General features: G+C 60.1%; 4 protein-coding genes across 6 annotated transcripts in view; 3 read left to right on the plus strand and 1 right to left on the minus strand.

The window, feature by feature from the left end:
* Positions 1-609: 609 nt before the first annotated feature.
* SRRM2 (serine/arginine repetitive matrix 2) lies at positions 610-13,802 on the plus strand. Of its 3 annotated transcripts, none has more exons than XM_074954221.1 (15): positions 610-695; positions 1,916-2,191; positions 3,079-3,189; positions 3,527-3,697; positions 3,983-4,060; positions 4,282-4,344; positions 4,558-4,590; positions 4,915-4,965; positions 5,371-5,460; positions 5,596-5,782; positions 6,068-11,079; positions 11,386-11,655; positions 11,947-12,069; positions 12,261-12,316; positions 13,242-13,802. In XM_074954221.1, the coding sequence occupies exons 2-15, from the start codon at positions 1,953-1,955 to the stop codon at positions 13,331-13,333; spliced, it is 6,576 nt and encodes a 2,191-aa protein (XP_074810322.1). In that variant the 5' UTR covers positions 610-695; positions 1,916-1,952; the 3' UTR covers positions 13,334-13,802. The 3 variants fall into 3 exon arrangements, with proteins under 3 accessions (XP_074810322.1, XP_074810323.1, XP_074810324.1); XM_074954222.1 differs by lacking the exon at positions 13,242-13,802 and adding an exon at positions 12,841-12,988 and having other exon boundaries at positions 12,261-12,368; XM_074954223.1 differs by lacking the exons at positions 12,261-12,316; positions 13,242-13,802 and adding an exon at positions 12,841-12,865.
* Positions 13,803-32,883: 19,081 nt separating this feature from the next.
* Positions 32,884-34,277, minus strand: ELOB (elongin B). The gene is given in 5 exon segments (XM_074954272.1): positions 32,884-33,043; positions 33,121-33,229; positions 33,424-33,558; positions 34,063-34,254; positions 34,257-34,277. Coding segments are annotated over 5 exon segments (570 nt in total). The 3' UTR covers positions 32,884-32,930.
* An 11,302-nt stretch (positions 34,278-45,579) lies between these two features.
* On the plus strand, positions 45,580-57,191 carry LOC141988477 (RING finger protein 112-like). The gene is made up of 14 exons (XM_074954276.1): positions 45,580-45,705; positions 46,719-46,796; positions 46,975-47,290; positions 47,776-47,991; positions 48,404-48,541; positions 48,766-48,870; positions 49,047-49,097; positions 49,781-49,837; positions 49,986-50,072; positions 50,234-50,363; positions 50,486-50,616; positions 51,020-51,073; positions 52,884-52,958; positions 53,532-57,191. Exons 2-14 carry the CDS (start codon positions 46,774-46,776, stop codon positions 54,027-54,029), a joined length of 1,881 nt encoding a protein of 626 aa, XP_074810377.1. The 5' UTR covers positions 45,580-45,705; positions 46,719-46,773; the 3' UTR covers positions 54,030-57,191.
* A 5,399-nt stretch (positions 57,192-62,590) lies between these two features.
* LOC141988478 (RING finger protein 112-like) overlaps positions 62,591-67,064 on the plus strand; it is a 9,724-nt gene continuing 5,250 nt past the window's right edge. Inside the window, exons 1-9 of the mRNA XM_074954277.1 lie at positions 62,591-62,703; positions 63,926-64,032; positions 64,216-64,531; positions 65,014-65,229; positions 65,486-65,623; positions 65,855-65,959; positions 66,136-66,186; positions 66,811-66,867; positions 67,016-67,064. The exon at positions 67,016-67,064 is cut by the window's right edge and continues 38 nt beyond it. Coding sequence (XP_074810378.1) covers positions 64,010-64,032; positions 64,216-64,531; positions 65,014-65,229; positions 65,486-65,623; positions 65,855-65,959; positions 66,136-66,186; positions 66,811-66,867; positions 67,016-67,064 — 955 coding nt within the window. The 5' untranslated portion in view covers positions 62,591-62,703; positions 63,926-64,009. The remainder of the gene's footprint in view (positions 62,704-63,925; positions 64,033-64,215; positions 64,532-65,013; positions 65,230-65,485; positions 65,624-65,854; positions 65,960-66,135; positions 66,187-66,810; positions 66,868-67,015) is intronic.

Consider the following 67,064-nt stretch of genomic DNA (forward strand, 5'->3'; position numbering starts at 1 on the left):
CTACAATAATCCCCTCAGCGATCAAAATGGCGGCGGGAAGCGGTCTCACGGGCCCGCCCCCGGCCCGGCATGTCCCAGCAGGCCTTGCGCCCCGCCGCGGGGCCTCATGGGCGCGATATTTCCGCCGGGGCCGGACTACGGCTCCCGGCCTGCCCCGCGGCCGCGCGGAGAAAATGGCGGTGTTCGGCGCGGGGCATGCCGGGAGCGGCCTTCCCACCCCCCCCAGCGGGCTGGTGGTTACCCAGCGGGCTGCGCGGCTGCCGCGGCGCCTCATGGGAACCGGAGTCCCGACGGCCCCGGCCGCCTTTGCCCTGAGCTGGGTCGTGGGCATCCCAGTGGGCTGTGCGACTGCCGCGGGGCCTCATGGGAGCTGTAGTCGCGCCGGCACAGGGCTCCGCCATTGCCGGACGCAGCCTCCCCGGCCCAGCCGGACTACAGCTCCCGGCGTGCCCCGCGGCCCAACGGCACAGCGCACAAAATGGCGGCGGCAGGCCCCGCGCGCGCGGGGCCCGCCGGGAGCTGTAGTGCCGCGCGGCCGGCGCGCCCGCTGTCCCGCGCGGCGCGGCGCGGCCTGGCGGACTCCATTTCCCGTGGTGCCGCGCGGCGGGCGGCGCTGGCGGGGGCGGGGGCAGCTGCTGGCTCGGAGTCAGGCTCAGCCGAGGCGGCGGCGCGGAGCGAGCGGGCGGCCTGGCTCCGTGAGTGGCGCAGACGCGGCGCGGGGGGGCCCGGGGTCGGGCCTGGGGAGAGGGGGCAGCAGAGGAGGGGGGATGGGAGGGGGTGGGGGGGCAGGGGCCCGACGGGGACAGAGGGAGGGGCAGGGGGGTGGGGATGGGGACGGGGTCGGTGGGGAGGGCTGGGGTGGGGGGGAGGGGGCAGAGGAGTGGGTGGGGGGATGGGGAAGGGGTGGGGGGGCAGGGGCAGGACGGGGACAGAGGAGGGGCTGGGGTGGGGGGGTGGGGATGGGGACGGGGTCGGTGGGGGAGGGGGCTGGGGTGGGGGGGAGGGGGCAGAGGAGTGGGTGGGGGGATGGGGAAGGGGTGGGGGGGCAGGGGCAGGACGGGACAGAGGAGGGGCTGGGGTGGGGTGGGGGGTGGGGATGGGGACGGGGTCGGTGGGGAGGGGCTGGGGTGGGGGGGAGGGGGCAGAGGAGTGGGTGGGGGGATGGGGCAGGGGCAGGGACGGGGGCAGAGGAGGGGCTGGGGTGGGGGCAGGGTGGATGGGGAAGGGAGGGTGGGTGGGGGGATGGGGAGGGAGCGGAGGAGTGGGTGGGGGGCAGGGGGGATGGGGAAGGGGAGGGAGCAGGGGGGTGGGAGGGTGTGGTGGGGGTAGGGGGGATGGAGAGGGAGCGGGGGGGCAGGGGAGGGTGGGGTGAGGACAGGAGAAGATGGAGAGGGAGCAGAGGTGGGGGTGGGGGCAGTGCAGGAGCCACAGCCCCCCAGCTGCGGGTGACCCTCAAAGTACAGATTTTTCCCCTGCAATTGTTGCATCTTCTCCCTTCTCTCTGCTTCATAACTCCTCCTCCCTCTCTGCCCCCCCCATCCTCCGCCTGCCACAGAGCGTCATTTAGGCCATCCCTTCCCCCTGCATGCCCCCCATCTTCTTGTCTGTGCCCCCTCCCTGCAGTCTCCCCAACACCGAACCCCTCCCGGGCTCCCCGGAGGTCTGCCCTCATTTACATGCTAATTTGGATCTAGCTGTGCGTTGTCATCCTAAAAAGACATTTGTTGGGGCTGGGTTTTGTGTTTGGTTTGTTTGGGGCGGGGGGGGGGGGGAGGGCACCCTTGCTAGGCGACCAGGGACTAGGAATCAGGACCTGGGTTCTCTGGGAGGGGAATGGGGTCTAGTGGTTAGCGTGGTGTGCTGGGGCCGCTGGCAGCCCGAACTCGGGGGTCTGAGGCCATGTGTGTCTCCGCAGGTCTTGCAGGCCCGGGCGGTGCTAGCCTGGCGGCGCCATGTACAATGGGATAGGGCTCCCCACTCCCCGGGGCAGCGGCACCAACGGCTACGTCCAGCGCAACCTCTCGGCCGTGCGGCACAAGAAGGAGCGAACCGACTACAAGTCGGAGGAGGAGCTCAGGAAGCTGGAGTCGTCTCTGGTTAAGAAGCCCAACCAGGAGATCCTGGACCATGAGCGCAAGCGGAAGGTGGAGCTGAAATGCCTGGAGCTGGCCGAGCTCATGGAGGAACAGGGGTACGTGTGGGGGTGCTGCACTGTGTCACGTGGGGGGGGGCACATCAGGGAGGGGATGGGACACACATTGAGGATGGAGATGGGATGCAAGGGGCACATCGGGGGTGGGGATGGGAGGTGGGGGGGTTGGGGGCACACTGGGGGTGACACATGGGGGGTACGCATTGGGAGGGCACACAGGGAGCTTGGGGGAACACATCGGGGGTGGGGATAGGATGTGGGGTTTGTGGGGGGGCACACATGGGGGGGTGGGGATGGGACGCGGGGCGTTTGGGGGGGTACACATCAGGGGGTGGCGATGGGAGGTGGAGGTTGTTGGGGGGCACACATCAGGGGGGTGGGGATGGGACACGGGGGTTGTGTGTGTTGGGGGGGGGGGATGCATTGTGCTATGACGATGAATGTAGCTAGGGTGCCCCAAAGTAGGCTGTACCCTGCCATGGAGAGGGCCCGTCCCGTGCTCCAACGGGCCCCTTGACGCAGTGCAGGGGTGCATGGGGGAGGGGGCATGTGCCGTGGGTCCCTGTCTTCTCAGGCTGTGGCCCGATGGCTGGAGCAGCTCTCGGGGCAGGAGACCCCAGTTCAAGCCCTCCTGTGGAGAGGGGACATTGCCCCGGCTCTCTGCCCCTGGGCTGATGGGTCCATAGCTGGTGCTGGCACCGCTGCCTGTCTGTCGCCTTCCTTGGCGGGCGCCGTAATAAGGGCCTGGGAGGCACCGAGACCGTGGGATGGGATGGGGGTCCACATTGCCCCCGACTTGCTTTGGGAGCTGCAGGAGGATGGAAAAGCCGGACACTGGCCCAGCCTCGTTCAGGTGTCCTCGGCCAGAGTCCGGGGACACCCCGTCTCCCCCAGCGCCCCCTGACTCTCCTGGCTCCTCTCCCCAGTTATGCTGAGGGCGAGATCCAGGAGAAGGTGGCGACCTTCCGGCTCATGCTCGTGGAGAAGGACGTGGCTTTGGGCAAGGAGGGGGAGCAGCAGCCTGAGCAGAAACCAGCGTAAGTACCTAAGAGGGCCACCAGCAGTGGGGCGGATCCCCCAGCGTGCCTGCCCCCGGCATTGCTAGCTTCACTGGCTGGGTGCTAGAGATGGGCTCCACCTTCCCTTCCTGCGTCTCGGGCCTGAGGTGTGTCAGCGGGTGCGCAATCCCTGCCCCCCTCGGCTGTGCCGGTGCCCCTCACTCCCGACACGCAGCCCCCTGCTAGCCCAGCTCTGGGCTCCCCCCAGCTCTGCTGGTGCCCCTCACTCCTGACCTGCAGCCCCGCTAGCCCAGCCCTGGGCTCCCCCAGTCTTGTGGTCTGTTGCGCCCCTTACCGCCTCCTCTCCCCTCCCCAGGGTCACAGAGACCCACCAGCTGGCCGAGGCCAATGAAAAGAAGAACGAGCGGCTGAGGGCGGCTTTTGGCATCAGCGAGAATTACGTCGACGGGAGCTCGTTCGACCCCAACCGCAGGGCGAAGGAGGCGGCGGCTGCCAAGCAGCAGCAGGAGCAGCAGAAGCAGTACAGGTACTGGCTGGGGTGTGGAGGGGCACAGCTGCTCCGTGCTGGGGCCTTCGGGGTTGTGGGGGCCCAGTGCTGGCGGGGGGCAGGCTGTGTGCGGTGCTGGGGTGGATGGCCGATACCCCTCCCTGTCTGGCCTGAGTTGCAGCCCTGCCCTCTAGCGGTGGGAACGCAAACAATAGGACACAAGCTCGAGGCCTGTTGCCCCCATACCAGGGGTTCAGCTCGTGGTGAGGGAGGGGCTGGACCAGGGGCGATTAACCCCTTCACGCCTGCTCTGTCTGTCCCCAGCCTGGTCCGTGAGTCCAGCAGCTCCCGCTCTCCATCCCCCAAGCAGAAAAAAAAGAAAAAGAAGAAAGACAGAGGCAGGTGAGTACCAGGACACCTGGGTTCTCTCCCCAGCTCTGGGAGGGGAGTGAGGTCTAGTGGTTAGAGCGATGGGGGCTGGGAGCCAGGACTCCTGGGTTCTCTTCCCAGCTCTGGGAGGGGAGTTGGGTGCAGTGGGTAGAGTGGGGGGGCTGGGAGCCAGGACTCTTGGAAGTCTCTGATGCCCTCCAACTGCGTTTGACTCCAGCTGCATTCCCCTGCAGGTCAGAGAGCAGATCCCCTTCTCGAAGGGAGAGGAAAAAGAGCTCTAAGAAAAAGAAACACAGGTAAGTGGTGGGCCGGCTCGGGGGGGCCAGGGAATGGGACATGTGGCCTTTCCCCGGTAGGGGGCGCTGGCTCCAATCCGGCCCCAAGGCGGGTGATGGCTGGCTCTGGGGGTGGGGAGTCTATGGGCCCCAGGGTCTGTTAGTTGCGGGGCGATTGGGAAGCAGTGGGGTGCCATGGCTCTGCTGACCCCACATTCCATGTTCTCTGTCCAGGTCTGAGTCAGACTCGAAGAAGAGGAAACACAGGTGAGGGACTGCACTGGCTTTTTTTAGTGAAATGGGCAGCCCCGCCCTGTCCCAGCAGGGGGCGCTGTGGGGGTAGCTCCTGGTGACTCCAGCCCTGGCCTTTCCCAGCAGGGGGCGCTGTGGGGCGGGGCGGTGGCTGTGGGGGGAGCTCCTGGTGACTCCAGGCCTGGCCTCTCCCAGCAGAGGACTCTGTGGGCCGGGGCGCTAGCCGGAGCTCTGGGGTATTCTAGCCCCGGCCTCTCCCAGCAGGGGGTGCTGTTGGGGGCGGGGCACTGGGCGTGGGGGGCTCTCCAGTTTCCCAATGGTCCCTGTTACTCACCTCAGGTCTCCCAGTCCCAAGAGCAAACACAAAGCCAAGGAGAAGAAGAGGAAGAGGTAAGAGTCCAGTGTGTGCCCCCCCCCCCAATGCCACAGCTAGTCCCCTCCTGCACCCCCTGTTGTGTGCTCCCTGCACCGCTGTCAGCCCCCTCCTGCACCTCCCTGGCCTGTGCCCCCCAGTGCTGCGGCCAGACCCTTCGGCCTGCGCTCCCCACGCTCCCTGATTCTCGCCCCCCACGTCGCCCACCCCCCGCTGCCAGGATTCCTCCCCACTAATCACCCCCCCCCCACCCCCCCGGCCTGCGCTCCCCACACTCCCTGATTTGGCTCCCCCCCCCCCGGCTGCCCTACTCCCTCCACCTGCCAGGATTCCTCTGATTTCTTCGCCCCAGCCTGTGCTGCTCACGCTGCCCACCCCCCAAGGGCAGGTATTATTCCCCCTAACCGACCGCGTGCTCTCAGATCCACCAGCGAGTCAGCATCCCAGAAGGGCCGAAGAGGTCGCTCGTCCTCTCCAGACTCTTCCTCCTCCTCGGACAGCTCGCAGAGCAGGTAGGCACCCCGCCGGTGGGGTGGGGGTGGGGTGTCAGGGGCGCGGGGTCCTGCCTCGAAGGGCTTCCTAACACCCAGGGGGTGTTGTTGCTCTCATTGACCTCTGATCCTTCTCTTTTGCCCCAACCTCCCCAGGTCCCGGAGTGTCACCACTCAGAAACGGGCTTCCCGGCCCAGTGTGAGCCCCGCCGCACCGCCGCGGAGGAGAGCTGACCCCGAGGGCGCCCCAAAGGATGCCCCCAAGAGAGATCACTCAGCATCCCCCGAGGTCAGCCGGCGTGCACAGAGTGGCAGCCCCCGGGAGGGTCGAGATAAGCGAGAGGTGAGTGGTGGGGACCTGAGTTCTCTCCCCAGCTCTGGGAGGGAAGGGGGGGTCTGGTGGGTCAGAGCAGGGCAGGGATGGGAGCCAGGACTCCTGGGTTCTCTCCCCAGCTCCAGGAGAGGAGTGGGGTTTAGTGAGTCAGAGAGCGGGGGGAGGCTGGGAGCCAGGACTCCTGGGTTCTATCCCGGCTCTGGGAGGGGAATGGGGGCTAATGGGTGAGAGCAGTGAGGCTGGGGGTGTGGGTTGAAGTCCATGCAGTAGCAGCTTTCTCTCCCCCTCCCACAGAAGCAGTCTTCTCGGCGCTCCCCCCGCCAGCATTCCTCCTCTCTGTCGCCCGTCTCCGAGGGGAAGCAGAAGGACAAGGATCACCCCCGGCAGCCAGAGCGCAAATCCACCCCCACCCCGACCTCGGCGCGTGAGCCACGCCCGCAACGCCGCTCCCCATCCCCCGAGCCGGCCCGGGAGAGGGCCTCGTCCAGCCAGAAGCGCCCACCCTCCAAAGAGACCAAGTCTCCCCGTTCCTCCTCCCCGCCTCCGAAAAAGCCAGTGTCTGATCGCCCCAAGAGCCCGTCGCTAGGGGCTGCCCCCTCGGCACCGGTCACGACCCGGAAGGCCCCCTCCCCCCAGCCGTCCCGCTCAGGCTCTGAGAGCGACGAAGACTCCTCCTCCTCTTCTCCCGAGCGGGATAAGCCGGCCCCAAGCAGGCAGGAGAAATCGAGGGGCTCCCAGCGCCGGGACCGCTCCAGTTCTTCCCCGGAGCCCTCCCAGCCTGCTAAGGCTGCCCCCAAGCCCTCGTCCCGGCGTGAGCGATCTGGCACCCCCGCGAAGAGCGCCAAAACCCGCTCCCTCTCAAAGAGAGACGCCAAGTCACGCTCGCGGACGCCCCCTTCCCGCAGGGAGCGCTCCCGCACCCCCCCCCGCCGGGGAGGGCGTTCCCGCACCCCCCCCCGCCGGGGAGGGCGTTCCCGCACGCCACCGAGACGGGGCCGGTCCCGATCCCGGAGCCCCCAGTGGAGAGGCAGGTCCCGGAGCCCCCAGAGATGGGGCCGTTCCCGTTCCCGCACTCCACCCAGGTGGGGCAAATCCCGTACGCCCCAGAGGAGGGGGAGATCTCGCAGCCCTCAAAGACGAGGATGGTCCCGCTCCAGGACACCCCAGAGGCCTGGCTGGTCTAGGAGCAGGAACACGGCGAGGCGGGGTCGGTCTAGAACCCCGCCCCGGCGAGGCAGGTCCCGGTCTAGAACCCCGCCCCGGCGAGGCAGGTCCCGGTCTAGAACCCCGCCCCGGCGAGGCAGGTCCCGGTCTAGAACCCCACCCCGGCGAGGCAGGTCCCGGTCTAGAACCCCGCCCCGGCGAGGCAGGTCCCGGTCTAGAACCTCGCCCCGGCGAGGCAGGTCCCGGTCTAGAACCCCGCCCCGGCGAGGCAGGTCCGGGTCCTCTCCCAGGCGGGAGAAATCACTGATTTCAGCTAGGAGGAGCCGCTCTGGGTCGTCAGCTGAGCGGAGGAAGAAATCCAGGCTGCTCCTGCGGAGGAGCCGGTCAGACTCGTCGCCAGAAGTAAAGCAGAAATCCAGGAAAGTGTCAAGACGCAGCCGCTCCACATCGTCCCCTCGGCTACGGAAAAAATCCAGATCATCACCCCGGAGGAGCCGCTCTGGCTCATCACCTCGGCCAAAAAAGAAATCCAGATCTTCCCCTCGGAGGAGCCGGTCAGGGTCGTCTCCAGCGCTGAAAAAGAAATCCAGAACGCCGTCCAGAAGGAGGAGGAGGAGGTCTGGATTGTCTCCGGCACTCAAAAAGAAATCCAGAACACCACCTAGAAGAAGCCGGTCTGGATCGTCTCCAGAAGTGAAGAAGAAATCCAGGTCATCCCCCAGACGAAGGCGATCTGGATCTTCTCCATTGGCGAGAAAGAAATCCAGATCACCACGGAGACGAAGCAGGTCTAGGTCTTCGCCAGTGTTGAAGAAGAAATCTAGATCACCGCTGAGACGAAGCAGGTCTAGGTCGTCGCCAGTGTTGAAGAAGAAATCTAGATCACCCCCGAGACGAGGCAGATCTGGGTCCTCTTCAGTGGTGAAGAAGAAATCCAGATCGCCACCTGTGAGAGGCCGATCTGGGTCTTCTCCAGCATTGAGAGAGAAATCTAGATCGCCCCCGAGACGAAGCAGATCTGGATCATCTCCAGCCGTGCGAGAGAAATCTAGATCGCCCCCGAGACGAAGCAGATCTGGGTCATCTCCAGCCGTGCGAGAGAAATCTAGATCGCCCCCGAGACGCAGCAGATCTGGGTCATCTCCAGCCGTGCGAGAGAAATCTAGATCGCCCCCGAGACGCAGCAGATCTGGGTCATTTCCAGCTGTGCGAGAGAAATCTAGATCGCCCCCGAGACGCAGCAGATCTGGATCATCTCCAGCCGTGCGAGAGAAATCCAGATCACCCCCAAGACGCAGCAGATCCGGATCATCTCCAGCCGTGCGAGAAAAATCTAGATCGCCCCCAAGACGCAGCAGATCTGGATCATCTCCAGCCGTGCGAGAGAAATCTAGATCGCCCCCGAGACGCAGCAGATCTGGATCATCTCCAGCAGTACAAGAGAAATCTAGATCGCCCCCGAGACGAAGCAGATCTGGATCATCTCCAGCTGTGCGAGAGAAACCAAGATCGCCCCTGAGACGAAGCAGATCTAGATCCTCACCAGAACAGAGAGAGAAATCTATGTCACCTCCTGCGAGAGGCAGGTCTGGTTCCTCTTCTGGGTTGAAGAAGAAATCCAGTTCTCCTCAAAGGCAAAGTGGGCTTGGATGTTTACCAGCAGTGGAAGGGAAATCCAGATCTTCTCCAGGGAGAAGCAGATCTGGATCCTCTCCAGAATTGAAGAAGCTGTCTAAGACCTCTCCAAGACACAGTGGTGCTGTGTCTTCTCCAGTGGTGGAAGAGAAATCTAGCTTGCTTCCAAGATGTAGCCAGTCTGGATCCTCTCCAGAACTGATGAAGAAATCCAGATCGCCGCCTGCGAGAGGCAGGTCTGGATCATCTCCAGAACTAAATGATAAATCTAGCTCACCACTCCCAAGGCACAGCCAATCAGGATCTTCTCCAGAGCCAAAAAAGAAATCCAGATCACCTCCAAGATGTGTTAAGCCTGGTGCCTCTCCAGTGGTGAAGGAGAAATCCAGATCTCCCCAACCATGGCAAAGCCAATCCGGATCCTCTCCAGAAGTGAAAGAGAAGTCCCCATCTCCGCCCATGAGAGGGGTCTCTGCAGAGCAAGCAAAATCCAGATCGCCTCCCTCACTGAGCGGATCTGGATCATTGTTGACACTGAAAGGGAAATCCAGTTCGCCCCCAAGACGCAGCCGATCCGGATCCTCTCCAGGGTCAGGAAGCAAGCTTGGGGCAGTTTCAAAACACAGCAGGCCTGTGGTTTCTCCAGAAGCTACAGAGTTAGTGAGGATTTTAGCAGGTCAGGTCAAGCCGATGTCTCCTGAAACAAAAGACAAATATGGAATGTCCCCGAGAAGGAGCAGGTTGGGGTCGTCGCCTGGCATCAGAGAGAAATCCAGAACACCTCCAAGCAGCTCGGAGTCTTCTCCAGAACGGGCAGAAATATCCTCATCACCTCTGAGACGCAGCAGATCTGGCTCACCCCCGAGGCCGCGAGAGAAATCCCGATCGCCCCCGAGGCCGCGAGAGAAATCCCGATCGCCCCCGAGGCCGCGAGAGAAATCCCGATCGCCCCCGAGGCCGCGAGAGAAATCCCGATCGCCCCCGAGGCCGCGAGAGAAATCCCGATCGCCCCCGAGGCCGCGAGAGAAATCCCGATCGCCCCCCAGGCCGCGAGAGAAATCCCGATCGCCCCCGAGACGCAGCAGGTCTGGCTCATCTCCCAGGCCTCGAGAGAAATCCCGATCTCCTGCAAGGTATGGCAGTTCTGGCTCATTTCTGAGATCTAGAGAGAAATCCAGATCGCCTGCAAGGTACAGTATATCCGGCTCGTCCCTAAGACCTCGAGAGAAATCCAGATCTTCTCCAAGGCGTGGCAGGTCCGGCTCATCCCCGAGACCTCGAGAGAAGCTGGGGGCGTCTCCCAGAAGCAGCCGCTCTGGGTCATCTCCAGAGAGACCCAAGGGCCCGACGAGGCGTGGTCGGTCCAGCTCCCCCTCCAGAAGGGGGAAGTGGAGATCTTCCCTGCGGCGAGGAAGATCTGGGTCGTCGCCCAGGAGAACCCGCTCCCGGTCCATCTCCAGACGAGGCAAATCCAGAAGCTCCCTGCGGAGGGACCGATCCATCTCGTCGCCCGGCAGGAGCCGCTCAAGATCCACCTCGCGATTCTCCCGCCGCCGGGAGCGCTCGCCGTCCTCGCCCCGCCGTGGCAGATCCCGCACGCCGCCCCGCCGAGCCCGAGCGGGATCTTCCCCCCGGCGCCGCGGCTCCCGGCAGCCCCGCTCCCGCTCCCCGCCGAAACTGGACGTCTCCCGCACTCCAGCCTCTTCCTACCGTGGCCGCTCGAAGGCGTCACCAGCCAGGACTCGCTCAGGCTCGGGCTCACCAAAACGAGCCGGGAGGAGGTCCCGCTCACCGCCGGTGCTGGAGAAATACCCCAAAGTGGGAGCGGCTGACAAGACAGCACCAGGCAGAGCTGAGAAGACGTCGCCCGTGGTGGTGGTGCCCGTCCGGCGCAGTCCGTCCTGCTCCCCGCCGGCGCCGGACGAGGCCTCCCCCAAAGCCAGGAAAGCCCATTCCCCTGCTCCCAAGATCCACTCCCCACGGCCAGAGGGATCTCTGGGGGCAGTGAGGAATGGGGGTCCAGCGCCCGCCTGGACCCTGAACTCCTGCCCTGTCGCCCCTGGGGGCTCCCCACCTGCCGGCCGCCTCCCCACAGCCAAAGGGCCAGAGAAAGTCAGATCTTCCTCCTCCTCCTCTTCCTCCTCCTCCTCCTCTGCCTCCCACAAGGTGCCCAGCCCCCTGCCTGCCCCACTCCCGGTGCTGCCCCCCAAGGAGGAAGACAGGGAAGGGCCAAAGGTCAAGTCGGAGCCGCCAGCCCCGGAGGGGCCCGGGGAGCTGCCAGACAAAGCCCGGAGCGGAGTCCCCAAGCTGCTGGTGCCGCTGCCGGTGCCCCCCCGCACCCCGTCCAAAGAGAAGAGGAGCTCGTCCACATCCTCGTCGTCCTCCTCGTCTTCCTCGTCCTCGTCCTCTTCCTCTTCCTCCTCCTCCGACTCCAGCTCCAGCTCTTCGGAGTCCAGCCACGACTCTCCAGCGAGCAAGGGGCCCGACCTGGAAACAGCGAAGAAAGAGTGAGTCCCCTGCGGTGCCCCCCCGGCCTGAGCTCCCCACAATGTGGCATGTCCCCGCTCTCCCTGGTCCCCCACCGCACGGCACGCCTGCCCTCTGCCTGGTCCCCCACGGCCCGTCCCCATCCCCTCGCGGCACGCCCGCCCATCTCCGGCCCCTTGCGGCAGGGCACCCTCCACCCAGCTCCCCATCCCATTCCTTCTGGCCCAGCCCAGTGCCCCCCTGCTGAGCCGCCACCCTGCGCATGGTGCCCCCTGCCCAGTCCCACTCTCCCCTGCCCCAGTTTCTCACGCTGCCCCTGTCCGCAGGCCCCTGAGTCCGGCGCAGAAGGAGCTGGTCCGCGAGGGGCGCCCCCTGGAGGTGGCCAAGCGGAAACGCCGTTCCCGAAGCTCCAGCAGCTCCAGCAGCAGCTCAACGTCTTCATCCTCCTCGTCATCGTCCTCGTCTTCCTCCTCGTCGTCGTCCTCCTCCTCCTCGTCCTCTTCTTCCTCCTCCTCCTCTTCCTCCTCCTCTCCTAAGCCGGGGCCCCAGCCACAGCCCAAGGCGGCCCCCAAGAAGCTCTCGCCTGAGCAGAGGCGGTAAGTGTGGGGTGTTGGCCTGGACGCCTGGGTTCTCATTCTCCTAGGGGTTGGGCATTGCCAGGCTGGATACCTGGGTCCCTGTTTTCCCCTGGATCCCTCTGGGTTTGTCTGAGGGGAGTTGGTGGTTGATGCCAGCCCAGATGCCTGGGTCCCCATTCTCCCCAGGGAGCAGGAGCCCAGCTGGCTGACCCTGGGTCCCCTGCCCTGTCCTGCCCAGAGTGCTGCTGGTCCCACCCCCCGCAGGGGGCGCTGCTGTCTCACCTGCCATCCCCCCTTCCCCCCCCACAGCTCCCGGAGCCCCCGGAAACCGATCGACTCCCTGCGTGACTCGCGCTCTCTCAGCTACTCCCCGGCCGAGCGGCGCCGGCCCTCCCCCCCGGAGCCCCCCCCGGCCCAGCGGGAGCGGCACAGGTAGGTGTCTGCTGGAACCCCCCAGGGACCAGCTCGTGGGTGGGAGGGGGGCTAGGAGGGAAGGGTGGGGGTGGGGGGGCTGAGGAGCAGGGGAGGGGGGAATCGGACGCCTGGGAGGGGGCAGGCTTGGAGGGTTGTGGGTCAGATCTGGGGGCCCCACTGACCCTCCCCTTACCCGGCGCCCCCCTCAGTGACAAACCCTCCCAGAGGAGCCGAGGAACCAACAGCCGCTCCCCGGGTCGCAAGCGCAGGCGGGAAACGCCCAGCCCCCCTCACGCTGCCCGTCGCCGAGCGTCCCGGTACGAGGGGGCTGAGACGGGGCTAGATGGGCCTGTGGGTCTGATCTGGGGGGGGCTGGGAGAGGGCAGAATACCAGGGTAGATGGGCCCATGGGGCTGATGAGGGGGCAGGATACTGGGGTAGATGGGTCCATGGGGCTGATCTGGGGCAGCCAGGAGGGGGCAGGATACCAAGGTAGATGGTCCCATGGGGCTGATCTGGGAGGGGGTGGGGTACCGGGGTACATGGGGCTGATGGGCGGGGGGTGCAGGACAGGGCGGGATACATGGGCCCGTGGGGCCGATCTGGGGGGCGGATCGGGGTAAATGGGCTCATGAGGCTGATCCGGAGGGGCAGGGAGGTGGCGGGATACCGGGATAGATGGGCCTGTGAGGCTGACCCATTGGGGTCTGCATTTTCCCCCTTTCTCCACCGGGGGCCAGACCGCTCCCTGTATCCCCTTAACCCCTCCCCCCTTTCTCCTCTTTTCAGGTCGCCGTAGCCCGCGGGGCTCCGCCCAGCCTCCAGCAGCAGCGCCCTCTAGCAGGGGCACCGGCAGCAGCCTCCTCTGTTTCCATTGGCTCCTTCCTTCACCTCCCCCTCCCCCATTGGTCGGCGGCTACGTCCCGCCCCCTCGGCTGCCGGGGCCCCGCCCCGTTGTGACTCGAATCTCGTTTTTTTCCCATGTGAGCGTTTCAGTTTTTTCTCTTCTGTGAGTTTTACCGATAAAAAAAAACCCGACAAAACTTCTGTGTTTTGAGACAAGTGGGGGGGGGGGGGGGAGTTGGGTTGATTTAGACAAAAAATGGTTAAAGAGGAAAACACAAAAAAAGTGGGGGGGGTTGGGGGGGGACGGAAAAAGCCGGCTTGATTTAGTGTTTCTCAGTCGGGGGGCTGGCGAGATCCTGCTTCTCTGGCAGAGACCTGCATGGCACGGGATGGCATGCGTCCCCCTACATTTCTGAGGTGCATTGCCCCTCTTTGAAGCACCCCCAATTTTCAGGGGGTGAATCCCCCCAAATCTCGGGTTTAGATCACCCCTTCTTTTGCAGCCCCCCCCCAAATTTTAGGGGGTAGATTGTTCCGATTTCACCGGCAGCTGCTCCAGAATTTCAGGGGGAGCTCTCATTGCGAGCACCCCAAATTTCCAGGCCCATATCCCCCTTCCCAGCCCCCCCCAAATTACTCTGATTGGGGGCAAGGAAGTGATTTTGAGTTCTCCTTGCCGTTAAAATGTGGGGGAGCGCCTCTTTGGGCTCACGGTGGGGGTTCTCGCGATCGATATTTGGGGGGATGTTAGCAGGAGCAATCCTGAGTTCCAGGGTACAATCTGCCCTTTTCTCAGGAGCCACCCCCAAAATTAGACTCCTTTTTAGGGGAGCATATGTGCTTTCAGTTAAATTTGGGGCACCTCGTCTGATGTGTGGAGGGGGCAGAGCTGGGGGTTCACCGGACCCCCAATGAAGGATGTGGGGGGGGCTCTTTGAACCCCAGAACAGCAGTTTGGGGGCACCGTCAGCAGAGCCCAGATCTGCGGTTTTGGAGCGTGAGTGGCTGTGCCGCGGACCCCACAGTTTGGGGGGGGGGGTGAGCCGGCTGAGAAACCCTAAATCGAAGGGCAGATTGGGGGGTGGGGCGGGGGGTGGGGCAGAGAGTTTTCTTCACGTTTCTTAAAAGCGTTCGATTTTTTTTTTAATCTGTACAGCAAGGAGACATTTTTCTGTGAAATAAACTACGAAATGCAGAGCCTGTGCCCCCTCCCTTTCCTCGGGTGCCTGCGTCTTTCGGGGGGCGGCAGGGGCCCCCCCAAACCTCGCTCCCTGCCCCGGGCGGCCAGACAATAACCGGGCAGATGCTCCCCCCCGGGACCCACAGGGGGCAGGAACAAGCCGGGGAGGGATCCCTGCATAATGGGGGTGCCCAGGGATGGTTAGGGGGCTGGGGGAGGGGCTCACTCCAGTGAACCCCTTTATGGAGCGACAGGCAGGGCCCCGGGGGCTCCTGAGCCTGCTGCTATATCAGCAACGGCCACAGGAGGGCAGCACCGGGCGTACCAAGTCCAGCCCTGCTCTCCCCTCGCCTTGGTGCAGGCTGGAAAGTCCCATTTCATAACCCCACTGGGCCCCCCCTCCCCACCCCAGCCCTGCCGGTGCCCCTCACTCCCGACCCACAGCCCCCTGCCAGCCCAGCCCTGACCCCCAGCCCTGACCCCCCCCTGCTCTGCTGGTGCCCCTCACTCCTGACCCGCAGCCCCCTGCCAGCCCAGCCCTGTCCCCCCAGCCCTGACCCCCCTGCTCTGCCGGTGCCCCCCCCTCCTGACCCGCAGCCCCCTGCTAGCCCAGCCCTGACCCCCCCTGCTCTGCCGGTGCCCCTCACTCCCGACCCGCAGCCCCCTGCCAGCCCAGCCCCCCGAGCACTGCTGGTGCCCCTCACTCCTGACCCGCAGCCCCCTGCCAGCCCAGCTCTGCCGGTGCCCCTCACTCCTGACCCGCAGCCCCCTGCCAGCCCAGCTCTGCCGGTGCCCCTCTCTCCTGACCTGCAGCCCCCTGCTAGCCCAGCCGTGGGGTCCCTTCCCTCACAGGGCTCTGCCGGTGCCCCTCGGTGCTCTACTTCTCCTGTGTGTGGTAGGCAGGTGGCTGCAATGGTTTGTGCACTTTGCTGTAGGGAGCGGGGGATCAGCAGGGGGCGCTCTCCCCTGGCAGTCAGGGCTGGCCCCAAGGTGGCGCTAGGGGGCGCTGTGCTGCAGGGAACGGGGTGAAGCTAAGGTGAAGCATTTCCTCTGAAAATGTCCCCAAGCCCCGGAGTCTGGGTCCAGTCCCAAACCAGGGGCGTCTGTTCTGCTTCCCTCGCTCCCCCTCAGCACCAGAATGGATTTTACCTCCCACTTTGTGTTCCCGGCGTCGCTGTGTGGCCGTTCCCCTGCTGCCCCACCCCAGAGCTGGCTGCATCTCAGCCGCAGGTGAGTCATCCCTGTGCAGCGTTGTATGTGGCTGTTCCCCAGCCGCTCCGCCCCAGAGGTGGCTGCATCTCAGTGCCAGGTGAGCCATCCTAGTGCGGTGTTACATGCGGCTGTTTCCCAGCTGCCCCACCCCAGAGGTGGCTGCATCTCCGCACCAGACAAATGAATTTGAGGAGGCAGATTTATCAGTTTTTGTCTTTCAATGCAGCAGTTTATTTGAATCCAGTCGCTGGCTGAGGTACAGTCCCTAGATCCTTCCTCCCCGGGTTTGTGTGGATAACAACCTTCTATAGCTGTTTTGCCTCAGCAAAGATTTGAAACCATCCTCCCCTTTCCCGGGCCAGGGTCTGAGCAGACTCTGGGTGCTCCCCAAGTTTGGGTTCCTGATACCTTCATTTCTCCTGCTCCTGAATCCCCGGGACTCTCAGGGGGCTTTTCACCCCCAAGTCCCGGACTCCTGGGTCCCTCCATTCTGACACCACGGCTTCCCTTGGCTCCTTGCTCTTCTCCAGTGCCTGGATGCCTGGGTCCTGCCCTCAGGATCTTCTTTGTCCTCCAGGTGCCCGCGTCCTCTTCCCACCCCCAGCCACAAGACCCGGACTCCTGGGTCCCGTTCCACCAACACCCCCACCTCTGGCGCTGGGAACCACTCCACCCGTTTCTCCTCCCAGACCTCGGGGTCTTGGACTCTTGGCTCCTACCCCACCCTCAGCCCCGGCCCGGACTCCTGGGTTCCCTTCCCCCACCCTCTCTGGCCCCCGGACTCCTGGGTCCCCAGCCCCTGCGGCGCGGCGGTCTCTCCTCCCGTTGCTCACAGTACACTCATCCATAAAGTAGGAAACACTACACGGGACACGGCGGTTTAGTAGTGCTTTCTACTTTATGGAGGAGTCCACTGTCCGTATCGGTGCCAGTTCTCAAGCGGCGTCCCTCGGCGGGCACCGCCCTGTGCCAGGCTCCGGCTGCCCGAATGTCCCCTGCCCTGCCCTTCCCTCAGCTCCCACTGCCTGCGGTCCCCGGCTGGGTAAATGAACAGGGAGCCACAAGCAGAGGGGGCCGGTTCAGGGACCCTGGGAAGGATTGTCAGAACCCAGGCGTCCGGGCCCCCAGCCTCCCCTGCTCTAACCACTAGACCCCGCTCCCCTCCCGGAGCCGGGGAGAGAACCCAGCCCTCCCCCTCCTCTACCCTGGTAGACCCCACTCCCCTCCTAGAGCTGTAGTTCGGTGTAATTAGCAACAAAATAATGACTTGTGCAGTGATCGTTGTAAGCGGATGATCACTTATTACTTGACTGATTTAACAGCAAAGGGTTACCATGATCACTGAAGTGTTAATTCTCTAATTACAATATTAAAATAAAGATCCCGACTCTGCTTAAGTAGCCACACCTCGTTGCCAATTATCAAATGACCCCTCATGATCTCCGAGGTGGATCCGCTGCTTGGTAGGTGGCGAGGAACCATTTAAGCGCCATTTAACGCCGCAGAGCACAGGCTCTTGATGGAATTGCTCATTAGAAAACGGGGATTAATTACTAACTGTTATAATTAAGAGACTAATAACTATACAATTCTGACCAATTGTTAATTGTAATTTCTAGCTGTAAAAAGGGTTTTCTAGGCTGCAAACAAATCACTGTGAAATGGCTAATTATTGGAAAGCATTGAGAGCAAACGAGAAGGCGCGCAATGTAATTTCCTAGGATATGGCTAACGATTGCAAACGTAATCGCTCGGTTCCTAATTTGACAGCCGGCCGCTGGCTCCTTGCAGGGCTGCCGGCGTGGGAGATGGACCGATTAGAGACTAGAGCTTCAATGTCATTTTAGCCGAGGAAACTGTCTCAGGAGGATCGGTGCAGTGAGCAATTATTTTAGAGTTGGCAAATAAGGCAAGAAATAATTAGTAAGTAATCCCCAGCCCCCACTCCCCTCCCAGAGCTGGGAGAGAACCCAGGAGTCTGGGCTCCCAGCCCCCCCTGCTCTAACCCACTAGCCCCTGCTCCCCTCCCGGAGCTGGGAGAGAACCCAGGAGTCCGGGCTCCCAGCCCCCCCTGCTCTAACCCAGTAGCCCCTGCTCCCCTCCTGGAGCTGGAAGAGAACCCAGGAGTCCGGGCTCCCAGCCTGGAGCAAAGGAGACCTTCTTACCTGTGCCCCATATCCAGCTCACAGGTGTGGGATTCAAGCGAGGTGCTTCCTGATGTTAGAGGCTGGGGGGGACCCCAAAATCCTTGTTTGCTTGGTTGGGAGGAGAGGGGCTCTGAGCCTGTACTCCCCACTTACTGCCCCCCCCCCCCACAGAGCTTGGGGCATGACTCCCAAGAGGAAGAGGCTGGTGGAGGGACTAAGCAGGATAGGGGACCCCAGAAGGGGGGTGCCCCAGAGGGGACTAGAGGCAGGTGCTCTGGGGCTCTGCATCCCTGCGCCCCAGACTCGGGCCCCAGACGGATCCCGACCCCCGCTGTGGTGGAAGCGGGAAGCAGGCGCCATTTTGCTGTTGCATAAACCCCTGTGCGGGTTTGCGACAACTTCCGCTCCTGGGGGGCGCAGCACGCAACAGACAGCCCAGCAACCCCCCCTCACACCCTCCAGTTCCAGAACTGGGGACACTGAGGCACAGAGAGGCAGAGTGGATAGAACCCAGGAGTTCTGGCTCCTAGCCTCCCCGCTTTAACCACTAGACCCCACTCCTCTCCCAGAGCTGGGAATAGAACCCAGGAGTCCGGGCTCCCAGCCCCCCCCGTTCTAACCTCTAGACCGCACTCCCCTCCCCAAGCGGGGAATAGAACCCAGGAGTCTTGGCTCCCAGCCCCCCCATCTCTAACCTACTAGACCCCACTCCCTCCCCGAGCTGGGGAGAGAACCCAGGAGTCCTGCGTCACCATAGGGTGAGAAACCCACCTGTGTCTGTGGCGGGGGATGGGGGGCTCAGGGTGGAGGACGGGGGGGCTCCGGTCAGCAACCTGCAGAGGAGAGAGAGCGAGGAGCCGGTGACCGGGCTTTTTATGGTTGACCCGAGGCCCTCCCACTATGTGCCCCTCCCCCGTCCCGCACCAGTCATGTGATCGGCCGCCCTCCCCCCCCCCCCCCCCCCCCCGCGCCCAACCACAGGAAGTGGGGGGCCGTGGCTCGAAGTGGGGCCTGACAGTGGAAATTCTAGCCCCCTCACCCAGCTCAGTGCATAGCTTCACCCCTGGCCGCGCGGGGTTAACGGACCCAGCCCCACATGGTGGCAGGAAGGGGATCTCGGCCCAGAAAGGGGAACAACCCCCCACCCACCCCGGCTCCTCCAGACCCGTTAAAGGGCCAGGGGCAAGAGTTGGCTTGGGGAGCTGTGCCGGGGCCCCTCGCTCCCGACCCACAGCCCCCTGCTAGCCCAGCCCTGCCCCCGACCCAGCTCTGCCGGTGCCCCTCACTCCCGACCCGCAGCCCCATGCTAGCCCAGCCCTGCCCCCCACCCAGCCCTGCCGGTGCCCCTCACTCCCGACCCGCAGCCCCCTGCTAGCCCAGCCCTGCCCCCCACCCAGCTCTGCCGGTGACTTTCACTCCTGACCCGCAGCCCCTGCAATCCCAGCTGGGAGTGGGGTCTGGGGGGGTTAAAGCTGGGGAGCTGGGATCCAGGACTCCTGGGTTCTCTCCCCAGGGGCAGTCAGTGGGGGTCAGGGGATTGAGGGCTGTCCTGGGACATGTGGGGGGTGCCCTGGCCGGTCCCCTTTGTGGCCCCCATCGTATGCTAAGAACTGGTGCTGTGGGGCGCTGGGCAAAGGGTGGCACACACAGTGACACCCCCCCCCCAGACAGCCAAGTACCCTGAGTCCCCCCCTACCCGCGCTCCAATTCCTGGCCTGTCCTAGCTCAGGCCCCTGGACTCTGGGTGAGCACAGTGGAGCTGGGGTGGGGGACAGCAGAAAAGCCCCCCCCCCTCAGCGCCCAGCCCCCTCCCCCATCCCCATCTATTCCCTCCTGGCTCCCTGCCCCCAAGCTCCCGCCAGGCCCTGCCTTCCCCTCCCCCGCAGGCTCGGTTAACGCTGTGACCTTAATTTTAGTGGTTATGGCACATCTGGTGCAAGTGTGAATGGAAAATTCATAACGTTTTGTGGAAGGGCGGGGGCAGGGCTGGGCTAACGGGGCTGCGGGTCGGGAGTGAGGGGCACCGGCAGGGCTCGGGGGACAGGGCTGGGCTAGCAGGGGGCTGTGGGTCGGGAGTCAGGGGTACTGGCAGATCTGGGGGGGGCAGGGCTGGGTTAGCAGGGGGCTGCGGGTCGGGAGTGAGGGTCACCGGTGGAGCTGGGGGGCCAGGGCTTGGCTAGCAGGGGGCTGCGGGTCGGGAGTGAGGGTCACCGGTGGAGCTGGGGGGGCAGGGCTGGGCTAACGGGGCTGCGGGTGGGGAGTGAGGGGCACCAGTGGAGCTGGGGGGGCAGGGCTGGGCTAGCAGGGGGCTGTGAGTCGGGAGTGAGGGTCACCGGTGGAGCTGGGGGGGGCAGGGCTGGGCTAACGGGGGGCTGCGGGTCGGGAGTGAGGGGCACCGGCAGAGCTGGCTGAGGGTCCCAGGGCTGGGCTAACGGGGGGCTGCGGGTCGGGAGTGAGGGGCACCGGCAGAGCTGGGAGGGGAGCCCAGGGCTGGGCTAGCAGGGGCTGCGGGTCGGGAGTGAGGGGCACCAGCAGAGCTGGGAGGGGAGCCCAGGGCTGGGCTAGCAGGGGCTGCGGGTCGGGAGTGAGGGGCACCGGCAGAGCTGGTGGGTGGGGGACCACAGGGCTGGGCTAGCAGGGGCTGTGGATCCGGAGTGAGGGGCACCGGCAGAGCTGGGAGGGGAGCCCAGGGCTGGGCTAGCAGGGGGCTGCGGGTCGGGAGCGAGGTGCACCGGTAGAGCTGGGGGGCAGGGCTGGGCTAGCGGGGGGGGGCTGCGGGTCGGGAGTAAGGGGCACTGGTAGAGCTGGGGGGCAGGGCTGGGCTAGCGGGGGGGGGCTGCGGGTCGGGAGTGAGGGGCACCGGCAGAGCTGGGAGGGGAGCCCAGGGCTGGGCTAGCAGGGGCTGCGGGTCGGGAGTGAGGGGCACCGGTGGAGCTGGGGGGGGCAGGGCTGGGCTAGCAGGGGCTGCGGGTCGGGAGTGAGGGGCACCGGTGGAGCTGGGGGGGGCAGGGCTGGGCTAGCAGGGGCTGCGGGTCGGGAGTGAGGGGCACCGGTGGAGCTGGGAGGGGAGCCCAGGGCTGGGCTAGCAGGGGCTGCGGGTCGGGAGTGAGGGGCACCGGTGGAGCTGGGGGGTCAGGGCTGGGCTAACGGGGCTGCGGGTGGGGAGTGAGGGGCACCGGTGGAGCTGGGGGGGGCAGGGCTGGGCTAGCAGGGGGCTGTGGGTCGGGAGTCAGGGGCACTGGCAGATCTGGGGGGGGGGCAGGGCTGGGCTAGCAGGGGGCTGCGGGTCGGGAGTGAGGGGCCCTGGCACAGCGGGGGGGGGGTGGAGCCCCACAGGTGTAGGTGGGTGGCTTCCCCTCCCCCCAGGCCCTGCTTCCTCTTTCTGTCTCTGGGGGTGGGAGGTGCCGGGTCGCTGGAGCTGGGGGAACTGAACCGTGGCTGAGGGCAGGGGGTTGGCGGGCGGGGGGGGGAGGGGGGGCTTCACTCTGCAGCTGCTCCCCTGCCCCAGAGCTGGCTGCATCTCAATGCTGGGGGGCAGCTTGTGTGAGCTCAGCCTGGAGAGTTGGGGGGGTTAACCCTGGGGCTGGGCCCGGGGATCTGAGGCTCACATGGGACAGGAAGTTGTGTCAGGGGCTTTGGGACAGGAAGTGGCTCCCGCCCTGAAAGTCGGATGGCTTCCTGGAGATAAAGGGCTTTTCAGCAGGTGGAGGAGGGTGGGGCGGATTTGGGGGGCCCCTGGCAGTGAGAGAAACCCAGGCGTCCTGGCTCCCAGCCCTCCTCCTGCTCTAACTCACCAGACCCCACTCCCCTCCCTGAGCTGGGGAGAGAACCCAGGAGTCCTGAGCCCCAGGATGTGGGCCAGGTCCCGCAGGGGCCCCTGAGCAGTGGGACGGGGCGTATGCCCTTATATGGGTACAAGTGGCCCCTGGGGAGAGGAGCCGAGCCGCCCCCCGCCCTGCCCAGTGGAGGCGCCAGGATGTGGCTGAGCTGTGACTTCTGCTATTTTCAGGGCCTCGGTTTGCAGGCGGGGGGACTGCAGGGGACGGGGGGAGGGAGGGAATCTGGGGGGGGGAGGATTGGGAGGGGGCTGCGGTGTGGGGGTGTTTGTCCCCCACTGTCTGGGTTTGGGCACATGGGGCGCTGGGATCCCCCCCTTCAGTGAGCCCCAACCCCCAGAGACGCTGGCTGGTGCATGAGGCAGGAAATACACCCAGCCCCAACCTCCCCCCCGCCTCCAGTAGGGGGCAACGCTGCCCCCCAACAGGCAACATCCCGACCGTGCCCCCCCAGTTCCAATCACAGCCCCCCCGTGAAGGACACAACAGGGGCAGGGTAGCTGGGAGAACCACACAACGCTCCCCCCCCCGCCCCGCTCTGGACTTTTCCATGACGCGGCCGATTCGAAACCGCGCCCAACAGACCCGCCCCCCCCGGCACGGCGCTGCCGCCTGCCCCGAACCACAGAGCAATGCCGAGAAGGCCGGAAACTCAGCCCTGCAAATATAGAAACAGCCCCAGCCCCCCCACGCCCGCCCCAGCCCAGCTCGGCTGCTGCCCCTCACTCCCGACCCGCAGCCCGCTGCTCTCTGTGCTGGGGGAGGCCAGGATCCGACACCTCCGCCAGGTTGCAGCCCCGGGGTCCCAGCCCGAGCGGGAACGGCTCTCCCGGCGTTTTTAGCCCGGGGGCTTGATCCTGAGTGTGTAGGGCCAGGCTCTCAGCTGCGCCGCCCCGGAGTGCGGGGGGTTGCTGTGTGGACGCGCCTGAAAGGTCGGGCTGAACAGGACCCTGTTGCCATGCTTGAGCCGCCCCACGTGGGAACAAGTCTTCCCCCCGCAGCCTGTCAACGGAGCAGGGCCCAGTTCGGGACCGATGTTTTCCCCCAGGAATTGAAATTAGCGGGGGTGTTCAAATACACCAGGGGGTGAGGGCCAAGGGGTGAGACCGTGAGGGCGAAGCGGGGCTTACGGGCACCATCGTAAAAAGTGCAAAATGTCTCCCGGCCATTTGATTAAATTGAACTCGTGTGTTAAAATCATCACGCAAATGAAATCGGGCTCTTCCGGCCTTCTGTGAAGCCCGGCCGCTCCAGCCCTCTTGGGTTCTTATTGTAATTTTGCACAGCTCTGTTAATGAACTTCTCGAACACAGTGCGTTCGTCTTCGGTGGCTTCTCGTGTGTCCGGTGCGTCCAGTCCTTCACGAGATCAGGCAGGGGCGGCGAATCCTTTCAGAACACAAAACGCTATTCAGTGAGGCCGAAGATCGCTCAACCGTAGCTGTTGTGACTGCGAGTGGCGGGAGAACAATTCCGACTTCCTTCATCCCGGGAGACAGAGCACAAAAATTGGGCCAAACCACGAGTGATGATAAAGAAGAAGCTGAAGTCAAATCTTCATTCATTCGTCGTGTGACGTTCCACTCTGTGTTCAAAGTCTCTGTCCTGAGCACATGGCAGCCCCATGGCTGGTTGCGCCTACTCCATTCAGCTGTCGGTGTTTTATAGGACAGGCATCTGTAAACGCTACGTAGAGGTTGATAGAGTCCAAAAGTTGCTGTGGTAGGTTTGTAAGGATCGACTCTGTGTACTTGACTTTTCCAGCTGGCTTAGCAGACACTTCTTGTCCTCTCCACTTAAGGATTCAGAATAAGTGCCTTCATTGGTCAACTTCCTGACTGAAGTCTTTGCTTCTTCCAGCACGTTTGCAATGGCGCTCTCTCTGATTGACCCAAGGGTAGCTTCTCTTGCTGGGCAAAGACCTACTCCTGTTTGTAGCAGATGCCTGGATGGCATTGTTTAGTGACCCAAGGGGTTGCAACAGAAGATTTACAAGAGAGAGAATGGGGATAGTCTTCTCCGAAAGTAGCCGTGGAAGTGATCCACCAGCCTCTCACTTCTTAGATCCATCCCATCTCGGTAGATACTTTCCAAAGCCAATAATAATGGTTGCAGTAATTTTAAGACAACAGCCAAGGATCGCTCGTGAGAAAGCCAGCGGGTTTTCCCAGGCTGGACTAATTTGAACTTCAGTCCCAGTGTATGGTCTGTTTTCCAAGACGTTCAGTCTTTTTGGACTCCTGCTGAAAAGAGTATAACGAAGACATTAAATGTATAGCTTTTAAAATGCCCTTTGAAGAGTCTGTATAGCTCGTACTAGCGCTAGCTAGAGTAGATGACCTCTGCCGTGCGTATAGGAGAGACTAGGGTTCCCCTTTTCTCTGAGCAAAGCTTGCGCTCCACCATGTCTTCCAGAGAAGTTTGCAGCTCCATCAAATGCACAAGCAGCATCTGTTTGGGGGCCCACTGACGAGCATTTAACGCTTCTAAGATGTGGGTTGTCACAGATGCAACCGATGTGTCTTCTGTTAGGGGGCTTATTCCTTCGCCCACTTACTTCCCTGATCCTTCTCGCATGAACAGAGAGCAACAATACCCGAAGTCCAAAGGTGCAGTTGGGGTTTATTGGGATGAACTTCCAGCAAGCATGATTTCACTTTCCTTCCTTAGTGTCCCCCTTCCCAGCTCTGACACCACAGAGCCTTACACCTGTGTCCCTGTTCCCATTCCCCCCCCCTTAGCCAAACATGATTCCAATTTCTCCACCCCCATTCCTTGTTCCCATTTCCCCCCTCCCCACACACACTCCCTGATTGACTATATAGTAAAACTTGAGTTCAGCTTAGCTATACCTTAACCAATCATTTTCCTGAAATTTAACTAACCAATGCTAACGTATTGTAACATGATTATGTAACCAATTATATCCCACCCCCGTAATTAGTTTACACCCAGCAACATTAATTACGCAGCAGACAGGAACAATCACAGAACCAGACAGAGATTATACAGACAAACAATAGCAAAGTGGGAACTATAATGACAAGACAATACAGAAGTGAGGATTTCACATCCCAGTATTGATAAGTGAGTTCTTGCCAGACAGGATGCTATCAGACTAAGTTTCCTTTTACATCTTCGAGGCACTTCCCTTTCCCTATTAAATGTATAGCTTTTAAAATGCCCTTTGAAGAGTCTGTATAGCTCGTACTAGCGCTAGCTAGAGTAGATGACCTCTGCCGTGCGTATAGGAGAGACTAGGGTTCCCCTTTTCTCTGAGCAAAGCTTGCGCTCCACCATGTCTTCCAGAGAAGTTTGCAGCTCCATCAAATGCACAAGCAGCATCTGTTTGGGGGCCCACTGACGAGCATTTAACGCTTCTAAGATGTGGGTTGTCACAGATGCAACCGATGTGTCTTCTGTTAGGGGGCTTATTCCTTCGCCCACTTACTTCCCTGATCCTTCTCGCATGAACAGAGAGCAACAATACCCGAAGTCCAAAGGTGCAGTTGGGGTTTATTGGGATGAACTTCCAGCAAGCATGATTTCACTTTCCTTCCTTAGTGTCCCCCTTCCCAGCTCTGACACCACAGAGCCTTACACCTGTGTCCCTGTTCCCATTCCCCCCCCCTTAGCCAAACATGATTCCAATTTCTCCACCCCCATTCCTTGTTCCCATTTCCCCCCTCCCCACACACACTCCCTGATTGACTATATAGTAAAACTTGAGTTCAGCTTAGCTATACCTTAACCAATCATTTTCCTGAAATTTAACTAACCAATGCTAACGTATTGTAACATGATTATGTAACCAATTATATCCCACCCCCGTAATTAGTTTACACCCAGCAACATTAATTACGCAGCAGACAGGAACAATCACAGAACCAGACAGAGATTATACAGACAAACAATAGCAAAGTGGGAACTATAATGACAAGACAATACAGAAGTGAGGATTTCACATCCCAGTATTGATAAGTGAGTTCTTGCCAGACAGGATGCTATCAGACTAAGTTTCCTTTTACATCTTCGAGGCACTTCCCTTTCTCTGGAGGCGATGGGCGTTATCAGGACAGGATTGTATCCTAACAGCCCAATAGCACCTTCTTTCAATGTGACTAGTTTGGGATGTGAGGAGGTGACCGGTCGCTTCCCAGCTTATGGCTGCCTCTGTCGCTTAGCCAAAGGCATTGGCCTAAGAACAGGGCCTCCGACTGTCACAGTAAGAGAAGGCCCTTACACCGGCAGACAGTGATTTTGATTCTTTCTTTTATACCTCTAGGACTAGCCAAGTGATAAGAATACACCTACTTTCTTAGAGTCTGGGCCTTTACAGACAGGCCTGAATATCTGTATCCTAACATCTTCTATCATCCGAACATCTAGAAATGCATCGACTGGCCTACCACTGGATGCCCGTTTGCATCGGTGCGTTCATCAGCCATGTGTACACGTTTTCTGAATGCCGTGAGAGAGGTCTTCGCTTTTTCAGCTGCCGAGTCTTTCGCTTTTGCTCCACATGCTTCTAACCAGTCGGCTGAGTTTCTTGCAGGAAGATAGTGAGAGCCTTTGCTGGTCTGGGTAGGAACCAGTGTCCAGCTTCAGGGTGAACAAGTGCCAATGCCCTTAACTTTGGCCTCCAGTTTGCAGTGCGTGCTATCACTTTCTATTTAAGCAAGAATGATGTGACCGCCATGTTTGTTTGCATAAAGTGTGTCGTGTCTCCAGCTTTCTCGACAGCCTCGTTCAGCACGTCTAAAATTGGCTTTGACAGGGCCTGGCTTATGAGGCTTTCTGCATCTCGACGCAGTCCCGAGGCTTGGTGTTTTTTGCAGCCGTTTCACGTAGATTGTCAGCATTGGCTTTGCTGATCGGTCTGGCAAACCAAGCTCCTCCACATTGACTATATAAATCCATGGGACGCCCACATCTTGAATACTGTGTGCAGTCCTGGTCCCCTCAGCTCCAAAACGATCTATCGGAGTTGGAAAAGGTTCAGAGAAGGGCAACAAAAATGATTAGGGGTATAGAACGGCTTCCATGTGAGGAGAGATTAACAAGACTGAGACTTTTCAGCTTGGAAAAGAGACGACTAAGGGGGGATGTGATAGAAGTCTATAAAATCATGACTGGTGTGGAGAAAGTGGATAAGGAAGTGTTAGTTACTCCTTCCCATAACACAAGAACTGGGGGTCACCGAATGAAATTAACAGGCAGCAGGTTTAAAACGAACAAAAGGAAGTATTTTTTCACACAACGGACAGTCAACCTGTGGAACTCCTTTCCAGAGGATGTTGTGAAGGCCAAGACTATAACAGGGTTCAAAAAAGAACTAGATAAATTCCTGGAGGATAGGTCCATCAATGGCTATTAGCCAGGATGGGCAGGGAGGGTGTCCCTAGCCTCTGTTTGCCAGGATCTGGGAATGGGAGACAGGGCAAGGATCACTTGATGATTCCCTGTTCTGTCCTTTCCCTCTGGGCACCTGGCATTGGCCACTGCTGGCAGACGGGACACTGGGCTAGACCTTTGGTCTGACCCCCCTGTATGGCTGTTTTTGTGCTCTTACGTAAAAATTAATTATAATAATAAAAATGTTTAGTACAGAAGCTTCCCCAGATTATGACTTCTCGAGATGGCGCCGATGTGAGATAATGGCCTTGGCAAACAATGCGTTTTAAAAAATCTTGGCCGACTAGGAAACATAAATGTATAAAAGTTTCCCAGCCACAAATCTCGCATTCTGGAGCAAAGTTGCTAAAACCTCGTCCGACCGACAAATGTTCCCTTAGCAACCTGCCCCTCCCTTCCCCCTCTACCGCCCCCCCCAAGCGTCGGCGTCGGCCGTGGTCAGTGCAGACCCAGGGGTACGTTCGCGGGAGTTCACTTCCCCGCTCTGGCCGCTGTTCTTTGTGTGCCACCGCTCCGGCCCCGAGGGCCCCGCGCCATCCCCTGCCGCGGTGACCTCTGCCAGTCGGTCTCCTGGGGCCCCACCAGCTCTCGGGGTGGGGAGCCTCGCCCCTCGTGCAGGCTGGGTGGTCTCTGCCACCGAAACTCTGCCCCGCAGCAGGTCTTCGACCGGATGATCCGTGATGGCCGCTCTACCGGTCGCCTCACCAACCCAAAGACTCTCTCTGGAGCCTCGTCAGCTCTCCCCTTCAACCAGGGCGAGGGGCAGGTCACTCGTCGGCAGAGCCCGCGCCACCAAGCAAAACACCTGTCCCCACCCTCTCCCTCTCGCTCTTCACGAGGATCTGGCAGCCAAACCCCCTGCCTAGCGAGGGCAGCTCAGTTGGGGGTGAGCCGTGCTAAATTCGTAATGAAAAAGGTGCTCAAGCAATTTTTTTGCTTTCATCACTGATGGGCCAGGCCCAGAGGCGCCGGGGCTCTGACCTGCCGGGCCCAGGGGCACCGCGGCCCTGACCTGCCGGGCCCAGAGGTGCCGGGGCTCTGAGCTGCCGGGCCCGGAGGCGCCGGGGCTCTGAGCTGCCGGGCCCGGAGGCGCCGGGCTGTGACCTGCCGGGCCCAGGGGCGCTGGGTTCTGAGCTGCCGGGCCCAGGGGCGCCGGGGCTGTGAACTGCCGGGCCCAGAGGCGCCGGGCTGTGACCCGCCGGGCCCAGGGGTGCCGGGCTGTGACCTGCTGGGCTCAGAGGCGCCGGGGCTCTGAACTGCCAGGCCCAGGGGTGCCGGGGCTCTGACCTGCTGGGCCCAGGGGTGCCGGGGCTCTGACCTGCCGGGCCCAGGGGCGCCGGGCTGTGACCTGCCGGGCCCAGAGGCGCCGGGCTGTGACCCGCCAGGGCCAGGGGCGCCGGGCTGTGACCTGCCGGGCCCAGGGGTGCCGGGCTGTGACCTGCCGGGCCCAGGGGTGCCGGGCTGTGATCTGCCGGGCCCAGAGGCGCCGGGGCTCTGACCTGCTGGGCCCAGAGGCGCCGGGCTCTGACCTGCCGGGCCCAGGGGTGCCGGGGCTCTGACCTGCCGGGCCCAGGGGCGCCGGGCTGTGACCTGCCGGGCCCAGAGGCGCCGGGCTGTGACCCGCCAGGGCCAGGGGCGCCGGGCTGTGACCTGCCGGGCCCAGGGGTGCCGGGGCTCTGACCTGCCGGGCCCAGGGGCGCCGGGCTGTGACCTGCCGGGCCCAGAGGCGCCGGGCTGTGACCCGCCAGGGCCAGGGGCGCCGGGCTGTGACCTGCTGGGCCCAGAGGCGCCGGGCTCTGACCTGCCGGGCCCAGAGGCGCCGGGCTGTGACCCGCCGGGCCCAGGGGTGCCGGGCTGTGACCTGCCGGGCCCAGAGGCGCCGGGGCTCTGACCTGCCAGGCCCAGGGGTGCCGGGGCTCTGACCTGCCGGGCCCAGGGGCGCCGGGCTGTGACCTGCCGGGCCCAGAGGCGCCGGGCTGTGACCCGCCAGGGCCAGGGGCGCCGGGCTGTGACCTGCCGGGCCCAGGGGTGCCGGGCTCTGACCTGCTGGGCCCAGGGGCGCCGGGCTGTGACCCGCCAGGGCCAGGGGCGCCGGGCTGTGACCTGCCGGGCCCAGGGGCGCCGGGCTCTGACCTGCCGGGCCCAGGGGCGCCGGGCTGTGACCCGCCGGGTCCAGGGGTGCCGGGCTGTGACCTGCCGGGCCCAGAGGCACCGGGGCTCTGAACTGCCGGGCCCAGGGGTGCCGGGGCTCTGACCTGCCGGGCCCAGGGGTGCCGGGGCTCTGTCCTGCCAAGCCCAGGGCGCCAGGGCCGTGACCTGCCGGGCCCACGTGACACACAATCCGCTATAGCCCAAATGTCGGTGAATAAAGTGAACGACACGGTTTGGCTCGTGGCGGCCAAGTAGTCGGGCGCGTCACTCGCAGAACAGCGAGAGCCGCGTGTGGAAAGCAACGCTCGCCGTGAGCGACTGGCTCTGAGCAGTGGCGCATGTAGGTTAGGGTCTGCCTCAGTAAATCCAATCCCGCAGAGACGTAGTTCGTCGCCTTTGTAACCCAGCACCTGCCAACCCCGCTTGATACCTAGGCCGTGTGGGGGGGCGTTCATGGAAACGCAGTCGGGGCCTGACACGCCCCCCTCGCCCCCCACGCATCACTAGCTGTCAGGGGAGAGCTCGTCCAGACCCCTAACCTGGCCAACCCACGCGCCGACGGTGCCGTGAAAACCAGCGGCTTGTGCGAGGGCGCGGGTCTGTGGGTCGCACTTTTCAGACCTAGTGCGCCTTTTCGGGTACAAGTGTTTGAGCACATGCTTTCCAAGCGGGGGGCGGGGGGGGGCAACGCTGCGTGTAACTAGTTGACCACTGGGGAGGGGGTGACGGGGCAATTCGGGGGAGGGGGGACCCCAGTGCCGGGAGGCGGCAGGAGCCAGGGAGGTGGGGAGCCAGAGAATGGAGCTGCCTTTTGCAGAGCGCCTGGCGGTCCCAACTGGGCCGGGTGTGGCGGGGGCTTGGCTGGGCTGGCCCCTGGCTTCACCTTCACTCCCCCCTCCATGCGAACCCAGGGCCGGTCAGCACCAGGTGGCTTCTCAGTTGTTCCCCGGTGAGAGGAAATGGGCCGTTCCTAACATGTTGGTATGTGGCTGCTGCCTGCCTCAGTTTCCCTCTGGCCTTTGCGTTGCCCAGAGGGGGCCTGCTGCTCCTGACTGGCACCGGTCTGCGTGACCCAGGGCTGGCGGGGCCATGACGGAGCTGGGCATGACCCCCGCTCCCCAAGTGCGCCAGAGGGTCCGGAGAGACAAGCTGGGGGGGGGAAGGATTTTCCTGGCCTGGTTCCTGTCGGTGGACGAGACACTCCCTTGGCCGAGGCTGGGGCCATCGTCTGGGGCGCCGAACAGCCCTGTAGACGCCCGGGCTGTCTTGTGCCGTGCCGGAGCATGTCCACTGCAGTATTCAGCCCGCGCCCGGCCGGGGGCTTTTATTGCAGCCTCGTCGGCCCCCCCCAGGAGGGTCAGGGGGGTGTCAGGTGCCGGGAAACCGGTGTGTATTGCGTGCATGATTGGGGAAGGGGGGCTGGAAAGACAAGGCCCCCCCCATGACTGCTCCAGAGACACCGACAGGCTGGCAACCCTGTAGGCAGAGCTTGGGGGAGGAGGGGAGCTGAAACGGGGCCTGGTGCTTTTTGGGGGCTGAGCAGTGTTCCCTGGGGACAAGGAGATAGGTCCGAAATGGGGACAGCTAGGCCGGCGGGGGGGTGACCCCCCAAGGCCGGCTAGTGGGGTGCTTTTGCCTTAGCTGTCTGGGGCAGTGGCAGATCCGCGCCCCCCCGCCCCAGAGCTTTGTGCCCAGGCAGGGGGGTGGGTGCAGCCAGATTCGCTGCCTCGCAGAGAGATGGGGGCTGCTGTTTGCCGTGTGGCTAAAATACCCCCCTAGGGCAGACACACCCCAGGCCTGTTCGGGCTTGAGCCAGGGCAGGGGAGGGAGGGCTGACAGCCGGCCGGGATGGGGCAGGGGTCTTGGAGTCTGAGCTGGGCCTGTCTACACAGCTGCTGGGGGCTGGGGTGTGTGTGTTCCCCACAGCACGGATGAGGCAGGGCTGGGGTGCTTGAATTCCCCACGTGACCCCCCCCCCGCATTAACCCCCCATGTGACCCCTGCATTTCCCCCATGCGACCACCCCTGCATTAACCCTTCTTGGTTGTGCAGGCCCCCCCTTGTAACACACCCATGACCACAGTGCCCTTGTTGTTACCCCACGTGACCTTGCTTGACCCCCCTTTGGACCATATCCACCCCCCCGGGGTCTAGGCCCTGGGGGGGTCACTCCCTGGCTCAGAGCCAGGCAGCTTCCCTTCGATGCGCCCAGCCCTGTCTGCAGATCGGGGTTGGGGGGCTCAGAATCAGGGTTAACAGCAGGGGCTATGCTATAGGGGAGCTGTGGGGCACCCCGGTATCAGTGGTAGGAATGGGGGACCCTCTGCTATAGGGGAGCTGTGGGGCACCCCAGTATGAGTGATGGGAATGCGGGACCCCTGTGCTGTGGGGGAGCTGCGGGTCACCCCAGTATGAGTGATAGGAATGCGGGACCCCTGTGCTATGGGGCATCCCAGTATCAGTGATGGGCCTGGGGGCATGTCCCAGACCCCACAACCAGTACTCTGCCCCCCAGCTTTGGAGGAATCCCGCCGAGGAGCCCCTCCCTCCGACGTGCCAGAACCCCAGGGGTCCCATTTCCTCCAGGGTCGGCTCCGGGGAGAGCCCCCCGTGTCCTCCAGCAGCCCCCACTTCTCCCTCCGCCCCCAGGTCCTTTGGTCTCGGGCTGGGGGCTCTGCCCGGTTGCCCCGTCCTCTCTGCTTTCCCACCCCGCTGGCTCGGGCCCCGGTCAGTCGGCCCAGGAGGCTGGGAGCCAGGTTTGAGCCCTGCTCCTTTGCAGTGTAGACACAGCCGGACTGCTGCTCCGGGAGCTCAGGCAACACTGCCCCCAAGGCGTCGTCCAGCCAGCCAGGGCGAGAGTGGCCGTGTTTTCGGGGGCGCGAGGAACCTGGGAGACGGCTGAGTGGGCTCCGACCCCCCCGCTGCAGTGTAGACACTGGAGCACTTAACACAAGTGCTGCAATGTGGACAGACCCTCCTCCCAGCTGCCCTGCAGGCAAACGGCACGCCCCCTGCTGGGGAAACTGAGGCACAGCCAGGCTTCATAGAAATATGACAACACATTCCTTTGAAGTTGAACTGAGAAGGGGGGGGGGTCTTAGCCAGTGAGCTGGGGCCCTGCCACGACCTCTTCCTCTCGCCTGCCAGGGAGCGAAGGGGCAGGGGACCCACCTTCCCCCATGGGTCAGCCAGGTTGGGGCACCCATCCCCCCGAGCTGGGGGAGGCAGGGAGCGATCCCGTAAGCATTTGGGGGGATTGGGGTAGGTTGGTCGCCATGCAAAGCTGGTCCTAACCCAGCCGTGTCTCTGGGGCTCCCCCAGATTGGAAGGCCCCCTTTGGCCTGAACCCAACCCCAGGGCTGTATGCGTGCAAAGACCCGACTGCCCCTTTTGGGGAGGCCCCTTCACCCCCAGGACAGAGCCTTCCCTGCCTTGCCCTGGGGCACCCCAATATTAGAAATGGGAATGGGGGGCCCTGTGTTATGGGGAGCCCTGGGGAACCCCAATATTAGAGACAGGAAAGGGGGCCCTGTGACACCCCAATATTAGAGATGGGAATGGGGGGCCCTGTGTTATAGGGGAGCCCTGGGGCATCCCAATATTAGAGATGGGAATGGGGGTGCCCTGTGTTATAGAGGTGTCCTGGGGCACCCCAATGTCTGTGGTAGAAGTGGGGGTTAACCTGTTGGTAATAAAGAGGAACTTGGGGGGACAGCACTATAAGAGGGGGTGCTGTGGGGTACTGGGTGGAAGAGATGGGGGGCTGGCACGGTTAGAGAGGTGGGGCACCTTGCTGGTTTTTGAGATTCAAGGGAGGCAGCCAAGGACCCCCCCAATAAGACAAAGGTTCGGGGAGCCCCAGAGGATTATGGGGGATCCCCAGAGAACCCCCCTGCCTCAATGCAGACCCCAGACCTGGGTAACACAAAACCAGCCAAACCTTTATTGTTTCCAAACCGAAGAGAAGGTGGATTTCGGGGGGGCTGGTGGAGGGGGTTTAATCCCAGACAGGGAAGCGAGGGCTGTGTGTTGGGGGGCCGGGGGAGACATCCTGGGGGGCGGGAGGGGGGGTCACTGCGCCCGCCCCCCGATCTCACTGCACGGCCTGTTCGTTCGCGCTGCTGCTGGAGTCTTGGGGTTTCATGACATCGGGGAGCTCCGGGGGGCTGGAGAAGGGGTCGATGCGGAGAGCCTCGAAGGAGTCATCTGGAGGAGGAGAGAGGGTCAGAGAGGCAGGAGCAGCCCCCCAGGCTCCCCACGGCCTCTTCCCCCCAAGCACTCACCCCCGGCTCGGAAAGCCAGGCCCACCGTGGCCGGCGCCTGGGGCCGCGCCGTCTGGCTGGTGAAGCCGCAATCTCCCAGGGTCTTGCTGTCGTCGAGCAGCTGGTCATCCTGGGACGGAGAGAAGGGCGAGAGTGGAGCGGCGCAGCCTGAGACCCAAAGATGCAGCCGCCTCTGGGGGGGGGGCAGCTGGGGAACCGCCGCATATAACACGGCACGGGGACGAACGGCCAAGGGAGCGCGCCCCCCTGCTAGCTCCCCGCAGCACGTGACCCCTGCCCAGCCCCCCACCCCCCGTCCCGCACCTTGTAGAGCCGCTGCTCCTCGGGGGGCCGCTTGAGGATGCCCTCCACGATGCGCTTCAGCTCGTACACGGTGCTGGACTCCTTGGCGTCGGTGAAGATGGTCGTCTTGTGGCGCCGGATCATCAGGAACACGTCCTGGGGGAGGGACGGACAGACGGACACACGGCTCAGCCCCAGGCCCCGCGCACCAGCCCCGCTCCCCCCCCCCGGGGCGTGCCTCAGTTTCCCCACCGGCTCAGCGCCAGGCCCCATGCGGCCTCCCACTGGGCCGTGCCTCAGTTTCCCAACCGGCTCAGCACCAGGCCCCGCGGGACCCCCCTCCGGCCCAGGGCGTGCCTCAGTTTCCCCACCGGCTCAGCGCCAGGCCCCGCGTGGCCTCCCCCACCCCGGGTGCGGGGCGTGCCTCAGTTTCCCCACCGGCTCAGCACCAGGCCCCGCGTGGCCTCCCCCACCCCGGGTCCGGGCCGTGCCTCAGTTTCCCCACCGGCTCAGCGCGGGGGCGGCTCCTGGGAAGGGCCCCGGCGGTGGGGGAGGGGCCGGGCCGGGCCGGGCGGGAGGGTCCCGGGGGGGGCGGGGTCCCGGCGGTGGGGGAGGGGCGGCCCGGGGGGGCGGGGGGGTCGGTCTCGCTCTCTCGCTCACCATCCCGGCCGCTCCCCGCTCGCCCAGACGCAGCCGCAGCCCCCGGCTCCGCCACGGTCCCAGCCTGCACCGCGCGACCCGCGACGCACGCCGCGCGACCCCGCGCTGGGCGCCATCTTGGGAGAGGCGGTGCCTGCCCCGGTCGGGAGGGGAGGCGGGGTCGGCGGAGAGGCAGGACCAATGGGGAGGGGGGGAAAGGCCTGGCGGGCGGCCATGTTGGGAAGGTCACGTCAGCGTCAGGCCGCCATGGCGCGGAGGGGGACATGTTGAGCAGGTCTTGTGCCAATTCGCCATCTTGGAAAGGTCAAAGTTCAAGGCAGGAAAACCCCCACCTACCGTCAGCCATTTTGAGAAGGTCCAATGACTTTTTCGGACCCTGAGCTGCCGCCATGTTGGGAAGGTCAAGGGAGTGGAGAGAGCCCGGACACCTGGGTTCTATGTCCCAGCCCTGGTCGCTGCACAGACTCCCTCCCCAGACCGAGATCTGTGAGCCCCCCGAGCCCCTTCCCCAGCCTTTAGCCAAGACACCCGAGTCGTGCCGGGTGTGACTTTCCCGGTGGTGAACTTCCCCCCGAACAGTGCCACTGCCTCTGCCACCGTTCCCGCCACCCCTGTCCCCACCCGGCTTCCGCAGCCGACCGGCTGCCCTCGAACGTCCCGGCCCCCACCAAACCCGCCTTGACCCCCGCAGCCCCCGTCTCGTCCCCCCCAGTTCATATTGCAGCGAGAGACCCCCAAGTTTGCACGTGGAGATTGCCCGCCCTGCAGGCGCGGTGACAGACGCCCGGGCTGCAGCTGTTGGAGAGAAGACAAAACCGGACCCGTCGGGATAAATCCACACGGTGCTCCCCCAGGGGGCGGTGTAACGCCGACAGACCCCGGGCGTCGGCCGGCGGGATCGAACCGGCGACCTCTGGAGCTCAATGCATGAGCCTCCGCGGCATGAGCTAAGAGCCATGTGGCCCTTCGCTCTCGCTAAGTGGTCTCGGTGCCACTGGCCGGGACAGAACCCCACACCCAGGAGGTGTGTGGGCTACAGCTGCACGTCTGATTTCCCAGCCGGGACCCAGGAGGGAGCGGGACGTGGGGGCCCGTAGGGGCAGATCCCAGAGCCGGCGGTGATGCTTCTGCTGGCTAATCTGCCCTGGCCCTTTGACAATAAACGTAGCCCAGGCCACAGGCTCCACCCCAAGGCCCCGCCTCCACTCTGCCTCTTCCCACCCCCTCCACAAGGCCCCCCTCCCGCCAGCTGCGGCCGGTGGGTGCTGAGCACCCCCCTAGTTTTCCCCATGAGGGCTTGAGCCCTGGAGCACTCCTGGCGTCGGTGCCTATGCCCCAGGCCCGAGTCCCTTCCAAGGGTCGCCTGTGGTGTCCAGCCCCTGATCCTCCATTCCCAGCAGACCCCAGTGCGCCGGGTTCCCCTTAGCCCCCTCCACCCACAGCGCTTGAGTGCCGTGACAGTAAACCAAAAGGACATTTATTCCAGAAAGAGCAGAGCTTCAACTGGAAACACATGGGAGAGATGGGAACAAATGGTCATGTACAAAACAAACCAGAAAACACAAACTAGGACCTACCCCTATCAATAGTCACCATTCCTAGCTAGGAAAGTAGCGCATCACCCCAAAATTCACTCTTTTGCAGCATTTGCTTGCCTCATGGAACCAGGACACCCCTGGGCCCCCGCTCATCAAGATATGTGCCGGGTGACCAGATGTCCCGATTTTATAGGGACAGTCCTGATTTTTTGAGCTTTTTCTTACATAGGCACCGATTACCCCCCAACCTGTCCTGATTTTTCACACTTGCTATCTGGTCACTCTAGGCCTTCTCCACCCTGTGAGCTACTGGACCGGACACTTGTCTCTGTTCACGGACAGGGACAGCCCCTCGCTGCCCTGTCGTTCCATTTCACCTCCAGACGGTTCTGATGGTTTGCCGTTGTCTTGGAGGGTTTCTATTGAGTTAGCATCATAGACTATCAGGGTTAGAAGGGACCTCAGGAGGTCACCTAGTCCAATCCCCAGCTCAAAGCAGGACCTGTCCCCAATTTTTGCCCCAGATCCCTAAATGTCCCCCTCAAGGATTGAACTCACAACCCTGGGTTTAGCAGGCCAATGCTCAAACCACTGAGCTAACCCTTCCCCTATGGTGATCCCCCAGTGGTTTGAGCATTGGCCTGCTAAACCCCGGGTTGTGAGTTCAATCCTTGAGGGGGTCATTTAGGGATCTGGGGCAAAAATTGGGGATTGGTCCTGCTTTGAGCAGGGGGTTGAACTAGGTGACCTCCTGAGGTCCCTTCCAACCCTGATAGTCTATGATTACCTTCTATGACTTCTTCTGGGCTGGGACCAGGTAGAGAACTGAACCATGAATTCCATCACCCCCATTACTGGGGAAGGGTGATCACTGCGACCTGAATGGGCTTCTGATTCCCTGGTGACAAACTTGCCCTCCCAAGACCACCAGGGCATACATTTCAATATTAGCTACATTATGACCCGTCCACACATCTCGCAGTGATCCGGAGTTTCAAGAAGTCACAAGCTTTCAGTAGAGACCTCACGTTCAGCTCCACGGCTTGTTTTCTAACTCTGAAAATACGTATTCTAGATTCTTACTTTTTGGACCCGCTCTCCTTATTAATAGTGATACTTTCTTGCAAAGTCAGCTGGTTAGTGTGGAAACAGCCACTTCAGGCTGTGTTTCACCAGGGCAAGGTAAAGCCCCATTTTAACTACGGTTATGCTTCGTCCTGTGTTTTCACAACCTGGTATTAAACAGCCTGCACGGGGGTGTGCGCTTGGGGAATAATACTAGCTAAAATTTTGTTTGTTCTTAAACCAAAGGCCCACAGCCACATAGGGGAAAGAAGGATAACCACGTGCCAGCTTCGCTTTACCCTGGAGTGCCGTGTAAATGGCTGAAACTTGCTTTCAAATCTGCCTTTTTAAAAAGGGTTTCTTGAAACAGTTAGTTTGGGTGCTTAAATTGTTTGTGATTTAGGGGCATAAGCACTGAACTTTTGTTTTTCTCCTCTGAGAAAATGTACGTGTGACCTCGGGCGGGCGGGGGAGGCGAATGGGTGTGTGGTTTTTTAAAAGTATTTTGTCGCAAACTGTTTGGGTTTCGGAGGCTTAAATATACGGGCTGCCAAATGGGGTCCGTGTATGTTTTAAAATGGTTACAAAAGTTGGTTTTCATGTTTAACTATGTAGGAACAGGTGCGGGTGGGTTTTCTACAGTGTTTTGTTGCAGTTGCAAACTGCTTTGGGGGGCTTAAAATACGGGGAGATTTTTTGTTTCTTTTACTCTGGGCAAATGTATGTTTTAAAATGGGATAAAAATTAGTTTTGATGCTTAAATTGTTTGTGATTTAGGGGCATATGAAAGGTGTCTTCCCCTCCCCCACCCAGGAAAATGTACGCGCGATCTCAGGAAAGGAGGGGGTATAAAAGTGTGGGTTTTTTAAAGGTATTTTATTGCAAACTGTTTGGTTTTGGATGCTTAAAATACTGTTTTTTTTTTTTTACTCTGTGCAAAATGTGGGGTCGGGGGGAATTGTTTGTGCGTGGGTAATTTACAGTCTGAAATTGATTGTGTAGCACAGTGACTTTTAAACAGCCCCAACACAACCAAAAAACACCTCCCCTAAATTATCACTTGATTTTTCAATTTCACACAACTGTTTCCTGTGTCTTTTTAGTCATGGTGACTCCCCACAGTAGGGGGGGAACAAGAGAAATCCTTAGACCCGAGTGCAAAGAAGTCAAAGGGAAAAAGAACGAGAGGAGAGAAACTCTCCAGGATCAACAGTTGACAGATGGTTGAAACCTAGTAAATATATTTCGATTATTTGTTTGGTTGCTCACTGGTTTTGTTGTTAAGTGAATACCTAGGTGGGGGTGTGTTTTGGTGAGAGGGAGAGATTATAGATTACAGAGTTAAGGGTTTGTTTGTGAACATTGTTTAATTGATGCTAAATTGGAACATCTTTTCGCTAATCAATCCTGTCTGACTCTCCCGACCTGCTGCAGTCAGAGCTACGGAGACGTGGCCGGCAGAAGCACCGAACAACCAGGAATCTGCCGAGCCCGTTAACAATGCAACCAGCAGACGAGCACAGACAAAGCATCAGGGTAACACAAAACTTGGCTCTGGCCAGTCAAAACAAATGACTCAAAAATCAGCACGGCAGCCACACCTTCAGCTCCTCTGCGGTTGACACCGCACCGAGCCCGGAGAAAGCTGTGAGCAAAAACATGAAGGCGGGTGTGCGCTTTAGGGTGGTGAATAGGGCTGCAAACACACACAGTGCCAGGGTGGCTACGGGCTGCAAAAACACTGTTGCAATAATTCCTCTGTCTCTCATTAATACCAGCAGTAAGGATTTTGGAAATTGGGAGCTAACATTGATGAGGGGTGTTCTGTCCCTGAGTGCCGACCCTTTGAGTGACTTGGAAAGACCGATAACTGTACAAAGTCTATGCTGGTGGCAGTCAAAAATTGGGTTTTTCTAACAGGAGATGGTAGCACTGACCACGCGGGCCTAGGCATGGGGCTCACGGCCGTGCGGATAACGGGGTTTGAACACACGAGGGCCTGCGCAGACTTGCAGAGGGAGCGCTCAGCGGCGGCAGGTGGAACGAGCGTTTGGATTTGCAGGGTTTGGGGGACAAAGAGGCGCCTGCCGAAACTATGGGCGAGAGTCCCTGTAAAAAAAACCAAAAACGTAGAAAAGGTGGAAGGGGCAGGGAGGAGAAAACACACTGTTATGACTGAGAACGAGGGGTGGGATCGCGGAGAGTCTGATTTCGAAAAGCCCACGGAGCGGGGTTCCCATCCGCTCGCGAGAGACCCCGAGGCTCAAATAGTGGCTGATGCAGAAGAGCCCCCCCTCAGCGATGGGGCTTCTCCCCAAAACTTTCCAATCCAGCTACTTCTCATAGACCGTAAGGCCAGAAGGAACCATCCGGGTCATCTAGCCTGACCTCCTGCACGTTGCATGGTTCAGCTGCTGGATCTCTTGGGAGGTGGGGCTAGTGGAATGAGAGCGTCCCAATCTATTGTTCTGTTTTCAGTTCAGACCAGAGCACCCCAAGCAGTAAATGGCCACCCACCACCATCCAATGGAGGTCTTCGTGTTTTTTCCATTTCAACCTGTTACTTCGGCGCTTCACGGTTTGGTTTGGTTTTCAGTTGAAATGGACGTTGGAGAGCCACAGCAAATACCGCCCCCCCCCATCGCCCCTCGCTTTGAAATGCTGGACAGGGAGGAGTTTGTTCTTCCAGCGTGATTTATAAATACAGGGGAGGTGTGCGACCCCCGGCAACGTGTCGGTGTGGGGTTAGCCCGGCACTGACTTTGGAAATAATGTGATTTTTCAACCGTTTAGTGACTTTGCGAGGCTAGAAAGCCTGACCCGGAGCGTGCCATGAACTCCCGAGGGGTTATTACACCTGATGATTTAGTTGGTGTTGGTCCTGCTTTGAGCAGGGGGTTGGACTAGATGACTTCCTGAGGTCTCTTCCAGCCCTAATCTTCTATGGTTCTATGATTTTATGACCCACAGGGGTGTATAAACTCCTGAGCTTCTGTCTGATTTACTACCAATCTGGGCTCCCCGCCCCGCTTTTGGGGGGTGAATGCCCCTTAGCCCTAATTACTGACAATCTTTCCAACCCCCAGCAGGATCTAATATTTTCAACCCTGATGGAAAGCGAAGGAAATCTGGGTTGGAGAGTCACCCCTAGGCCTGGTCTTATAGATCCACGGCAGGTGATCGAGGTGCCTTGGGCGGGTCGATGGGGCTGGGTCAGCGCTGTTGAGCTCAAGCGGGTGTGTCAGACGTCTGGGCTTTACACAAAATGTGAGAGCTCCTAGCTTGTCTTTTAAACTCACCTTGCTGGTTTTATTCCCCACCCCCGTTTCTCCTGCAGGCGTTTCAGCTTCTTGGCTGGGAATCCGTCTTTTTTCTTAAATAGCCGGGATCTGGCAAGCTATTGTATTGGACCGACATACAGCCCTTGAAAACAAACCAACCTGCCCCATCAAACCCTTCGTCTTATCTAAGGCCCCCGTAACAGACACACGGATGGTCACAGTGGCCTTTCCAATAGATATTGTTATTCACAGATGCCAAGGTTTCCTAGGTTTGATCTCACATTTCATCCCGGCACCATCCTCTGACTTCACCCTTTTGGATTTCTTACAAATCCTCTTTTTCCTCAGCAGGGCTCTGTGAGGTTTGTGCGGATCGGCCAGGCAGTATAATGCCCTAAGCCGGGATCCTTCGACTGGCTAATTCTCTTTAAACCACTGTCCGGGGCGCTCGCGTTTTGCACAGCGTTTACCAAGGTGACACCGTGGGCTACATTTTCGTGGGTGAAGCACAGACGTTGCGTGGGATAAGCTACGGCTTCTTCCCAGGCCCAGGTCAGCACACAGGTCCCGGCACTGGCAGTTTCTATCCTCTGAAGTCCACGCAGTCATGATGCTGCTGGCCCGGCGCGTCCCTAACGCAGCCCCCACGATCTTCCGTAAGCTTCTGGGCCGAGGGCCTTCTTTCTGTCCGCACAGCTGTCTTCCTCGTCCCGCGCGGGGTCCTCTTGAGCAATGCGTCTTGGCGTTGAGCAAAACCACGCTGGGCCTGATTCATCTTTGCTCTCTGAGGCACGGCCGGCCAGGGCCTCCGGGGCCTCTAGGAAGGCCTCAAGCTGCCGAGTTTCAGGGAAGGAACAGCTGTCAGTCCCCTGGGTTTAGATTTATCCAACCCCAGGTCGGTTCCCACCCCGTTGAACCCCATGCTTCTGGTCATGTGTCAGTCTTGGGGGTGGAGATTACAGGTGGGCAGGGTCTTAAAGGTCAGAGGCGGGGACAGTGTTTCTTGACGTTGTACCCTTCGATGGCTCCCATGCTTGGGTCAACCCTAAACCTCCAAGAGCCAGAAGCTGGGAGTGGATGACAGGGGCTGGATCACTCGATAATTGCCCCGTTCTGTTCATTCCCTCTGAAGCACCCGGCACTGGCCACTGTCGGCAGACAGGACACTGGGCTAGGTGGACCTTTGGTCTGACCCAATGTGGCCGTTCTCATGTTCTTATGAGTTTGTCAGGGCTGAGATTGGAGTTGCTTGTAAAGAAACAATGAACATTTTGCTGGTTGGCAACAAGGGTCTTCTGTGTCCTGGGAATCAACGGTGAAGTCATCCTAGAACAGTGCCCTAGTTAGTTGTATAAGCCCCGTGAAAGACGGGTGTCTGCCAGCTTACTGGAGTTGGCTCCCCATCTCCAGAGATAGGACCCCTCCGGCGCAGGTGGTGCAGTGGAGGGCTTGGGTGAGGATGAGACACATGCCCTTGGCTTTACAGTGCCCCCTGTGGATGACGATTGTGATGCGTTGGAAACGGTATTAAAATTGCGAGCGATCAGTTTAGATTCTCAGTGGGTTTCTGGGTCCTGTTGGCAGGCTAGGGGGCTCTGTGAAGAAGCCTGTTATCAGAGACATTTCTGCAGAGAGCCAGCCTAGAGTAAGGCCAATCCAGTTGTGCCTCTCTGCTTTTTAAGGAGCAGCCTGTTTTGTTTTCCTCTGTTTTGCGGGTCTTGTGTGTTATTGAGCTGGATTCTAAGCAATAAAGTCATGTTACGTTGGTACCTTCCAGACAGGCTGTTTAGGTTTGAGCTAACTTCTCTGTGTGTTTGCCATGAAAGTTAACAAGTATGGCAAGGCACCAATGAGAAAATCGGAGGAAATATTATGCTGGAGTTGCTTCAAACCTGCTGTTCTGAGAAATATCAATGAACTAGTTTTGCATTCAATTGTCTTGTCTGGAGCAACTAGGATAAGAGTTGGAAAAGGCCAGGGTGCCGCCTGGCTTTCTGGTCAGATGGGGCGGATGGGAGATTCTCTCCACACGTGAATTTTAACCCACCCAGATGCTCACCGAACGTGTCTGCTGGGTGGGAAAGTTTTCCTCGGCACTGGGATTTTGACAGGAATTTGGTTTTTGACAATGGCAAATGGGTGATTTGAAGCTGAACTAGGGTTTGAAGGGAAATTAAAATGTCAATGGGAAGTTTTCCTGAAAAGTGTCTGATTCCTTGGGTGGGGGTGGGGGGGAATAAAATTTGAGTTTTTGGCCCAAACTTGTCAGGTTTTTGGCTTTTCTATGAAAAGTTGAAATTTTCTGTTTTCTAAGGATCTTTTACTGTTTTTGTGTGTGTGTGGAAAAACAAGGTATTGGACACAACAGATTTTTGTTCCACAGAAAGTGTGTGATTTGGGAGGGGGATTTTCTGATTTATTTTTAAAAACCAAAAGCTTGAGACGCTTCTGGCTTCTTTGCCAATAATGTTGCTGGCTGGTTTCTTTGACAACAAGTTGAAATTTTGCATTGGAAATAGACGTTTGTTTTCCATGCCAGAGTCTTCACATGTGGGTGACGGTCACTGGTCACAGCTGGGTGCGAGATTTCGTTCATCAAAGTGGAAGTGGAAGAGTATCACAGGAGGAGAAACTGAGATCGCGGGGCGCGGTCACATCGTGCCAGGCACTGCAGAGACCCTGAGTGACCACAGTCTAAACAGAAAGAGGAAAGTTTTTGCCGGGCCTTTGAAGTTCTTACATTCTGCACTGCTCAGTTTGGATGTTTGTCTCGTGGTCTGTAACACGGTCACTTCTGAACCCTGTGTCTGACCTATCCCCGGCTCTAGAAAGGTCTGAGGTCTAGTGGGTTAGAGCAGGGGGGGCTGGGAGCCAGGACTCCTGGGTTCTCTGCTCACCCTATGTCGGTGCTGTTGCCCCCCGGTGTGTCGCCAGTCCAGGATCCCTGGCTGAAATGTTTGGGGCGGGGGGTGCCCCATGGGTCCAGGGACTGTGACAGGTCAGCATCCGTTTGCTCGGCTGTCTTTGTTGCAGAGGGTCCCTCATCTCAGACCAGTGGGTTGTGTCAGCAGCTCATTGCTTTGAAAGGTGAGTCACTTGGGGTGGGGAGGGACGAGGGGACAGGCAGATGTCCTGCTTGGATCCTTGCTGGGAGAGCCATCCCCATGCGGGGTTATGGGCAGCTGTTCTGCAGCTGCCCCACCCCAGAGGTGGCTGCATCTCAGCACCAGGCAAGCCATCCCCGTGTGGCGTCACTGGGCAGTTTTTCCTCTGCTGTCCTGCCCCAGAGGTGGCTGCATTTCACAGCCACACGAGCCCTGTGTGTTATTGTGGGTGGTATTTTTCCTGCTGCTCCACCCCGGACCCCACTGCATTTTTGCCCATGTTTACAATCCATCTTCCCCCACTGATCGTTGTTTTCTCTCTGCTCCCCATCTCCGGTCCTCAGCCTGCCTATTCTGTGAACCCTGGGGGGCGCGGGGGTGTGTGGGTGGGTTAGAAACTAGCTCTCCAACCCCTCCCTAAGCCAGGTCCGATCCCCCATGCACCAGATCATCATCTATCCTGATTACGAGAGGTGCAGCCATTCAGCCGATGTCGCCCTAGTGCAGCCGCCGAAGCCAGTGCGATTCAGAGATGAAATCTGCCCCCTCTGCTTGCCGGGCCCCTCTGATCCTCCCCTGCAAACAGCCATGCTGGGTCACCAGCTGGGGAGACTGTTACTCAGGAAGTAAGACCATCCCCCGGGGGAAGGCGCTATCGCGCCATGTCTAAAGCCCCATGCTCCTGGAGTCCTGGGATTCCTGCTGCACCTTGAAATAAACCCAGCCAAGCACTCTAAAACTTGTGGCCATCACAAAGCTTCGTGGAAAATTTTGCTGTTTGAACGCTCACGGGGCCAGACTGAAGCCAGAGACCCTCCGGTGTTACTCCTGGGTCCGCCCAGAAGGACGATTTGAACGGGCAGCACTGTCCCTCTCAGGTGTTAGCTGGTAGCTCATAACCTGTCAATAGCACCAGGACTGGCCAGAGGCGTCATCAGTGATGTGGGATCTAGGGCACCAGTTGAACTGGGGTAGATGACGGGGCTCTGGGGACCGGGAGCAACCTGAGCGGGGTGTGATTTCGGGTGGAAATGACCCTTCATGACGAAGTCCACTTTGCCCGGGTGGCCAGAGAGCCTGGAGAGTCTAAGACTGTCCGTGACGTGACTTTTCTAGGGGTCCAGGAGTTCCCATTTGTTCCTGGCATGGCAAAATCTCATTACCGGCAGGCCTCCGGGTTGGGGTGTCTGCCCAGGCTGCCCTGAGGTTGGCACTCACGGCTGTGAGCCGCTCCAGACAGGGTGGCACAAACTCCCCCGGAGACTGGCGAATTCCCCATGGCGGCCGGCCTTAAGGAGCCCTGAGCCGACGCTGCCCCCTGGTGTCGGTCAAGGAGGCTGCAGACGGAGGGGGTGGCCCGCTGGCTCGGGCGGGAGAGTTTTGTGTCACAGGTTCGGGTCCCGCATAGGCTTTGCCGTGTGTGTGTGTGTGTGTGTGTGTGTGTGTGTGGGCGGCGGTGTGGTGTGGCCGGCTGGGAAGGGGAACGGATGCCAGTGTGGGGTGGGTGGATGTGGGAGGAAAGGGGGTGGGGACTGGAGCAGAGGATGAGGGTGTGTGTGGGGGGGAGGAGGACGGGGTGGGACAGAGAGGGATGGGCAGGCATGGGGGTGGATCCAGGGACCCCGTTCTCCGCCCCCTCTCCGCCGTCCCCCCACCCCAGACTCCACAGGAGATTCAGGCCCAGTCTGCAAGGCCCGCTCTGCACCATCCACCCTCACCCGGAGCCTGGCAGGGACCCCGTCAAACCTGAAATGGTCCGGGTGCCTCCTGGATCGGACCCGCGCCCCCAACACTCATCGGCCAGGGCGGCAGCTCAGCTGGAACTCTCTCGCCGTCCACGCTCCCAGCACGGCCCGCGTCATGGAGGGAGGGAGAGCTCAGTGGTTTGAGCATTGGCCCCCTAAACCCAGGGTTGTGAGTTCAATCCTTGAGGGGGCCATTTAGGGATCTGGGGCAAAAATTGGGGTTGGCCCTGCTTTGAGCAGGGGTTTGGACTAGATGACCGCCTGAGGGCCCTTCCAGCCCTGAGATTCTATGATCGAGCTGCTCCGGCCCCAAGAAGGAATTTGCTACCCATTTGTTGTAGCGATTGCTGCAGATCTCTGGATCCGCCCCCCCTTTTTTTCTGTTGATAGTCTGGGTCTGAGCAGCACCCGCCCCCAGCTCTGCTCCAGTCCCATCCCCAGCCTCCGCATGGCTCTGAACCCAGTGGTGGGCCTGCCCCCAGTCTCGGCTGCTGGCAGTGGCTCCTCCGTTCTAACCCATGAGACCCCACTCCCGTCCTAGAGCCAGGGAGAGAACACAGGCATCCGGGCTCCCAGACCCCGCTGCTCTAACCCACCAGACCTCACTTCCTTCCCAAAGCCAGGGGGAGAACCCAGGAGTCCTGGCTCCCAGTGGCCCCTGCTCTAACCACTAGACCTCACTTCCTTCCCAAAGCCAGGGGGAGAACCCAGGAGTCCTGGCTCCCTTCCCCCCAGCCCCACCTACCAGTGGCTATTCACACCCTCCCCGCTGGCTACCGCCCTCGCCACGCCCTGGGAGCCAATCTCCTTCGCGGTCAGAGCCCGGTCGCTGGGCAGGAGGAAATAGAAACTTTACTTTCGTTTCCCCAGGATTACACCTTGGACACGGGCAGAGCGAGCTGTGGGACAGGTAACGGGGGGCCAGCGACCGTCCCGGGGGGGCAGAATCGCCCCCTCCAGTCTATCCCCCCGCACCACTCCCACGGGGCAGGATCGTCGCCCGACAACCCCCCTGAGATTTGAGTGGCTGGTTTCAAACCAGCGGCAGCTGGGGGCCACCGAAGGCAAATCCCGGCCAACCCCCGGCCTCTGGCTGGGGCCCGGCCCCCGCCCCACCAGCGCAGCCCCGCGGGTCCCCTCGCAGCGAGCCGCGCCCGGCCGCCAAGCCCGAGAGCTGCTTGAAAAGTCCCGAGCGGCTGAAAATCCCGCTGCGCCCGGGGCACTTGCGCCCCGGTGGGGAGGGGGGCGCGGATGGCAGCGGGCTCTCCCCAGGTGCGACGGCTGGGGACGCGCGGTTTCCTCCTGCAACAGAGACGGAAATGAGTAGTGTTTAATGCCAGGGAGCCCGGACTCCTGGGTTCTCTCCCCAGCTCTGGCAGGGGAGTGGGGTGTAGTGGGTTAGAGCAGAGGGGGCTGGGAGGCAGGACTCCTGGGTTCTTTCCCCTTTCCGGGAGGGGAGTGGGAGCTAGTGGGTTAGAGCAGAGGGGGCTGGGAGCCAGGACTCCTGGGTTCTCTCCCCAGCTCTGGGAGGGGAGTGGGGGCTAGTGGGTTCAAGCAGGGAGGCTGGGAGCCTGGACTCCTGGGTTCTCTCCCCATCGCTTGGAGGAAGGAGTGGGTTAGAATGGGGAGGGGAGCTGGACCCCCTGGGTCCTGGGTGCAGTAGGGCTGTGGCATGAGGTGCTGGCCAAAGAGAGTTTGCTCATTTCTTGGGGTGCTAGTGGGGATGGGGGTGTCCCCAGTACACAAGGAGAGCCCTGGGGAACTCAGCACTCAAGAATTGGGATTAGGACATGGAGTGTCCCATCCCTGCTCTGTGCCTCAGTTTCCCCCTCTGCCAGCCCTCCTGTTTGAGCACAGTGGGTGTGAGGGGGTTAATCCATTGGTGTCCTGTTGACTCAGCTCTCCAACTGAGTTTGGTTTTAGTCCCAAGCCAGGAGGAGTGGAGATCGGTGGAGCCCAGCCTGTCACCCGCGGCATTATGGGAAATGCAAATAATAAAGGGTAAGCGCTCCAGTCCCACCCAATTAAGGTGTAACCCATTCCAGCGCTGGGGCTAGAGTCCACGATTCCTGGCTCACAGCCCCCCCCTCACTCGACTCCAATCCCCTGCCCCACCCCCCCCAGTTGGGATAGAACCCAGGAGTCCTGGCTCACAGGCCCCCTGCTGTGTGTCTCCCAGGCTGATCCCACCCCCCTCCTTGAAGCCAGCTCCAGAGGGGATGGTGGATCGACTCCAGGAGGACGTCACCTGCTCCATCTGCCTGGACATCTTGGAGGACCCCGTCTCCATCGAGTGTGGCCACAACTTCTGCCAGGGCTGCCTCGCAGCTCACTGGAGCGGGGTCTCGGCTTGGGGGTACGAGTGCCCCGAGTGCCGGGCTCCCTGCTCCAGGAACCGGACGACCCCAGACACACGTCTCAAAAGCCTGGTGGAGAAAATCAGAAACCTGCCACGTGAAGAGGCATTGACAGCAACAGGGACAGTGAGGCCTGAGGTGAGTGCAGCCCACCTGAGGCTGGTCCAGAGATGCAGCCACCTCTGGGGCAGGGCAGGGGGGGAACAGCTGCAAGTTTGCTCCCTGCAGCACAGTGTCCCCTATCTCCATGCTGGGGCCTTGGGGTCGGGGGGAAGGCCGGCTAAGGGGATTCCTGTGTCCCTTTAGCAACCGCTCAGGTCCCTGGGCTGCTAAGCGGGGAGCTGGGCACTCAGGGCTCAGACCCGCTGATAAGAAATTAAGCCCTGAGCTAACAGGCTGTGACTCCAGACAGGGGGCCCCGGTGAGGGGACATGGACTAGCTGGAAGTGGGGGGGGAGAGGATGGGACACAAGGCCTCTCCCCTCTAGGGGGCACTGGCTTGGATGTGGCCCATGGTGGGACTGGCTGGTCCAGGGTGTGGGAATGGGGCTCTGATCCGGGGGAGAAGGGACTCACCAGCTCAGGGGTGGGGTCCCAGCTCTGATCCTGCTCTGTTCCTGCAGCCGGGGCCGAGGGCTCAGCCAGAGCCGGGGCACCCGGTGCAGCTGGTGTGTCTGGATGAGAAAGGGGGCCTGACCCTGGACAAGGAAGCCCTGAGCCACTGCCTGGAGCAGGGTGGGGTGGGGGACGCCCCCATCTGCCTGGTGTCCATTGTCGGGGAGCAGCGCCGGGGCAAATCCTTCCTGCTGAACTACCTGCTGCGCCGGCTCCAGAGCCTGGTGAGTGCAGCCCTGATCCCCTCCCAGAACCAAGGAGAGAACCCAGGAGTCCTGGCTCCCGCCCACCCTGCTCTAACTCACTAGACCCCACCCTCCCCTCCCAGAACTGGGGAGAGAACCCCGGAGTCCTGGCTCCCAGCCCCCCAGCTCTAACCCACTAGACCCCTCTCCCCTTCCAGAGCTGGGGATAGAAGCCAGGAGTCCTGGCTCCCAGCCCCCCCTGCTCTAACTCACTAGACCGTCTAGACCCTTGTCTGTGTGTCTGTCTCAGCTTGAGTCTGCCTGTCTATCATCTTTCCAGTGCACTGGTCCCCATGCTACTTGCCTGCTAATAAAATACCCACAGTCCCCCTGACCTCCCGCATTAATTGCGCCACTCCCTATGTCTTCTTCTCCCCCCCGCCCCCGCCAGGATGTGAAGGATGGATCCTGGATGGGCCGGGAGGAGGAGCCCCTGGAGGGGTTCGAGTGGCGAGTTGGTGCCCGCAGCATCACCAAGGGGGTGTGGGCGTGGAGTCAGCCCTTCTGGGTCCCCTCCGAGGGGGGGCAGGTGAGTGGGAAGAGGGGTGGGGAAATGGGGTGGCGGGATGAGTGACCGCAGCAGATCTCTACTTGGGGAAGCAGAGCAGACAGAGGTTGGGTGGGCTCGGAGACCAGGGAGTCAGGGAACACAGTGCCCCCCAGAGGCTGGGTCTCACTTGGTGCTGGGGCATGTGGGGGGCAGAGTGGGGAGCTGGCATGAGACACTGGCCCGTGGCTCCCCCCCCCCCCCAGGTGGCCGTGCTGCTGGTTGACACCGAGGGCTCCATGGACATCGCCAGAGACAGGGAGACCAGCGTCAAACTCTCCACCCTATCCATGCTGCTTGGCTCCTACCAGGTAGGCACTAGGGGGCGCTGTGCTGCAGGGAGCGGGGCAGGGCTCAGCAGGGGGCGCTCTCCCATTGCAGCCAGGGCCGGCCCCGATGCCCCAGGTTGGCACTAGGGGGCGCTGTGCTGGGGGAGAGGGTCGTGCTGGTTTCTGTCTCTAACCCTGTCCTCTCTGATGACTTGCAGATCCTGAATGTTTCCAGCCAGCTAAAGGACCCCGATCTAGAATATCTGGAGGTGAAGGGGGAGGAGGGCAGGACGTGGTGCCATTCTTCTACAGCCCCAACGGGGTAGTGTGCCCATTCTACAGCTGGGGAAGCTGAGGCCCAGAGAGAATCAGTGACTTGCCTGAGGTCACATGGGGAGTCTGTGGAACAGCCAGAGATAGAACCCAGGAGTCCTGGCTTCCAGGCCCCACCCCCACTGTTTTAACTGCTAGACCCCACTCCCCTCCCAGAGCTGGGGATGGAACCCAGGAGTCCTGGGGCCGTATCCAGCAAGGCCCAGCTTCTGTGCTGCTCCAGGGTCTGGAATTCGCCCCTGCCCGAGCTCCATGCCGACTGAGAACACGGGTTTTGCCAGGACTCTGGGAAAGTCTCAATATTTGGCATCTTGGTCTATTCCGCTCCTACCGTCGGTGGGCACGGGGGGCAAACAGAGCCCCTGGCATGGGGCAGGGGGGAGGGGAACCTTGACTTGCAGTTCTGCTCTTTGGCCACTAGGTGTCCCTGCAGCAGAGGGGGAAAGCCCTGGGACCCCGGGGAACAGACCCAGACCAAGCTGGAGCTGCAGGTTGGTGGGTGGGTGGGTGTTTGGCAGGGGGGTGTTTGTTGGTAGGATTTCCACCCCCACCTGCCACCAGGGCACATGCTGCCTCCCTGCCCCAGGGATCTCAGCCCCCTGCTCTCTCTTCTCTGCAGATGTTTCTGCACGTGGCCGAAGAGGTGGGAAAGGAATACGGGCTGGAGTCCATTCAGGTGAGACGACATTCCCCCCCATCCCTCCACCCTGCCCCATGCAATCCCCTTGTCCGACTGCAAAGGATGCTACTGCCCCAGCCACTCCCTGCCCCAAACCTGAGGGGTTCAGCCTTCCCCTCCTGAGATTGTCCTGTCTCCCCTGCAGCACCTAGACCTGCTGGTGCGGGATTGGAGCAACTCCCCGGTCCTTGGAACGGACGGTGGGAAGGAGCATCTGAGAGACGTCCGACAGGTGACTGTGGGGCTTGACACGGCGCCTTTGCCCTCTGGGGGTTGCTGGCTCCGATCTGGCCCCAGGGCAAGGGCCTGGCTGGCTCAGGGGAACAGGGAATGGGTCCTGGAGTATTTCCCTCTGTTGGTGTCTCACTTTGCTGATTCCCCTGGCTCTGGCAGATGCTGGCGGCGAGGTCCCCTTGGAAACACCCCAAGGCCCTGGAAGCGCTGAGCAGAAGCAAAACCCGCTGTTACCTGATGCCCTTCCCTGGCAAGCGGATCATGACTGGAAGCCAGGGATGCCTGAGAGGTAACGGACCCGGGACAGTGGCTCTGAGCCTGCACGACGGGGCGTCTCCATCTCTGTCGGGGAACGGGCCATGGGGGGACGCTCCGGCTCTGGGTTCATTGCCATGTCCCTCCCCTTCGCAGACATGGATGAGGATTTCCGGGACAGCCTGAGGGACTACGTCACCGGTCTGGTGGCCTCAGCCGGTCAACACGTCTGGAGGGACCGGCACGGGGCGCTGGTGACTGGGTCACAGCTCGCTACCAAGATAAAGGTGGGGATTGGCCAGCTGGGCATGGCGTCTCAGTAGGGGACGCTCTCCCCTGGCAGTCAGCGCTGGCCCCAATACCTCATGGTGGCGCTAGGGGGCGCTGTGCTGCGGGGAGCAGGGTGGGGCCTTAGCTCTTTTTGCTGAACTTCTGTTAATTAAGAATGAGGGTTGTATTTACAGCCTAGCAGAATCCCAGCTTGGATGATTCTACCGAGCCTTCCTAAATCATCCAGGGAAGTTCTTCATTTCCGCCACCAAACTGATTCCCACCGTTGTCTTATGGCAGTTCCCCAGCTGCCCTGCCCCAGAGGTGGCTGCATCTCAGCGCAGGGCGAGCCATCCCCATGTTCCCACTTTTCTAAGCCCTGTGGAGTCTGTATAGTGATTTCTTGTGCTTGCTTTGCAGACATTCTCTGATCTGATGAAGAAACATTGTTTCGGCTTCTCCTCTCCCGCTCAGGTACCTTCTCTGCCCGTCTCTGCCTCTGGCCTGGTCAAGGCGTGTGTCCCTCCTCCTGAATTCACTTCCGATGTAAAACTGTAGCCTACTTTTGTCTTATTACTGCTGCCTCGCCCGAGAGGTGGCTGCATCTCATGTCGGGCAAGCCATCCCCGTGTCGTGTTGCTGGGATGCTATTCCCCAGCTGCTCCTCCCCCTCCCACAGTATTCTTGCCAGCAAGTTAAAGAAGTATGGGCTGGATGAATGGACTACAAGGTGGATAGAAAGTTGGCTAGATTGTCGGGCTCAACGGGTAGTGATCAACGGCTCCATGTCTAGTTGACAGCCGGTATCTAGCGGAGTACCCCAAGGGTCGGTCCTGGGGCCGGTTTTGTTCAATATCTTCATTAATGATCTGGAGGATGGTGTGGATTGCACCCTCAGCAAGTTTGCAGGTGACACTAAACTGGGAGGAGTGGTAGATACGCTGGAGGGCAGCGATAGGATCCAGAGGGCCCTAGACAAATTAGAGGATTGGGCCAAAAGAAATCTGATGAGGTTCAACAAGGACAAGTGCAGAGTCCTGCACTTAGGACAGAAGAATCCCATGCACCGCTACAGACTAGGGACCGAATGGCTCGGCAGCAGTTCTGCGGAAAAGGACCTAGGGGTTACAGTGGACGAGAAGCTGGATATGAGTCAACAGTGTGCCCTTGTTGCCAAGAAGGCCAATGGCATTTTGGTCTGTATAAGTAGGGGCGTTGCCAGCAGATCGAGGACGTGATTGTTCCCCTCTATTCGACATTGGTGAGGCCTCGTCTGGGGTACTGTGTCCAGTTTTGGGCCCCACGCTACAAGAAGGATGTGGAAAAATTGGAGAAGCCCCCGAAGGGCAACAAAAATGCTTAGGGGGCTGGAGCACATGACGTATGAAGAGAGGCTGAGGGAACTGGGATTGTTTAGTCTGCGGAAGAGAAGAATGAGGGGGGATTTGATAGCTGCTTTCAACTACCTGAAAGGGGGTTCCAAAGAGGATGGCTCTAGACTGTTCTCAGTGGTAGCAGATGACAGGACAAGGAGTAATGGTCTCAAGTTGCAGTGGGGGAGGTTTAGGTTGGATATTATGAAAAACTTTTTCACTAGGGGGGCGGTGAAACACTGGAATGGGTTACCTAGGGAGGTGGTGGAATCTCTTTCCTTAGAAGTTTTAAGGCCCAGCTTGACAAAATCCTGGCTGGGATGATTTAGTTGGGGATTGGTCCTGCTTTGAGCAGGGAGTTGGACTAGATGACCGCCTGAGGTCCCTTCCAACCCTGATAGTCTATGATTCTCCCCCAACCCCAGAAGTGGCTGCATCTCAGCACTGGTTGAGCCCATCCCTATGCAGTGTTGTGTGTAGCTGTTGCCATATGCTCCTCCCCAGAGGTGGCTTCATCTCAGGAGTGTGTTGACACTTGTTGGAAAATGTGTTTTTTTTTTTTACCCCCAAAGAGAAATTTGAGTTTCCGGCGAAATATGAAAAGTTGAAATACTTGATCTGGTGTCTCATGGGAATTATAGTTTGGCTCTGCATGCTCCCTTTTCTCCCCATAAATCAGCTCTCTGGTTGGACGGCAACTCCCATGATGCACCATAGAGGAGGGGATGATGCATCATGGGGCTTGTAGTTTGGGTGCCTGGCTTCAGGCTGAGCTGCCGTGGTGGCTCATGGGAGTTGTAGTTTCACACTGGCTAGTGGCATCGCTCTGTTACATGAGGTTGCTGCAGTTGCTAGGTGGAGACAGGGCCCCATAAACTGCGGCTCACCCCGGCCTTGTCCTCCCTGTGCAGATGGCCATCATCTTCCACAACCAGAGAGTCCTGGACAGGGCCAGCGCAGACCACGCTGTGTTTTTGAGGGAGAAGGTGAGTCTGTGCGGCGGGGGCCCCTGTGCCCCAGCCAGGGGAACCCAGGGAACTGCCCTGGCCAACCCCACTGGCTGTGGGCTTTGGGGTAGGAGACGGGACTTTGTATCTCCAGCTCCCAGGGTGGCTATAGAGATGGGAGGCTGAAACTCCTGCACAGGGGTTGGGTGTCGGGGAGGGAATAAGTTTGCCCTGTGGCCAGCTGCAGTGATGGAGGCGTCATGGCCCAGGTGGCTCAGGGGCTGGACCAGGAGTCGGAACTCCTGGCTTTTGTTTATGGTGCTGTCGCAGACTCCTCTGGACTCATCACTCAGAATCTCTGGGCCTCAGTTTCCCCATCTATGAAAGTGGGAGAATGATCTTGCCCTTGGGTGTTTTAGCCTGTGAGCTTTTTGGGGCAGGGATGGCCTCTCACTGAGTTTGTGTGCCACGCAAGGGGGAGGCCTCCATCTCGGTCTAGGTCTGTGGTGCGCCCAGCGTGAGGGGGGCCCCCATCTCAGTCAGGAGGGTGGGGTCCATGCAGCGCTTGCCCCTTCTAACGCTCTTGGCCGTCTCCTCTCCCGGCGGGCGCAGGACGGCGACTCCCAGAACATGGTCGCCTGCCTGAAGGTGCGGCCGAGCAAGATGGCGGAGCTGTTCGCGGAGCGGCGCGGGCAGTTGCTCTGGCGGTGCCGGACGGACATGCGGGAGCCGGCCCCGGAGAAAGAGGCCCAGCTGACAGGGCTGGAGGAGGAGCTGACGCGGGAGGCCGAGACCTTCCTGGAGAGCTACGGGAAGCGCTTCAAGAAATTCGCCATTTTGGCGGGCGTGGGCGCGGGGGTGCTGGTCCTGGGACCGGTGGGCGGCGCTGCCGGTGCCGGGATCGCCGCCGCTGCCATCGCTGCCGAGGTGGCGGTGGCCATTGGGGCTGGGACGGGCGCCGTGGCCGGGATTGTCGTGGGTGGGGGCGTGGGCGGGGGAGTTGGTGGGAACATCGCCCAGAAGGATAGGCAGAGGGCCAAGGCTGCTGGCAGCGGGAGGGAGGAGGAGGACGGCACTGAGGATCTATCCGATGACAAACCCCTGATCTGATCGGTGCCCCCCCACAATCTGGGGCTGACGAATGGGGTGACAGGACAGCAGTGTGGCCTGGACACGTCCCCCGGAAGCCACCCCAGAGCAGGAAGCCATTGCCCCCAGATTCTAAGAAGGGACGTTTAGATCCTCTCGTCTGATCTGCTCTGCCACCCAGGCTAGAGAATGCCACCCACTTCCCCCTGCCTTGGGACCAATATCTCCTTTGCACTAAATCATTTCCCGGAAAGGCGGCCAGTCCGGCTCAGAATCCGGAAAAGACAGAGTCCCCCACCGCTTTCCCACTGGTGAATCACCCACGCTGTGAGTAATCGGGTGCCTCGTTTCCAACTGGAGTTTCTCACTTTAATTTGCAGCCCTTGGTTCTCGCTCTGCCTTCCTCCAACGTTGCAGGGCCACTCCGGCTGCAACACAAAGCACTTGGAAACGCCCTGCCGATGGTCCTGTCCCGAGATCATCCGCTGGGGGTGACCGTGGGCACCTGGCTTAGTTCCTACAGCAGCAGCCGTGTTGTCTGGTCCTGGAGGATAGATATCCAGCCACTCCTCTGAGCGGGAAGGCGAGTCCAGGGGAGAGGGCACAGAAAGACATGGATTGGGTTTCCTGCTCTACCATGGGCTTCCTCTGTGACTTTGGCCAAGCCACTTAGTTTCTCTGTGCCTCAGTTTCCCATCTGTATACTGAGGATAATAATGCATTGAAAGATGGTGAGGGGTTTGAGCTCTACTGAGAGAAAGCGCTATCCAAGAAACAGGCATCGTTATTTATTCTGCGGGAGGGCTATAAAAGCATCCAAAGCTAAAGGATTTTCTGTTCAACACCCATGAACGCACGCCAAGCAGGGGACACCGTCTGGCCAACTCCACAGGAAGGCTCAGCTCCCACCCTTCGGCACTGGTGAAAATCCAGGAGTTGGACTTGAGGATTTCCAACCAACGAGGGCTCGGGCTAGGGGTATTCTCCAGCTGTTCCATGCCCACGCCAGCCTCAGCTGGCGCCTACGATCCCATAGACCGCTCTAGCATGAGGTACGGGGTCGGCTCCATCATGGCTTTGCCTTGGTGAGCCGGGAGCGCCCCTTCCCATCACAGATTCCAAGGCCTGGATAACACGGGCCGTGATCCTGCCCTGAATTAATTGCTGCTTGAACTGGAGTGATCTGTTAGAGAAACTTCCCATCTCTATTTAAAAATGGACAATGATGGCGAATCTGCGACGACCCTTGGTAAATTATTCCAATTGTTCTGACTGTTTAAAATTTCTGCCTTACTTCCTGTCTGAATTTTGTTGAGCTTCAACGTCCAGCCATTGGAGCATGTTAGACCTTTCTGTGCTAGACTGAAGGACCCATTATGAAATATTTGTTCCCCAGGTGGGTACTTATGGACTGGGATCCAGTCACCCCTTAACCTGCTCTTTGAGTCCTATCTTCCTAAGAATTCCTTGGGAACCTAATATCAGGGCTGCATGTTTTCAAAGGCTGCACCTCTTGGTACCTAATAAGAGAAAGCAGAAGTCACTTGAGACTGTGGTCTGCAAAGTGTCCAATGGGAGAGGTTAGGTTTCTGCTGGAAGGTGGCTAGTCAACAGGTCTTGGGTGCAGGACAGTCTCAGAGCAATGGAGGCATTTAAGCAATTTCCTTTGTGCCCAACAGGAGGAAAGATATTTGGGGTATTGTGTTAGGGTGTCAATGTAGGGATGAGTGCGTGCATGAGTCTGTGAGCACCTGTAAATGACTGTCATGGGGAGTGCTAGAGAGTAATCTCCCAGATCTAAATAACTGTGAAGTTCTGACTCTTCGAACCTTGCATGGTGAGTTCCTAGTTTTGGGACAAGTCTCCACAGAAACCATCAGCTGTAATTCGGTTCAGGGAAGATGCAACTTCTGTTTAGCGGAAGGGCTTTAAACTGCTCCTGGGGAATTCTGCACCAAAAAAATTTAAAATCCTGCACAGAGTTTAAATTTCTGCACATTTTATTTATCAAAATAACCTTATATAATCACACCAGTTTCATTTATTTTGGTAATTTATTTCAAAATACCTGTCGGCAAGTATTTCTGTAACAGTCGAGACACCCACACAAATTCCCCCAGGAGTAGAAAGTTGAAGAAACCCTGACAACTCAGTTCCTGCTTTTGTGCCCCCTCTCTCCCCTGCTTCCCTGAGCCCAGCTGTCCCCACCTCCTCAGTCCAGCCAGTAGGCCCTCCTCAGCCCAGCCATTCACACCTCCTCCCCTGCCCAAAGCCTGCACCTGTCACCCAAACCCCATCCCAGAGCCTGCATGCCAGACCCCCTCCCCCACCCAAACTCCCTCGCAGATCCCAACCTCTCACCCCTTCTGCACCCAAACTCACTCCCAGAGCCTACCCCCCAGTCCCATACCCCAGACCTCCTCCCCCATCCAAAGCCTTAGGCAGGTGGGGGGCAGAGTTTTGGGGGGTAGGGTCTGGGTCGCATGAGTGACATTATTGGCCCCCTGGGAGGATTTGAGGACTGGCACTGGCCCTAAGGTAAATTGAGATTGAGACCCCTGCCTTAGATCTACACGGTTTTTATGATGTCCAACCCACGATTCCCCTGCTGCACACTAAGTGTGTTGTTCTTTTCCTCGCCTTGGAGGACGTGGGGAACAATTGATCAGCTTCCTCTTTAGAACAATCTTTGACATATCGGACGACTGTTCTCAGGTCCTTCCCCAGCTTTCTCTTCCCTAAACATGCCCAGTTCTTTCAACCATTCCTCATAGGCCCTGTCTTCTTAAACCGCTGATCGTGTTTGTCACGCTCCTCTGGACTCTCTCCAGTGTGTCCATCTGTCTTAAAATGCGGTGATGAAAACTGGAGCTAGGATGCCAGCGGAAGCTTCACCAGTGCCGAGTAGAAGGGGACAGTTGCCTCCTGAGTCTGACATATGACCTTCCCGTTAATACACCCCACATGACATTCCCCATTTTTGCACCCCATCCCACTCTTGTCTTTGTTGATTGCGTTGATGACTTGATTCTAATGTTGCTGCTGCTAATTTGGCTACTTGATCTTATTTTCACCTCAACTGGAGAATGGCTGAGTCAGTTGGGTAGAGTTTGTACCGGCTTGGTCTCAGTGATCTGTTTTCTTGACTTTGTATTTGTGGTGGGTTGTTTTACTTGTAATAAAATGGCTAGAAAGCACACTGGGTCATCTTTTCTTTCAATCAGCAACTTGAGCCGGAACCGTAGAGAATCTTTGGCTGGTACATCATCAAGTGGCCTCACTCCCCACTCTTTTATAGGTAATACTTGTTTTTTGCTTTATCTAAACCAGCGTGCCCTTCAGTGAAGTGTCTGGGGAACACCTCAGCATCACAGCGAGGGGAGAGCGAACATATTAATGAGTTTACTTTGTCCAGATCCCTGTGCAGTGTGAGAGGGTAGAATTCTGGGTTTATACTCCAGCAGGGGGGTGTGAGCTGGGGATTATCTGTTGTTGGGTCATGCAGAGGCTGGCCAGAGACCCCATGTAACTGCAGCTAGGTGTGTCCCTGCCTGCGTGAATGCGGATGGAAGTGTAGGACCAGGAGCCGTCTACAGCTTGTCGCAGCAGCAGTGTGGGAGAGGGAGCCCAGGCTGCTGGGTCAGTGGTACCCCAGTTTCAGGTGGCACCCCTGGGGGAACCTGTCACACATTACCTCCCCTGTCTTACACATGATGCTCCTGCAGCCTTTTCATTTTATCTCAGGCTATCCTCCTGTTTTCCCCAACAACGGTGTGAACTTTCTCAGTGTTGGATTGTGGGGTTACTCCATAGCCCCTGTTTTCCTCCGCGGGATCTCCCTCCAAGAGGTTTGCTCTTGCCCCACAATGAGAGAGGCTGGGGCACGCTTCATACTCTCATTGGCTGCTGTACTATAAACCATCAAAAGGAATGGACTATACTGGTCCCAGTCCCTGGGGTGCTGTCCTGGAAAGGGAGCCAGCGGACCCCCCAGAAGTGCTTTTGATCCTTTCAGCCACCCCATCCGATTGGGGGTGTGCTGGGGTGGCCGGGTTTTGTGGATGCCTAGACTCTCCCCAACCCATCAAAAAACATGGGTTTCAACGGGTTTCCCTTAATCTGTGAGTAACTCACCCTGGAGCCCAAATGTGGTGAAGGATTCGTTCCCTGGGAGCCCAGCTGCTGTCACAGCCTCTGGATTTCTTTGGGGAAGCCTCAGGCCATTTTGTGAAGTGCTCTGTAGCTACCAGCGAATCTTCGTTGCCATATTCTGTCTCAGGCAAAGTCTGAAGCACGTCAGCAGAAACGCGCCCAGTTGGAGCCCCCCCCAAAATATTAATGCATCGGGGCTCTGCCTGTCTTGAATTTGAACCAAAATGATCAAAACACTGCCTTGTAAGGCAAACATCACATTCCTGACCCCAAACGTCTCCATCCACCCGACAGAAATTCTCCCTCGTGTCGGCTGGCAACACCGAAATCACCAGCAGTTTCAGGATCATGACGTTTACCCTGGAACCTGGTTTTTTCAGTGTCTCTAGTACAGCCCTGTTCCCGTCTCCTGACCAGTCTGTCATCTCTCAATCCCCAGCTTTCCCACTGGGACGGGGAAGATACGACTGTGATGAGGTGACACTGGAATCCTGCCGGGGTTTGTGGCAGTGCAAAGCGCGGGGTTTGAATATGTAGGCGGTTCCTCTTGAAATTAACACACCCACTGGCAGGAGGCCCCACCCAGAAACCTGGGAGAATCCTAAAAATCTTCCCTGAGTGTGATTTCTCCTCCGACAAGTGCTGAGCCCGGATCTGAAACAAGGAGTAAGGGGGGAAAGGATGCAGCATTAATTTGGGCATACATAGCAATGAGCAGTCCACAATGTATATGTGTAACGAGTAACTGAAACGCCCTACTCCACTAGATTTTGAGGAACAGTCCTACCCCTCAATTTCCCTAACAAACTGTGTGATGTAAGACACCCACCACCCCAGGGTCTTCCAACATACCAGTTCCCCACTTTGTTGCCCCCCACTCACAGGTTAGAATAGTGGAATTCCAGCATCTGGGAGCGTTCTCAGGCGATTTATCTCCAGGACCTTATCCCCATAACAGAAAACACAGTTCTCATCTCTCTGGCCTGTGGTCAGCCTCCACTGCTCTGAGACTGAAATGACGCTTAGGGTCAGCTCCCTCACTCAGGGCATATAAAGCACAGCCCTGTTGCCCTTTCATCCCACAATAGGAATAACCACAATTACATTTCCCATGCCCCAAAACTTCAATGAATTTTAACCAAAATGACCAGAGCATTCACTCTGGAATGCTGGGGGTAACCAAGATGCAAATGAGGTCTGGTCCATGACAGCCCTTCCTCCGCTTCACCAGTAGATGGTAGCAGAGACCTCCTTCCTCACTGAGCTTCAGGGTAGCACTGGGTGAAAGTTTGAAGGCTGATCAATGTAGATTTGGCTTGACGGAAACCTTTTAGGGCTTAGTGTCAAATTCTTTTGATCGGGAGGGCGGGGGGGGGGGGAAATCCTCCCAAAGCTTGAAATGGTTTGATTTTTTTCTGATTGAACTTTTCTCTAAAAGAAAAGTTTCATTTGACCAGAAACAATTTCCCTCCTGGACTTTTGGGGCTTTTTTTTTGGGGGGGGGGGGTGTTCATTTCAGATCAACCCCAAATGATAATTACCCCTCCCACATACTCCAATTTTCCGAAGGGCCAGAGAATAAAAGACTAAGTTGGGTGGACACAGCTCTGCCGCAGAGCAGAGGGCTACACCAGTGCGTCGGGGCTGCTTTCGATCGAACTAATGTCTAAGCTACCTGTCCCTTGCTGCAGTTTAAGCCCGTATCTTCTGGTCCTGCCCGCAGTGACGAAGGAAAACAATCGCTCACCCTCCTCTTTATAAACAATCTTTTACGTACTTGACGACTGTTCCCATGTGTCCCCCTCGGGCGGCTCTTCTCCAGACGAAACAAACCCAGTTTCTTCCAGTCTCTGCTCGTTGGCTGCGTTTCCAAGAGGACGGGCCCGTGGACTTGCTCATGACACGAGCATGATGCTGTGGATACCCGCGTCCACACTGCCCCTGTGCTTTTGCCACCTCAGCGCTGGCGTCGCAGGGCTCGGTCCAGGCCGGGCCACACGCCAGGAGCCGCGTTGCTGTGGGTTGTTTCCCAGTGCGGGCTGGGGGATACAGCGACCCCACCGTGGTACTTCCTTGTCTTCCGGGGCTGGTCAACCCACAATGCTCACGGATCCGCTGTCTCCGTGGAAGCAGGCACCCCATGCCGTTGGGTTTCACCTCATTTCCACCCTCTCCTGAGCACCTGGCACTTGGACAGGGGGTGTTGTTCTCTTCAGCTCAGCCGGGCAGGCCCCCTTGTTGGGAGACTTTCCTGGGCTCCTGGGGCTTTGCTGTCTCTCCAGGTTTTCGGCTGGGCCGGGGTGAGCAGAGGAGTCGCTCAAAACAGAGCTCTTTGCCAGGCCGGGCCGACGGCCATCCATTGCACTCAGCGGGAACGGTTCTGGTACCAAACATTTGCCCCGGGCCCCGGCTCGAAAACCAATCCTGGCCCAAACATCCCGCAACACCCGTGATGTCAGCGAGCTCTGGGCTTCCATCCTTGGTGAACTCCCGCGGGGACAGTCCACTCAGGGTAATATACCTCCCCAGGCATGGGTGTGTCACCGGATGGGGCTACAGTCCAGGGGTGGGGCCAAAGCATGTGGGTAGGGCCGTGCTGGGGCCCATGTGCCTAGGGCTATAGGGGGCTGGTTAATGGATGCTGAGGGGTTGAGGGGAAGGTCTGAGGGGACCCTGCTTGATCGCAATCTCTCAGGACTGAGATGCAGCTGCCTCTAGGGAGGGGCAGCTGGGGAACCTTCTAGGGTAACCCTGAGATAGGACCTGGCTCCTGGACTGGGCTGTGAGCGTGGGGGAGGCTGGCGGTGGACAGCTCACTCTGGGAGGTGGCCACGTGGGCTCTGTGGGTGGGGGCGAAAGCACCCCTCACTACCCAACCACAGCCCCTATGTCACCACGACCAGGAGCGCCAGCCCCTCTGCCATCAGCCCCGTCCTACTCGTTTTCAGCACTGTCCCTGGGACCTGCCTCCTCCACCTCCCATTACAGTTCCCTGCCCAGCTCCCTCCATTGCTCCCCTCTGCCCGTGGGATGTAAGAGATTCAGAAGAGAGAGGGGTGGAGATCAACCGCTGACTGCCCATGGGCCTGAGTCTGCAGAGAGCCTGAGCCCATCGCTCGGAGAGGAGGGAGCTGCTCTGAATATGCCTCTAGGGGGCAGGACTGGGGCATCCAAATCACAGGCAGCTGGGCTTGGATCGCTGGGAGGTGGGCAGTCTCTGTGGGGGGGGGGTGGCTTCCAGGTAGCCCCTTCTACAGCTCCACAGCACCCCCTGCATGTGATTCTGAGGGGGATGCTGCACCCCCACGACTGGTGATCAAACATAAAACGGTTTTGCAGCAAATTGTGGCCCTGGGCTCCAGGCCGCGTGTGTGGGTGGGATGCTGGGGAGAACGGAGGAGCTGTGTCGTGTGTGGAGTGGGGTGCAAGGAGTTGGCCAAACACCTCCCAAAGCAGGGGGAACGCTCATTAAGCCTGGGTTTTCCCTGGGGACCTGGGACTTTGCCGTGAACTGGGGCTTGGAGGGGAATCGGGTGCAGAGAAGAGCCACAGAAAGGAACCGGGGGCTGGAATGAAAACGTTGCAGTGGGAGACGAAGCTGTTTAGTGTCTCCAAGAAAATCCGAGAAACGTGGGGCTGGAAGGGACTTGGAGAGGGCACCAAGTCCCATCTCTGACACTGAGGCAGGGCCAAGGAAACCTAGATCAGCCCTGACCGGTGTGTGTCTGACCTGCTGTCAAAACCCTCCAATGACGGGGATCCCACAACCTCCCTGGGGAGCCTGGCCCAGAGCTGAGCTACCCTGAGAGTTTGAAAAGTGTCTCTTAATACCCAGCCCCTTGCTACAAGCTAAGCTGCTTCCTTCTGGTCCGCCCTTCGCTGGACACTGAACACACCCGCTCGCCGGCCTCTTTAGAGCGACCCTTGTTCTCCTACCCCAGCTCAGCCTTCTCTTCCCCAGGCCGAACCCAGCCAGGACCTGCAGCCGTCCCTCGCCGGCACATGAATGGGTTTGTCCTCGGAAATGGAAGAAGGGAATGGGCATAGAAGAGTTTTATGTCCACACTGAGCCCTGCCAGGTCCTCCCCACAACCCACAAGCCCCCTGGCCCTCCGAGAGCTGGGGACAGAACCCAGGAGTCCTGCCTCCTAGCTCTCCTGCTGTAACCCACCAGCCCCCACTCCCCTCCCAGAGCTGGGGAGAGAACCCAGGAGTCCTGGCTCCTAACCCCAACCACTAGACACCTCCCCCCCCGGCTCCTGGAACTGGGGATAAAACCCAGGAGTCCTGGCTCCCAGTAGCCCCTCCTCTAATCACTAGACCTCACTTCCTTCCCAAAGCCAAGGAGAGAACCCAGGAGTTCTGGCTCCCCTCCCAGGGGCTGTTCATATCCTCCCCTGTGGCTCCACCCCGACCTGGGAGCCAATCTCCTTCGCGGTCAGAGCCCGGCTGCCAGGCAGGAGGAAATAGAAACCAGCTGAGGTTTTACTTTCGTTTCCGCAGGATTAAATCTTGGACTCTGGCAGAGCGAGCTGTGGGACAGGTAATGGGGGGCAGAATCGCCCCCTCCAGTCTATCCCCCGCCCCACGTCCCCAGAGAACCCCCCTGAGATTTGAGTGGCTGGTTTCAAACCAGCGGCAGTTGGGGGGCACCGAAGGGAAACCCCTGCCATTTCCAGGCCTCTGGCCGGGGCCCGGCCCCCGCCCCACCAGCGCAGCCCCGCGGGTCCCCTCGCAGCGAGCCGCGCCCGGCCGCCAAGCCCGAGAGCTGCTTGAAAAGTCCCGAGCGGCTGAAAATCCCGCTGCGCCCGGGGCACTTGCGCCCCGGTGGGGAGGGGGGCGCGGATGGCAGCGGGCTCTCCCCAGGTGCGACGGCTGGGGACGCGCAGTTTCCTCCTGCAACAGAGACGGAAATGAGTGGTGTTTAATGCCAGGGAGCCCGGACTCCTGGGTTCTCTCTCCAGCTCTGGGTCGGGAGTGGGGTGTAGTGGGTTAGAGCAGAGGGGGTTGGGAGCCAGGACTCCTGGGTTCTTTTCCCATTTCCGGGAGGGTAGTGGGGGCTAGTGGTTTTGTGCAGGGGGGACTGGGAGCCCAGACTCCTGGGTTCTGTCCCCAGCTCTGGGAGGGGAGTGGGTCTAGTGGGTTAGAGCAGAGGGGGTTGGGAGCCAGGACTCCTGGGTTCTTTTCCCATTTCCGGGAGGGTAGTGGGGGCTAGTGGTTTTGTGCAGGGGGGACTGGGAGCCCAGACTCCTGGGTTCTGTCCCCAGCTCTGGGAGGGGAGTGGGTCTAGTGGGTTAGAGCAGAGGGGGTTGGGAGCCAGGACTCCTGGGTTCTTTTCCCATTTCCGGGAGGGTAGTGGGGGCTAGTGGTTTTGTGCAGGGGGGACTGGGAGCCCAGACTCCTGGGTTCTGTCCCCAGCTCTGGGAGGGGAGTGGGTCTAGTGGGTTCAAGCAGGGAGGCTGGGAGCCTGGACTTCTGGGTTTTCTCTCCATCGCTAGACGGAAGGAGCTGGACCCCCTGGGTTCTGGGTGCAGTGGAATGAGGTGCTGGCCAAAGAGAGTTTGCTCATTTCTTGAGGTGCTAGTGGGGATGGGGGTGTGCCCAGTACACAAGGAGAGCCCTGGGGAACTCAGCACTCAAGAATTGGGATTAGGAGATGGAGTGTCCCATCCCTGCTCTGTGCCTCAGTTTCCCCCTCTGCCAGCCCTTCTGTCTGAGCTCAGGGGGTGTGAGAGGGTTTATGCATTGGTGTCCTGTTGTCTCAGTTCTCCAACAGAGTTTGGCTTTAGTCCCAGCCCAGGAGGAGGGGAGATTGGTCAACTGGAGCCCAGCCTGTCACCCGCTGCATTATGGGAAATGCAAATAATAAAGGGTAAGCGCTCCAGTCCCACCCAATTCAGGTGTAACCCATTCCAGAGCTGGGGCTAGAGCCCCCTCATCCTGGCTCACAGCCCCCTCCCCTCACTAGACCCCAATCCCCTGCCCCATGCCCCCCCCCAGCTGGGATAGAACCCAGGAGTCCTGGCTCACAGGCCCCCTGCTGTGTGTCTCCCAGGCAGATCCCATCCCCCTCCTCGAAGGCAACTCCAGAGGGGATGGTGGAGCGACTCCAGGAGGACGTCACCTGCTCCATCTGCCTGGACATCTTGGAGGACCCCGTCTCCATCGTGTGTGGCCACAACTTCTGCCGGGGCTGCCTCGCGGCTCACTGGAGCGGGGTCTCGGCTTGGGGGTACCAGTGCCCCGAGTGCCGGGCTCCCTGCTCCAGGAACCAGATTACCCCAGACACACGTCTGAAAAGCCTGGTGGAGAAAATCAGAAACCTGCCACGTGAAGAGACGTTGACAGCAACAGGGACAGCGAGCCCTGAGGTGGGTGCAGCCCACCTGAGGCTGGTCCAGAGATGCAGCCACCTCTGGGGCGGGGCAGGGGGGAACAGCTGCATGTTTGCTCCCTGCAGCACGGTGTCCCCTATCTCCACGCTGGGGCCCTGGGGTTAGGGGGAAGGCCGGCTAAGGGGATTCCTGTGTCCCTTTAGCAACCGCTCTGGTCTCTGGGCTGCTAAGGGGGGAGCTGAGCACTCAGGGCTCAGACCTGCTGATAAGAAATTAAGCCCTGAGCGAACAGGCTGTGACTCCACACGGGGGCCCCGGTGAGGGGACATGGACTAGCTGGAAGTGTGGGGGAGAGGATGGGACATGGGGCCTTTCCCCTCTAGGGGGCACTGGCTTGGATGTGGCCCATGGTGGGACTGGCTGGTCCAGGGGGTGGGAATGGGGCTCTGATCCGGGGGAGAAGGGACTCACCAGCTCAGGGGTGGGGTCCCAGCTCTGATCCTGCTCTGTCCCTGCAGGAGGGGCTGGGGGCTCAACCAGAGCCGGGGCGCCCGGTGCAGCTGGTGTGTCTGGACGAGAAAGGGGGCCTGAGCCTGGATGAGGAGGCCCTGAGCCGCTGCCTGGAGCAGGGTGGGGTGGGGGATGCCCCCGTCTGCCTGGTGTCCATCATCGGGGAGCAGCGCCGGGGCAAATCCTTCCTGCTGAACTACCTGCTGCGCCGGCTCCGGAGCCTGGTGAGTGCAGCCCTGATCCCCTCCCAGAACCAAGGATAGAACCCAGGAGTCCTGGCTCCCGCCCCCCCTGCTCTAACCCACTAGACCGTCTAGACCCTTGTCTGTGTGTCTCTCTCAGCCTGAGTCTGCCTGTCTATCATCTTTCCAGTGCGCTGGTCCCCATGCTACCTGCCTGCTAATAAAATACTCACAATCCCCTTTCCCCCCGCGCACTAATTGCTCTGCCCCCCATGTCTTCTTCTCCCCCCCCCCCCAGGATATGAAGGATGGATCCTGGATGGGCCGGGAGGAGGAGCCCCTGGAGGGGTTTGAGTGGCGAGTTGGTGCCCGCAGCGTCACCAAGGGGGTGTGGGCGTGGAGTCAGCCCTTCTGGGTCCCCTCCGAGGGGGGGCAGGTGAGTGGGAAGAGGGGTGACGAAATGGGGTGGGGGGACGAGTGACCGCAGCATATCTCTACTTGGGGGAGCAGAGCAGACAGAGGCTGGGTGGGCTCGGTGACCTGGGCCTGGGATGGGAGGCAGGGAACACTGTGCCCCCCAGGGGCTGGTTCACACTCGGTGCTGGGGCATGTGGGGGGCAGAGTGGGGAGCTGGCGTGAGACACCGGCCCGTGGCTCCCCCCCCCAGGTGGCCGTGCTGCTGGTCGACACCGAGGGCTCCATGGACATCGCCAGAGACACGGAGACCAGCGTGAAACTCTCCGCCCTCTCCATGCTGCTTGGCTCCTACCAGGTAGGCACCAGGGGGCGCTGTGCTGCAGGGAACGGGGCAGGGCTCAGCAGGGGGCGCTCTCCCATTGCAGCCAGGGCCGGCCCCGATGCCCCAGGTTGGCACTAGGGGGCGCTGTGCTGGGGGAGAGGGTCGTGCTGGTTTCTGTCTCTAACCCTGTCCTCTCTGATGACTTGCAGATCCTGAATGTTTCCAGCCAGCTAAAGGACCCCGATCTAGAATATCTGGAGGTGAAGGGGGAGGAGGGCAGGACGTGGTGCCATTCTCCTACAGCCCCAACGGGGTAGTCTGCCCATTCTACAGCTGGAGAAACTGAGGCCCAGAGAGAATCAGTGACTTGCCTGAGGTCACATGGGGAGTCTGTGGAACACCCAGAGATAGAACCCAGGAGTCCTGGCTTCCAGCCCCCACCCCCGCTGTTTTAACCACTAGACCCCACTCCCCTCCCAGAGCTGGGGAGAGAACCCAGGAGTCCTGGGGTCGTATCCAGCAAGGCCCAAACTCTGCACTGCTCCAGGGTCTGGAATTCGCCAGGACTCTGGGAACATCTCAATATTTGGCATCTTGATCTATTCTGCTCCTACCGTCGGTGGGCATAGGGGGCAAACGGAGCCCCGGGCAGGGGGTAGGAGAACCTTGACTTGCAGTTCTGCTCTTTGGCCACTGCAGCAGAGGGGGAAAGCCCTGGGACTCGTGGAACAGACCCAGACCAAGCTGGAGCTGCAGGTTGGTGGGTGGGTGGGTGTTTGGCAGGGGGGTGTTTGTTGGTAGGATTTCCACCCCCACCTGCCACCAGGGCACATGCTGCCTCCCTGCCCCAGGGATCTCAGCCCCCTGCTCTCTCTTCTCTGCAGATGTTTCTGCACGTGGCCGAAGAGGTGGGAAAGGAATACGGGCTGGAGTCCATTCAGGTGAGACGACATTCCCCCCCATCCCTCCACCCTGCCCCATGCAATCCCCTCACCCCACTGCATGGGATGCTTCTGCCCCAGCCACTCCCTGCCCCACACCCGAGGGGTTCAGCCTTCCCCTCCTGAGATTGTCCTGTCTCCCCTGCAGCACCTAGACGTGCTGGTGCGGGATTGGAGCAACTCCTTGGTCCTTGGAA

Source organism: Natator depressus, chromosome 6 (genome assembly GCF_965152275.1).
Source record: "Natator depressus isolate rNatDep1 chromosome 6, rNatDep2.hap1, whole genome shotgun sequence".
NCBI classification, from domain to species: Eukaryota; Metazoa; Chordata; order Testudines; family Cheloniidae; genus Natator; species Natator depressus.

Coding starts and splice junctions, on each gene's coding strand:
- SRRM2 (XM_074954221.1), top strand. CDS start 1,953: ATGTACAATGGGATAGGGCTCCCCACTCCCCGGGGCAGCGGCACCAAC. Junction 3,698..3,982: donor GAGCAGCAGAAGCAGTACAG/GTACTGGCTGGG, acceptor GTCTGTCCCCAG/CCTGGTCCGTGAGTCCAGCA. Junction 11,080..11,385: donor CTGGAAACAGCGAAGAAAGA/GTGAGTCCCCTG, acceptor CCCTGTCCGCAG/GCCCCTGAGTCCGGCGCAGA.
- LOC141988477 (XM_074954276.1), top strand. CDS start 46,774: ATGGGAAATGCAAATAATAAAGG. Junction 46,797..46,974: donor GGAAATGCAAATAATAAAGG/GTAAGCGCTCCA, acceptor TGTGTCTCCCAG/GCTGATCCCACCCCCCTCCT. Junction 49,838..49,985: donor ACGGGCTGGAGTCCATTCAG/GTGAGACGACAT, acceptor TCTCCCCTGCAG/CACCTAGACCTGCTGGTGCG.